Here is a 72,089-nt window from a genome sequence, read left to right on the forward strand (position 1 = left end):
TTCAAAAAAGTCGTCAGTTGATTTCTTTAGATGCAGACATGGTTTCCATGGCCAAATGTCCTATCATGCAATCCCTGTAAAGAGTGCCGAAAATTTCATCATTTGAGCTAAAATTTCAAAGGGAAAGTGAAAATCAGTGTTGCTTTAAGTCAGTGAAAAAGTGTCAAAACATAACATTAGAAAAATGGGTTTTTGGAGAAGCAAAAATTTAACCCATGACTTCCAAGTCTTTATATACAAGTTTCCACCAAAATCAAAGCCATTGTGCAAATCAAGTGCATAGGGAGAAATTGCAAAGTGTTTGAGAGGCAAAGTGCGTGTTTGGAGAGAGTTGGAGGCAGTTTCCAGGAGCGCGGCGCACACAAAGCCATCCCTCAGTGTATTTTTTCAACGGGCGCGGTGCACACCCAGGGCGCGGCGCACTGGGTTTTGCGCGCGGCGCACACCCACAAAGGGCCAAAACTGTGTCAAACTTCCTCAAATTTCTTGTGAAGCCCCTCAAATTGAAAGGTAGGCCCTATGACATGACTTGTTCATCAAAGTTTATAAATGCTATGGTGGTTATGGCTATGTTTGAATGCAACAAAACTCATAAAATCAACCACAAGAAAACACCAAAGGCCATTGTTGCTAGGGTTGCATAATTGTGGTATTGAGGCCAAGGTTCCATTTTCACCCACCATTTTTCCCTCACCTACCATTTTTCCCTATCCTCCCTTTCTCATTTTTCCTATTATCCCTACCCTAAAACACTACCAAACCCTATTCTCTTTCCCCTCCTCTTATTTGTCAACATAACACCCCAAAAACCTACCCTATCAAATACCCAAACCCCCTACATATCCCTAAACAAACTTCTCCCCATAACCCCTATTCCCATCACATTACTTCCCTCCTAATACTCCCTTTTGTTTCATTGCTCCTCTTGGTGGCAGATATCACAAAAGCACCCAGCTTCACACCAACATCAAAGGGTAGCCTAAATACAGTACACACAGCAGTCATGGCATCACAACATTCATCAGAGTATGAGATGGAGACACAAAGTGACTCATCCTCGGAAGAGTAGGCTCCCAGGAGACATCACAAGAGTGGCAAACATGTTAGGGATGAGCCAACCACCCTCACAGAATTGCAGGCATGCCCTCTTGCTATGTCATGTTTCCAGCATCTATCATGTTTTGAATTTTGTCAAAGAGTGGCTAATGTTCGAGTTCATCATAAGTTGGCCCATCTTTTTGTGCTTCACCTACATGGAGATCACTCTATCTTGGCCGGCATCACCTTCACACTGACACCCGAAACTATCTCATTAGCAACCAGTATACCGAATGTTGGAGAACCATGGCACAAGAAACAAAAAGTTGATCGACAGCATTATGAGCCTTACATTAAGGCCAGTTGCTTGAGGCACCTCACAAGAGTCTTTCCATTCAGATATTTGAAATATGAATATGCTCCACTCATGAAGTTGATCATGAAGTACTTCAGCTGTGAGGGGAGGTTCTCTCGTCTATATGCCTATCACATCAGGTTGCTCATGCACTTTACCAGGGTACGGATGATGAACATCCCATTTTTCATTTGCAGGAACATAGAGAGGATGAACACCTTCATGCAGCACAAGACCCCTCAGCAGCAACTTAATAGTGTTTATCACTTTGCTCTTATTAGGATTTTGGTGGATCATCAGCTGGGATTGCAGGGCATTAATGGTATCATCAGCAAGAAAATTTGAATTAAGTTGGCATTCTTGAAAATTCCAGAAAAAATCACATCGACAAGTCATGTGCTGAGTTGCCCCGGAATCCAAGATCCAGGCATCTTCATAGTCACTTCTAAGATGAGATGAAATTTGTGATGCTGGTGAGGAAGTAAAAACATATTCTGAGCTATCTTCATCTTGATCATTTGCAAATTGTGCTGAATGTTGCTGAAACTTGGGAATTTTATTAAGTGATGTTCGACAATCTTCAGCATAATGGCCAACTTTGTTACATCTTCGACATACAATTTGACTTAAGTCTCTTCCTCGTCCTGAAGATTGTCCTCTGCCTCTGCTTTGACCTCTATTTTGAGATTGTCCTCTACCTTGACTATTATATCCTTGTCCTTGAAAATTGCCTCTTCCTTGGTTGTTTCCTCTACCTTGAAAATTATTTCTTCCTCCTCTGTTAAAATTGTTGCCTCTGCTTTGGCTTCGACCTCGATTATGTGCTGCTTGATTCTGATTCCATCTGCCTCTTCCTCGAGAACTATCTGCTGATGACTTACTTGTGCTAGCTTCTGTGAGAAAAACATCTTCACCAACTTTCTTCTTCTTCCCAAAATTTTTATCATGTTGACTTAACATTTCACAGAGTTCATCAAACTTTAGTTTTTCTAATTTCCCAGTTACTTGTAAAGTTTCTAAAAAATGCGTATAGGAAGAAGGAAGCCCAGCAATTACAATTGTGACCATAAAGCTATCATCAATTGCGGGAAAACCAGCGTTAATAATTTCCTGCTTAATATTCTTAAGTCTGGAGAGATATTCAAGAATATCACCATCTTCAGTTAATTTTTGTTGCAACAATTTTAACTGTAGATCAACCTTCTTCGATTCAGGCTGAGTATCAAAGAGGTCTTTAAAAGTTTTCAAGGCAGTCCATGCATCTGTGGCATTTTCTATATGTACATACATTTCATCATTTACAGAAGATTTAATAAGAGCTAAGGCTTTAGCATTCTTGATTTCCCATTTTGCCAGTGCATCTGCATCTGTGGGTTTATTCGGCTTTACATCTCCATCACATATTCCTTGCCATAATTCATTGTAAATGAGTGTGCTTTCAATAAGACGATGCCACGTTTTATAAGATTTGGTGCCTTCAAGTTTGTCGGAATCAGAAAATAAGTTAATCAACTTAGACATTTTAGCGATGAAGAGACGCACCAAGAAGCAGAACAGAAAGGACAAGATAGTCAACACAACACACCACGCAAAAAACACGATCTATCGGGGCTTGGCCTTGACCCTCGAATAGTCGTCAAAACAGGAGAATATTGACTGAGCTTTGCACTTGGCTCTAGTCAATTTCTCAAATTTTTACAGGGAAACTTTCAAAATTTGACGTTTTACAATGGTGCTTTTGCACAATATGGTAAAAAAAAATTACCCCCCCTCAAAGCAAAAAATACTTTGAGTTACAATGTGATGATCCCAATTGAAAAATAAAATAGAACTTCTTAAAGAACAAATTACCCAACTCACCTTATCTCTCCAATTTACAAATTACAAAGAAAAACTCCTTATTACTCCAAAAAATTACAAATCACCTTATTCCTCCACAAATATTACAATTAAAATCCAAAAATTTACACATCCCCTTATTACTCCACAAACAATAAATTAAAACACCCCATATCTCTCCAAAATACAATATTAAAAAATCCTTATCTCTCATATAAATATTCTCACTAAATCTCTCATGGAAACACTCCACTCATTCTCTCACATTCCACTTGCTATCTCTCTTTTGTTTTTACATTCAATAGAAAATTAAACCCAAAAGAGAATGTCTCGTTGATAACTATTTGAATTACTTTAGGTTTATGAAAACCGTGATTAGTATCCCCACATAAAACTATATGTCACTTATTCCTCCATAAAATGTATGCCGCTTATTCCTTCGAAGATGACGCTGTGAATTTTGTTAATGGCAGTAAATATGCAGAGAAGCTTCGGTTCCGCCATCCCCATTCATTTCACGTTACAGAGGTTTGAACAAACTTCAAAGCCAACTAAGCTTCGCATGGTCCAGCTTTGTCACATCAAGAGATACTCGAGTTTCGAACCTGGTATCCATCGATATATTTAAAAATTTGCTTTTCAGGCCACGGCAGAAACACTAACCCGTTGTTTATCTGAAAATGAGTTGCCACTAAACAGTGATGATACAAGAATGCTAAAAATTTTGCGTACAGTAGTTATTGTCAAAGACCCAAACAGACTTATCGTCATAAAGATAAAATTCTGCCCTATCGCTCCACAAACACAGAACCATAAAATATCCTGTGCAGCTTCAGGGTGCTATTTACAGAACTGCAGTGCCGCAAAACCACATCGGCTTCTTCATAGACCGACCTGACTAACTGGTCGATCTTATCCTCCTGGTAAAAAAAAATCAACTGCGTCCGGAGATTTAATTGCCTACAAAGCAACTCGTCCACAATTTTTTTAATCCGTCTATGAGGAATTCAATTGGGCCGTTATGCTAATTATCATTCAAATTTTAATTCTTGAGTTTTCCTGTACTGAAAAAAAATCAACTGCGTCCCATACAACTAGATGTTGATTGTCAGTGTTAATGAATTTTGACCAACAACGCTTTCATTAATACATTTTCTTCAACGCTTTCAATATTATACTAAAAAAAAAATAATTCCATCCAACTTTGCATTAAATCCAGGCAGGGCGTATGTTCCACCATCAAAAAATCATAATCAATTTGCAGATTAAAATCTGAAATCACAAAACTGGGAAATTTCATACCAATTATTCACTTGATCAAATCAAAAAAGTTTTCTAAAAACTTGTAGAGCTGGAATCTTCTCCTCAAATCCACTGCAGCATTACTGGAGCTCTAATACCACAATAATGGCAGAAGTGTCCTCAGACACGTAATTTTATTAATCAGAAAAAAACAATTACATAATTGATTTTGCAAGAGTTTACACCCGAACAACCAAACACTCTTGCAATGAGCTATTTATAAGCTCCATGTCCTAACTACCTCTAATTATGGATCACTTATTAAATAACAAGTGTCCATTTACAATAAATGCTATTCAAACCAACTAGCTAACTAATCTCCTATAATAGAGCCTAAGATACGACACATTTGGAGAGTCATATCTAGTTACAACAATATGCTAATTCTAAAAGTCTCCATTAAATAATTAAACATTCTAGAATAATAATTATTAATTTAATATCTTAAATTAATAATTATTTTATTCTAATTTTATAACCGATGATAAAATTTGTATTTTTGGATCATCTAACAGGCATTTCTTGGGAGGACTTCATCTCCCGTGACTTCTTCAGCACTTCACAAGTATTATCAGAGGTTAAGCAAGAGGGTGAACCTTCTCGTCGGTATGAGCGCCATGAGACTGCTAGTGTTCCGGTTTTCATTACATATCAGAAAGGCACCCGACGTTTATTTGCAGTGGAAAAGCGAGTGTTATCTCCACCCGGGGTGGAAGGGGCCTCGCTTCCACCATCAGCATCATTGGAATAGGACAAAGGCAAGGAGCCAATGCAGGATGAGGGGCCTTCAGGTGAGCCATCAGGTGAACGAGAGACCAAATTTGTTCTCCTTCATGATGATGAGACAGATACAGAACCGAAAAGTGCACAGCTCAAAGAGATCATCCAAGAGCATCAATCAGAGACTGAAGCCTTATCCCTTAACTTGGAGAGGGCTAAGTGGAACATGAAATATCTGGAGCAGAGGAACAAACATCTTGAGGATTAGCAAGCGATCATGGAGCTACAAAACATTCGTGAGCATCGCCAAGCTGCACAAAGGAGAAGAGTTGAACTCATGTCATTGGAGCAAGGGATCAATGAGGATCAGGAGGCCAATCTCGAGAGAGTTAACATGCACTTGGAGAGGCTATTAGACAAGGCCGACAAGGACCATGCATTGCTGAGACACATAGCTTTCCACTACATGGCGCGAAACAAAGTATGCAAGGCCCGAATCAGGAATTTGAAGGCGAAATTGAGGAAGGCAATCAAGAAGCAAAAGAAGCAAAGGGAGCTCGATCGACTTCAGATATTGGCCGAAGCCTCTTTCGCCTAGCATAGCACTTCATAAAGAACCTCCGGACCAATTTTTTTGAAATTTGGGGAAATTTTGGTCACGTGACAAATTTTTGGGCACAAAACAGGGTTTTTCTCCCTGGCGCTTAGGATTGGGAGCTCCAAATCACAAATGGTTTGCATTTTTGGATTCAGTAGGCAAAATCACGACTACTGGTGATTGGACAAGAAATTTGGGCATGATTTGAGTCTCCAGGAGGTCAAAAACACTCAAAAAATGACCTCTCTGCCCCTATTTTGACACACAGGAAGCAGTCTTGGGAGAATGAAGATTTGGAGGGGCAAATGAGCACCAAATTCAGAAATTCCACTTGGGTTGGAAAGTAGACAGGACAGGCTTTCCAACAAGCACACTTGGGCACATTTTGGACTCCTGCAAGTGCCTCAAAACAGGCTCCAAAGTGGCGCGACGCATATAGAAAGTGGTGCGGCGCATATAGGGAAAAAGGCCAATTTCACCTCCATTTCGCGAAATTTCGATTCATGACTTCTCCAAGTGGGCCCGCTCATCTACATTTCACTTTTTCGGCACCTAAGGTGGCATTTAAAGTATTTTCACTCCAGATTGGCTTCTATCCAAGTGGCAAAGGAAGGCAAACAGTCACCCAAGCCATTTGTCATGTTTGTAACGCTGCACCTGTAGCTAATGGTTGGCTTTCCACCTCCATTTTGTAATGATTCGAGTAACTCCCCAACCCTTGGGCGTTCTATCTCTTCATGGCACATTCTATATATTGTATGCAAACTATTTGCAAAAGGTTGGTTGGAATTTCTGGGAGCAGTGTGGAGGAAAACCCAGCACTTGCATTGTACACATTTTGGCCAGGGAATTAATAAAATGATGCAGCTCTGATTCATGAGATTCATGTGGTATGATGTTTAGCAGATGTTTCTTCTTTCTATTTCATATGTGTATTTGTTATGTTTTATATAGTCCATTCATAACCATTTCCAGTTGAATGATTTAAAGTAAGAAAGGCGGAATCCAGTTCACTGCTCTGCCTCAGTAAGGTATTCATGTTGTGTGTTTTATTCTTCTGTTTGAAAAGGGTTCATTTGCTATGCCCTTTTTAACCTCTTAACAGTCCTTCCATTTCATATTACTTCAATCTTACTGCTAAATCTCCGCCTATCTTGCCTCAAGAAATATTCTGTGTCCTTGATTTAATTTCCGAGCTCAGATGTTCCTTTGGTCCCTACAGCCCAGAAAATTCAGTCATTCAAAATCGCCTTTTCCACATCTATTTACTAGCCTAAAATCAGTATTTCATTTTGAGTCATCTCAGACTTTATTATGTATTTTTACTGAGTGTGACCCGGAGAGATCCCTCTCCTGTTCTGGTAGGGCTAGCTACCAGACTGAGCGTGGTTTGTGGTTACCCTGAATTTTGCCTTCCTTCAGCCTAAGGCAGATTTAGGTGCTAACAGGCCGATTTAAAAATCAATACAATATCATCAACATATAAAAGAAGCTTTATCACAAACTCCCCCAACCGAACACCATCTCCACCCTGTAGATTTAGCCACTCTTCCACTTTATCAATATATAAACCAAAAAGAGTAGGGGATAGAGGACAACCTTGCTTGGCTCTAATGTCACTTTTAAAGTTTTCTGAAATACCTGCTGAGGTTCTAATTTTGACTTTCACTTCTTCATAAATTCTATGGACAACGGCTCTATAATGCACAAGAATTTCAAGTTCTTCCATTCTACGCCACAAGTTATCCTTAGGGACTGTGTCAAATGATTTTTTGAAGTCAACAAAGCAGCAAAATTCTTCTTCTTTGTCCTCCCAAACCTTTTCAACAATGTGTCTCAACGTGATAGCATGATACACTGTAGAATGTTTCGGCCTAAAACCCGCTTGTCCTCTTGCCCTATTTTCTTTTACTTCTGCCCACTTACTAATTTCGTCTTCTAACATGCTACCAAAAAGCTTTGCAAACAAAGGATTGATCATAAGTGTTCTATAGTTGGATGGATTATTAATGTCTCCACTTTTAAAAAGGGGTATTGTTAGGCTAGTTGTCTAGTCTCTTGGGAATCTTTGCTGAATGATGTTGTTGAATATTTCCATGATGTGTGGAGCAAGAGCATTCATTCCCCATTTTAGATGCTCTGCTTGAAGTTCAACCAAGTACTTTGCCTTTCTTGTTTTCACCTTCTTAATTCCATTCTCCACCTCCTGTAACGCGAAGAGCTTTGAATTTGTGTTGATCCTAGGGGGGCTCCGCCTCAGATTCTTTCTCATATAGTTGCCTTGCATATTCAAACGATTGATTGGCTGTAATATTATTTTCAGTTTGCTTCTTCCTTGATTGTAGTTCCTGCAAGAAAAGCTTTGGATTATTCTTGCTTAAATATATTAACTCTACTCTCCTTGTTTGCATGAACTCATTTTTTTCTCTTTTAGTATTTGCTTATATAACTTTAAATTCATCTTCTCCTTTCTTACCATTTTCAAGGTTCTCCCTACCATTTTGCATTCCTCAACAAACCAAGCATTTATAGGAAAACAATTTTATTCTAATTTCCTATTTTTTTGCTCTTTTGCACTTCTCAAGTGCACTTTGAATTATGTTTTTTAACTCATGACTGTTGAAGCTTTTGAAACTAGTTCTCTTCTTCCAAATTAATCTCTCTAACATTGTCTTGAAGATAGTACAATCTTCTTGTGTTAGAAGAATTTTGCCCCCTGCTAGTGATTGTCGAGAGCATTGAGTTTGGGTTTTCCTATTATACTGCATTTTTCTAACCATAGCCACCTTATATAAATTTAATTAAAATTATTTATTAGAAAATAATAGAAAATATATATATTAATAATAGATTTTTCTAAATAATAATTCAAAATTTGTTTAAAATATATATATTTAATGTTTACCTTTTACAATTATTAATAATAATATTTAAAATAAAATTATATCTTACTTAAATTCATGATCTGTTTTGATTTTGATAATATAAAATGTATTATAAAATATATGTCTCAATTTATAATTTATTTAATTAAGACTAATTATTAACGTACACCGAAAATAACGGAAGAGTGTTTCAAAAGAACGTCCATGGAGCATGACACACACGGTACACCCAAATTTAGAAAAGCTTGAAAACGTGTCACGCATCGATGGTATACAGATAGCCGAAGTGCCGAGAGGAGCCCTCCTTTTTCTATCATTTTAAATTGTATTTAATTCCACCATCATCATCCTTATTTCAATTTAAATTGCTTCTCTGGCCACAACACTAATCGCATATATAGAAAAGTGGGAGAAGAAAAGGGAAAACAGTAAATCATTAACCAATCCAAATAATTGTGTGTTCAAAATAGAAAAACGTACATGAGATTGGGTGTGGGGGTTCAACAACCCCCACTTACTTACGTTACACTCGCAGCTCAAATATACTGAAATATGTATGGAGGTGTGTATCTATGGAGGAGCGCCCCTGCAATATAAATTACCTTTTTCAATGCTGCAGGCTTCTTGTTGTGCTCGCTACTGGCCTGCCTGGACTTAATGGTCATACGTTATAGAACCACATTTCAACTTCCATGTCTCGGCTCTAGTGGAATACATGAGGCTATCGGCATTCATTATAAATAACAGGATTTGGGTAAGCATCAATTTACATCATTATCTGGCCTTTTCTGGAGTGGGCACTTTATCTGCTTCATGTTCTCATTGTATGGATTCATCTATTTTTTTTTGTTAAATGAAAGCAATTTATTTTTTTGAGCGGAAAAAGTAAGAATATTGCTTTTTGTTAAGATTTAAATTGATTTATTATTAAAATTCAAAGCGTTTCAAATAGCCATAAATTTAGGTGTACAACCGTGGCCTTAGCCACTGCACTGTTTGTATTTGTTTCCCATATATGTATCCATGCTGATCAATTATAGTGTGTAATTTGTATTCCGAGACTGTTAGTATTTGTTCCCCATATATGTATCCATGCTGATCAATTATAGTGTGTAATTTGTATTCGGAAACGTTTTAAAATATGTTGAATAATTTTAGTAAATCACAGTTAATATAGCGATATGGATTTATTAGGAATGACATATATGACTGAAGACAAATAAAATACATCTATTTTAAATATAGATAAAACTGAATTTAACATTAAAAAAAACTAGTTTAAAAGATAGTTTAGTTGGTCGAGTTTTTGTTCCTAAATATTACAAGGTCAAATATGTTCAATGCTCTATAATTAAACCTTAGACCTTACTAATTTAGCTAACAAGTAAATCCTTTAAAAACTAGATCTTTATTCACACTCACATCATATTTCTAAAAGAAACTAGTCATTCAATCTGTTGTTGTTTGGCCAACAGTTTAGATATAGAGGCCACCCTATTGAACCAAATACAAAACCAAGAAATTTGTCAATTCACCGACATTTATCATCCAAGCTACATGATCTTCTATGGGATGAAAGCACCTCAACTACAAAAAAATTGGCATGTGAAAGGAAAGTTCAGCCTCCAACCATTGAGTGAAAGTGTCTCAACTAGAGTCATTTGAAATTTGGGAGAAGACCGGCCCTGCCTCAGTTATCATCCTAAGATCAGCCACCACAAATTACTGACCGACTAAAAGCAAAGTCTCTCATTATATATATTTCCATCTTTTGAATGGAAGCTTTTACAATGAAACTTGCAGATTTATACTGCTAGTAATATGAGTGTAGAAGATTGAAGCTATGTGTTAGATATATGAAATAGAATCACTTGTAGAATTAATTACAACTCTGTGTTAGATATATGAAATAGAATCACTTGTAGAATTAATTACAACTCAGTAACAACACGTGGAATTCAGCATTTTCATAGCCAGAAACAAAACCACTCCCTCATAATTTGGGAGCGAATTTGAGGAGTGTCGTAATTTACCATGTCATGAAGTACTGTGAGTACGGATAAGTGGAACGCACGCAGTCTTCTTTGGAATGTCTTACCCCATTGCTTTTCTCAGGTTGTGCCATGAAAATTTCGTCCATTCCAAAATTATCTTCACATTTTCCCACCTTTCTTAGGAAATCTGTATTTCTGAAAGGAAAAAAAACTGCGTGCACGACACAACCTCCTTTTTAAAAACATTTCATTCGTGCACCACACCTAAGGTCATTTATGTGGGCTCTCTCATTTTTTCATTACGTCAAACACAAAGTAATGTTAGATTAACTGTAGATACTTATAAGAATATCAAAGTAATCAAATTAAAATCAAATTAAGCAAGCACACAGTCGTAAGTCGCAATACTTGTGGTCACCTATATCATAATGTGGTCTTTACATCGTTAGATATAAACCTTTTTTTAATATTTTTTTTGAAAAATTAAAATTATAAATTTACAAATTTTATATATATATTTTGAAAATATTATATAAAATTTATATTTAAATTAATTAGATTAAAAAGTTTTAATATCATTTTATTAAATTACATTCCGGATCTATTTCAAATTTAAAACTCAAATATTTTAAGCCATTATATGAATGTGTGTTTATAGTATTTTTTTAACTCTTACTTAAATTAATTATTTTATATTATTTTATAAATTAATTTATCTTTTTTTATAGGAAGAACCCAAATGATTTAGTTACTTACATATAAATATTTTATTAATTTTTATTTAATTTAATTATTTTGTAGGGTATATTTCATTATTTTTTATTTAAATTAATTATTTTATATAGTATATTTTATTAATAATTATTTATATCAATATTTTTCTTCAGACCAATTCAAAAAAATATTTTTCAAATTTATTGATGATGATGATGATGGTTAACTTCCGCTGAGACCAAACAATGGTCTATCAGACCTAAAGAAACAAATTATTTATTTTGATTTAAGATTTTATTCCTATGCTCAAAAAGCTTGGAGAGAAGCCTCCCGAGCTCACGATAATTTTGACATTGTAAAAGGCTACGAAGGTCAGTATTGTAACAAAGATTGTGAAACTGAGATCTAATGTGGTTATACGCAGGGCATTCTAAGACGAAGTGGTTTTCATCCTCGATGTTCCTATTCTCACATATATGGCAGATCCTTTCCATCCATGGCGTTTTAGGAACTGCCCAACGACCGGTTTCACTATGGAGCCCATGAGAATTCGTTCTAATCTTTGCTATATTAATTTTCTTCTTTGAGCTAGTTAAAATAGAGAGATACTTTTGATCTTCTAGGGTGGGGTTGATGACCTTCTTATAATAATTTAATTTTCTTTTAGCCGCTAAATCTTTCTCACACCACATTTTTTCTTTGAAATTAGAGGTAACAATATCTTTAATGTTATTTATGTTTTGCAATGCATCATTTTCGTTGATCTCCCAATAGTTTAACCAGGCCCTTGTGTCTTTATGCCACCCTCGATTGAGCCTTAGGTGGTTTTGGCTAGAATATAAAGCTAGCTTAGGAAGTCTATGATCGTCTATGTTACTAATTTTGTGCTTGTACAACAAAAACCTAAGCATAGCTAGGCTCTCAATAGGGGAAAGACCTGCTTCTATCAGGAGAATAGGATAGGGTGTATTACTTTTAATTTTCAGGTTATAAGTTATAAAACGATTCTTGATTTGCTCAATCTTTCTCCATGATTCTCTGGAGATGCTGCAACCCCAAACCTCACAGCCATATAAGATAACAGGAGTGACTAAAGTTTCAAAGAAGAACTTCTTTTTATCCCACATTACGAGGTTTGCTATTTTACAATTATTTTCAAGACCAAAATAAGCTTTCCACCCCCTATTAATCCTTTTCTCAATGCTATGGTTCCAGTTGAGCTTGTGATGAATATCAATTCCTAGGTACTTGTAAGAATACACTTCCTCCAAGTTATTATTGTCATACATAAAATTAGCGTAAGTATCCTTCTTGGATTTAATAATCATAACTTTTGTTTTGTCAGTGTTAACAGTCATACCCATGGTAGAGCAGAAATCCTTAAGAAGCTTTAGTTGCTTATTAAGATCAGATGGGCACCTTGCCAAAAGAACAATATTGTCAGCATAAAGAAGAAGGATGACGACTATCCCAGCTAAGATCGTGCCATCACATCCTGCTTCCTCTAAATAGCCTTCGAGCTTATCGATGTAAATGCCAAATAGGGTAGGGGAGAGGGGGAAACCTTGTTTAACTCCGATGTTACACTTAATATCTTTCGACCACCCCTCATTGCTCTTTAGCTTGGCAATTACATTCTCGTATAACCTTATAGCGGCAACTCTCAACTCAAGAGGAACCTTTAGCTCTTCTAATCTATTCCAAAGGTTGTATCTAGGAACCGTATCGAAAACCTTTCTAAAGTCCACAAAGCAACAAAATAAATTGGATTTATCATTACGACATTCCTTCTTGGATTTATAAAATGTTTTTTATTTTTAAAATAACTATAAAAATATTATGAAATCAAAATTATATCTATATATATATATATATATATATATATTATATATATATATAATTTAAAGTTTAAATTTATTTAATAACAATTAAATAATTTTAATAGATGTAATTATTTAATTTTTGAATCCCTCACATAAAGATTTATTGTGTCAACATTTTGAATTAGCAAGTGTGATTCATTATAAAGGTCAAATGATAAAGAATATTTATCAACCCCGAGATAAATAATGAAAGAACCCTAAAAATAAATCTTAAAAAAAAGAAAAAAAACCACCTAAAATCTCCAAGACTTGGTAAAAAAAATCTTAAAACTTAGTAAAAGAATCTTAAAGCATAGAATATTAATAAATAAAAAAAATTAATAATAAAATAGAATAAAATATTTTAATTTAAATTTCACATTCATAAAATAACCTTTTTATATAGAAAAGAATTGATAAAAAATTAAAATAAATTATTTACTTAAAATATGAAATATTTATAAAATAAAAATAAATATAGAATATTATTTTGGTTTATAAAAATATTTTAATAAATATATATTTATTTTGTAAATTATATTTTATTTTGTATTGGATATTTTTTTATTTTATAGGTAGAAAACAACAAATGAAAAAATTCAATTAGCTTAGAATATATAAGTAGAAAGAGTGGAGATATATACATTAAATGTGACGACTTCATCTCTGTAAAGTCTAAATAGATTTCGACCCCCTACGTCCTCTCTAGAATGCAACAATATTATCAAAATATGCATTAAACTCTGGAATTACAGACATAATATCTTTAGAGAGTCGTGGAGCCATCCCATTAGTTAATCATAATGGAACTCACTACAAAGTTTCTTCCATTATATGATTTATCACTTCTTGATTACTTTTTTTTTTCTCCGTAAATACTAATTCTATTAAAAAAGTGAAAAAATATATACAATGAGGTCAAGACCTCAGAGGAGGCCGAAGCCTTTCCTCAGCCAAAAAATCAGGGACATTACAGTTCAGCCCTTCAACCAGATTTACAGTACAGACTTCAAAAATTTTGCTTTGGTTCCTGACATACTGACCCAACTTACCAGACCTACCATCTTCATTACCTACATTGACCAAAAAAACAAAGTAGCAACTAGCATAGGCATTTTTAAGACAAAAAATTAAGCCTGTATTGGCTGTTGTTACTGCCTGTAGCATGAGAATAAACCATACATAGACCTCTAATTTCAGACTCAAAAACACAAGACCAAGATTGCATAGCATATAAGCGAGAAAGCGACCCGGCAGAAAGGAGCTGTGATCAATCTGCATGACTTGGTGAAGCTGGCGTATCCTCCTTTGCCTGGCTAGTAGAAGCTACCCAGGTCACGAGACCGTCTTCGTCCAGTACCGGCTCACCTCCATCAGGATTAGTAACCAAATGTAGAATACCAGCTTCTCGTTGAGATGTCCTGCAAGCTAAATCATCTTCCTGTATTGGATCAGGCTGCTGAGGCGCTTCCGAAACAGGGGCATCCTCTTGCATGTGGTCCGCATGAAACACTCTCCCCGTCAGGTCCCCTAGCAGAACACTATCATCCTGAGAAAGTGAGGGAACGGAAGGAGACGAACTGAACTGGTTGCTCTCCTCCTCCGAGACAAATATGGTAAAATTTACTGTCACCATGGGCCTGTTGAGCCGACTTTGGAAGGTAAACCTGGAGGTCTGATAAGAATTATTCGGGAGAAGCCTATCTTGGTCCGAAGGCGGAGAAGAAGGAGGAGCTAAGGCGATGGGTGCAACATTCTGAGGGGCATGTCGAAGAAGGCTTCCTCTGTTCCCTGAGTGACTGCCTCTGCGCGGGATTCCTCGTCTTCGAGGCATGGTTACAGAGACTGAAGGACTGGGAGAACGATTGAAACAGAGCAAACCAGAAGTAATGAAAGCGCTGAGAAATTCAGGGCATTTCCAGAACCTTTCTAACATCCAGACCCGAATGACTATACAGCGGATCTGAAGCGGCTTTGCTTCATAATAAACATAGTCATTAACTGCGTTACGCGGATCCATGTCAATGAGCCAAAGTGTATGCAGAGCAGCCATGCTTGCATTGAATTCAAACCAAATTCGAGGTTGCGCGGTATTTAATTCCCCTGCCCTGAACCTGATATACCAACCTACGACGTGTACCATACAATCCTTCCGCCTGCCATCCGTCAGGCCAGATGTCTGTCTAGCGGAGTCCATCATTGAATGCTGGTAGAGTCACCCGCATCCGGGTATCACTTCTTGATTACTTATACTAACAAAGAAAAAAAAAAAAACAGGAAAAAAAACAAAAAAAAACTGCAAGCGAATGGCGAGCAATATTTCATATGCTATTGGGTATTCAATGCGGTTTAAGAGTACTATGATGGGACCTTAAGTCGGCCAACAATCGCTTAGAAACTTCACCATACATGCATGGGCATGTAACGGGACAACTCTCGGGCCGAGAAAGGACTCCAGCATCACCGGAAAATATTGACGCGACCTGCAAGACCTCCAATGTCAAATGAATTGGATGGGCGGGATGAATTGGGCGTGCATCGAACAGTGCATCGATTTGAAATTTGAATTTATCTGCATTCATTGTGAAAATTTGCAATGTATCTGCTTTTCTCATTCTCAGACAGAGGGCACCAGAAAAAGAAAAATGATTCATCTGTAACTACTCTATGCCTTGGTCCTCATACTGTTCACATATATTTTTCTTGATATTTATGTGAACCACATGCACAGATTTTGCTTTCTTGGCATTGAGTTTGGCGTTTCTGCAGCTTGTAAACGCCCAGGCTTAACTGCGTAAGTGTTTAATAATGAATGGGAAGCCATGGCCAGAAACAACAGCAAGTTGTGAGGGACGATAGAAGGATTCTTGGACAAAGATGAAGATCAGGTTGAGAATCCATGGCGGCAGATGAAGTGGATAGGAGGCAGCTGCCTGCCCTCTAAAAGGTCATCTCACTGAGAAGTTCGACGATCGCAACAATTTCCGCAGAGGTTTCGCCCTCCGATTTTCCAACGATGTGCAGGACAAAACGCACTTCTTGTCGTGGCTTCTGCCTTCCAAGGCGATCGATCTCCATCGCAGACAGCGACGGGTTCTGTTGGATCTAGTTGCTAATGCATTCAACACCAGCCTAGCCTAGTTTCTTCGCGGGTACCCCTTCGATTTCATCGACATTCACGCCTTCGAAGTCGATTCCAAGCTCCTGCAAAAGCAGAGCCCACTTGGTTTTGACGAAGAGTAACGTGGCACAGACGAATCCCTCCTCCCTCACTGTAAAGGCCACTCCCCAACCTCCGCACCAGCCGCACTACAGCTTTGTGTCAGACTAAGATGATAAAGCCAGCAATGTCATAAATATAACGAGATTTATGAAAGGGGAGCTGCAATTGAAAGCGATTGATACAGTGGTTGTAAAGATGGACATCGAGGGAAGCGAGTGGCCAATTCTGAGGCGATGGCTCAGTGATCCAGAGATGCCTCTCATTGTGGATGAGCTCTTTGTGGAGGTTCACTACAATCACCCATCCATGTGGAACTACTTGGTAAGATCACCAAGAAAAATGTGAAAAAAGCTTCTTGCAGATCTCAGATGGCATGGCTTCTACGCCCACTTTTGGCCCTAACTCATTAACCTACCTCACGCCCTCCTTTCACGTTCACCGTTGTTTCTCTCTTTCCACTGACCATCTGCCATCTCTGATCATCAAAAGAAGGGAACACGACATAATCACATGGAATTACTGGCCTGTTTTATTCTTGGAGGGATCTTATTTAGCTTTCTCTTTCGCTTTTATTTATATTTTTTCAGTTAGACACAGGTTGACAATCATGCTAGAAAAGTGTTAGGCGTTTTGAATTGATAGAGCTAGTTTGCTTTTTATGATACTTTGTAAAGTAGAAAGTATGGGTAAAGTTTGATTTAAGAAAAGTTCTGAGTTGATAGTTGAACATCCTTCAAACGGCACTGTAAATTTGGAGTTCACCAAAAATTGCAGCATTTGGCTTATGGAATCTCTGACCAATTTAAAAGAAATTGTACTTTGATCAGAGATAACAGTTGAACATATTTAAAATAGATTATTATGGATAAGTAGTAGGAGAAATGGTTTAGCTTATGAAGGCTTAAGCAAATTAAAACAGATGGTAATCGATAATAAAAAAGAGAGAGAAATGATGATCATTGTGAGGAAAAGCGTTGCATGTCTTTATGCTTTTGAAGTCGTATATAGAGATGTTGTATTTGATAGGTATTTAATATTAAATTTTAATTATAAAATGGGTTTATAATTTTTATTTTTAATTTATATATTAAGATAAAAGTGGAAGAAGATAAATCAGCTAAAATAAAAATAAGATCAAAAAACAATTATGTGAGAGGGTGAAAACAATACAAATTAGATTAAAATATTATAATTATTTAAAAAATAAAATAAAAAATAAGATGTAATATTTAAAAAATATAAGTGAAATTTTTTTATTATTAAGTTGTTGATTTTGAATTAAAAGAATAATGAAGAAGACGTAACATCTTATTATTGGTCTTCTACAAAATATTTTTAGTTTAAAATTAAATATATATATTAGGAATTTAAACACTAAGCATTTACATGTATAAATTTGAAAATATATTGATTTTGACAAAATGTCATTTTCATTTACATATACAAATTTGAAAATATATTGATTTTGACAAAGTGTCGTTTTTCTAAGATTCATGGAACTTCCATTGTATAGAGCATCTCATTTAAGGATCATTCCTACCACATAGTTTCTCATTTCCTAAGATGACTCTATAGCATCTTAAGATGACCCTATAACATTTTGAATTTCTTGGTTGAAGAGAATCCAAATTATTCTTCCAAGATAACTATGATAGTACATTCTTCAAGCTATTTGTTAGGATATTTTTGATGATCTTATAAATTGAGTAATTAAGAAATTAGTTTATAGTCCTCGAAAGATTTCAAAAGATTTTTCTTTAGAATTAGGGCTTTAAATGTCACATTTAGGGTTTTTGGATTCTTTAATTAACTCTCAACAAATTAGTCTCCAATAACATTTTATAGAAACCCATATAAAATTCCATTATCTTTTCTTCACCCTCAAGAAATCCTCTTCCAACATGTGATAGACACCCCAATAAATTTCATTGTCGAAGTGTGTTTGAAGAAAAACCTTTGCCTCTTTCTTTAACTCCCAACAAATCCTCATCAAACATGTTATAGAAACCCAAATAAAATTCCATCACCTTTCCTTACCCCTCAACAAATCCTCTTCCAAGATGTTATAGAAACCCTAATAAAATTCCATCATCTTTTCTTACCCCTCAACATATCCTCTCCCAATATGTTATAGAAACTTAAAGAAAATTCCATTATCTTTTCCAAATAAAATTCCATCATTTTTCCTTACCCCCCAACGAATCCTCTTCCAACATGTTATAGAAACCCAAATAAACTTACATTAGAAACCCAAATAAACTAACATTATCTTTCCTTAACCGTTAACAAATCTTCCTCTAACAAGGGGCTATGTGTAAGTATGTCCGAGCTTAATTTGGAGCTGACACGTGTCCCTCTTAAAATAAAAATAAAATATTCTCTAAATAGAAAAGCAATGTCGGCTATAACCAACATAGACCAACACACATTAAAATGGTTTTTGTTTGTTATTAATATATTATTAATTCTAAGTGAATAGTAATTCATAAAATTCACAAAATATCTTCATTTTATAGCCAATGTGAAGCAAAGTGCTAAAAATTTCTCTTATGTGATTTCTACCGAAAGACTTTGCTTAATTTATTATGGATCACAGAAACCTGAATATAAATATTAATATATTTTTAAGTATACCTGAATATTAATTCATATTAAAATATTTTATTAGTAACTCACATTAGATATTTATTGTACACAACATTAAAATATCTTTTTTAACATTATATATATATATATATGAAATTTTAACCTTTGTTATTGGGTTCCCAAGTTTTGACAACCAATGGTATTTGACACTTCATATCTATCTGTATACGAAAAAAAAATGTTAAAAGAATATACTTTACTATTGCATATAATAAAATATCCAATGTGAAGTATGAAAATAATATTTTAATATGAATTAATATTGAACTATACTTAAAAATAAAAAGTTTGAAGTGGTATGGCGTTAGTATTTTACAGTTTAGTATATATATATATATATTTTCAAATCCAACAAAGATTTTTTGGACATACAAGTTTAAGTTATGTAATCTCTATAGCATTCAAAAATACAATTAGACAATGAAATGCTACACATTATTTTTGCATTCTAAAATAAGTTTGCACCTGAAGAAATTTAATCCCTCTCAACTCATGTTAGATTCGTACTTAAGATAGATCTATGCTACTAAAATACATGTTATAGATACCCAAATAAAATTCCATTATTTTTCCTTAACCCTCAACAAATCCTCCTCCAACATGTTGTAGATACTAAAGTAAAATTCCATTCTCCAGTTACATCCAAAACAAGACTTTTGATTGTCCAATTGTATCAGAAGCAAGACTTTTGGCTTTTTGAATAAGCACTTCACTAATTTTATTTTATTTTGGATATTTCAACTTATTGCCTCAATGGGTGCATCATAATGAAAAGGTAAGTGGCTAGGTTGAGAGTTACACATCACACTTCATGTTTAGATTTATACAGATCTTGATGCAATGTAAGCTATATAAATTTTTGGAGTGCTAGAAATTACAATGCCCTAATTTTATTGAACAAAGTTGATTGTGCAATAACAATATGACCCTATAATAATATATAAGGGCAAAGGATATTATGATACGATAAGGGCTTGGAACCAAGGATGGATCTAGAAGTTTTGAATTCTAGTTAATTCGATCATGCATTCTAGTTACTCAAATGAAAAAAAATAAATAGCTTTAAGCTAGTTCTTTGGTGAGGAATTTTTAATTGATTGAACCTTTTAAATGTCTATTCTCTCTTATTTTGAAATGAACAATCCAACAATGCTCATGTCATAAAACAAAGACAATATTGATTCATAATTTACTACAAACATATATGGAAGATGTTTAAACCCCACAAAAAAAAATAAAAAATAAAAAATAAAATAAAAAATAGATTATGTAAAATAACAAAGGTAGATACCAAAATACATGAGCAAGAAAAAAAGGAAAACTCAAACTAGGAAAGTGTTCAACCATAATTGAAAATCATCAACAACTCCTTATAAATGAAATTTACTTTTCCACCAACATTATGAGCTATGCCCATATCAATGATGCCTAAATTGATTCCCATATTGGCTTTGACATTGCCAATGACAATCTTAGTACACTCTAACTCTCAACTTTTTGTTTGCTAGTTTTTTTGACTTGCATGACTAATCTATGGCTTGAGTAGCCACAACCTAGGGGCATCTAAGTCATCAAAATTACTAAGGGATCACACGTGGCTTGGGCCACACCAACTCTTAGCATGTATGGACTTTTGCCCACAGAGTTTCAAACCAGTGACTTTACACCATGGAGTGCCTTAACATAACACTGTGTCATTGTTTACTCTATGCCTAGTGGGATACCCTAGCTCTCAAATTTGGTTGTTTACTTTACCCTCAATAAAAAATAGTTCACAAATCCGTGGAAGTTATCAAGGCCACAAAGAAACTTGTAAGAACATTAAAGGTTGCAACTACATTTTAAAGAATGAGCAAACAATTTGCAAGGAAAAATGAGAGCTTATATCCATTTTCAAATATGTCAATACATGGTTGATAGTGCTGGAAACAAAAATAACCCTAAAGCAATTTCAAGTTATATCAAAATGTCATTCTTGCATAAAGAAACATGTTCAATGATTTCTATCTTATATTTTTTTACTCTTACAAGTTATCTTGGTCATTTAAGGATTTCCATCCCATCAATATACTCTTCAAACAATGGCAAGAAAGAATTGATGAACCGTGGAGATCGGTGAATGCTACGTCCATGGAATATTTGTAACAAATAAAACTGCTACATCCATGGAATATTTGTAACAGGCAAATCCACCTAAAGGGATCACTTCTTGTCGACTCAACCACAGAGTCTGACCTCGAGAATGCTGAAAGAATTGAACAAGTGACATCTCAATAACTATGGTACTTTAATAACAGGACTCAACCAATTAACCCTCAAGACTATATATATATATATATAAACTTTTCAAAACTATATAAAAAATTAATGTAAAGAAAATGAACTAATAGCAAGCTTAAATAATTTTACTTCCAACAAATCAAAATTATGACAATGTCTAATAATTAAAAAAAAGACTTGAAAAAAGAGAGTTAATAATCATAATAATTGTGTTGTCTTATAATAGTAACTTGATACACCTAGTACCATGATATAGCCCATTCAAAATGATAATTTGTGTTACATGCCTTGAAGTCATGATTGTAACTTAATATACCTAGTACCATTAGTACCATGATAGGGCCCATTGCAAGTGTGATTCTTTATCCCTCCTAGAAATTCATTGGATAAAAACTTGAAGTCACTTGTTTCACCTACAGTTTTTGAAATATCATAGTTCTCTCTTTATATACAATTGAGTCTGGATGAAGGTACACAAATGCACACCTTTACTCTCATTATTCATAAATTTACACCCACACTTCATATACATAAATATTGATCCGCTAACTTTGCACTTCCACCCAACCTTAAGCTACTTTTCTTGGCTTTAATTCACATGTATACATGCTCTCCTACCTGAAACTCTTTATAAGTGTTTTTCTTTATCAACATATGTTTTTTGCCTATCTTGGGCAACCTTCAGATTCTATCAAACTTTCTTCACTGTTTGTTCCATTTCCACAAGCATATCAAGCCCTAGGATTAACTGATCTTCAAGATTGTTCCAATTTGTAGGTGTTCTGCACCTTTTTCCCTACAACACTTCGTAATGGCTCATTTTCAAAGATTCATGATAATTGTTGTTGTATGAAAATTCAACAAATTGAAGGTATTCCTCCCATTTGGTTGGTTATTACATCACATACATTCATAGCATATCTTCTAGGACTTGATTAACTCGTTCGGTCTGCCCCTCTATTTGTGGATGGTTTGTTGTACTGAATTGAATATGAGTGCCTAACCCAGTAAAAATGGCTTTCCAAAATGCAGAAGTAAACTTTACCTCCTGTTCGGAAATAACTACTTTCGGCATGCCATACAACCGAAATATCTCCCTCATAAATATATCTAAAATTTCAACAATTTTGTAAGTATATGTGATAGGGATAAAATGAGTTTTTTCTCTCAACTTATCCACCACTACCATGATAGAATAATTTTTCTTTCTGGATTTGGGCAAGCCTATTATAAAGTCCTATTATAGCAGCTACAATCACCTTCCAAAATTTTTCCTTCGCTTCATTTTAAAGCCTCCCTCCTCAAAATCATAGCAGCTATCCTACAATGATAAGGTACTTATGTTTATTTGTTTTTATCTGTCACTTAATAGCTTGTGTTCACTCACTTTTTCTGTCCCAAAATTTTGAATTTGATCCTCACAAAAGTCGTATTTGTTGTACTTAGCATAATGCTAATTTTCTCTTAAGGTTTTCAACATTATCTGAAGGTGCTCCTTATGCTCTTCTAAGTTCCTTGAGTATATAATAATGTCATCAATAAAAATCAAAACAAATTTATCTAGGTAAGGGTGAAAATACTATTCATTTAACTCATGAAAGTTGCGGGGGAATTAGTAAGCCCGAACGGTAAGACGACAATTCATAATGACCATAATGGGTTCAAAATGTTGTCTTGCAGATTACTGGCACTTTTATTTTGATTTGATGATACCTTGACAATAGATCAATTTTAGAAAACTGAGTCGCTCCCTTTGACTTAATCAAATAAATCATCGATTCTTGGAAACAGGTACTTGTTTTTAATAGTTAATTTATTTAGTTGCCTATAATCGAGACATAGATGCAAGGTCCCATCTTTCTTTCTCACAAACAACATTGGGGCTCCCCAAGGTGATACACTTGGGCGAATGTACCCTTTATCTAGCAACTCTTGTAACTGCATCTTAAGCTTTGTTAATTCAGGCATACTCATTCGGTAAGGGGATTTTGACACTAGGGTAGCTCCTAGAACTAGCTCTATATTGAAATCAATTTCTCTTTTTGTGGGAAGCCTGATAATTTTTTTCGGAAAGACATCTAGGAATTCTTGTTGTCACACATGTGAACCTTGTAGTATTCATCATCATGTAGAATCATAGAATATCAAGGTTACTTTCTATGATCACCTTATAGTACTTGGACCTATTTCTGAGTGCTATGTTGCAAATGGTCTACTTCAATATGCCATCGAGTATCATGAATATGAGTTGTCAAGACTGTATTCTTTATAGCAAATGATTCAATCCGAGGTAGTGATTGTCACTATTATGATGCCATCATGTTATTATTGAGATCACTGTATGACATAGACCGAAACTGTGGGAGACACCAAAATTGTTGATATGTACTCGAGTTCTGAATGCTTCATCTTTTGACTGAGATTACTTGATCCTAGAACTTTAGATAAGGATCCAAATCAGCCTTGTTGTAGGACTAAATTGTCTTGTTGTTGTAGACTTTCTCCTTAATTATATAGACAAAAGCCCTTACCATTGTATACTGCTATTGTAGACTGATCCTTCAATCCCGGAAGTAGGTTTTGAAACACAAAACCCTTCAACTTTCTTTGATGCCCTTCTTGAAAAATGATCCTTGAATATCTCTTTTTGCCTCCCTTCCTTTGACTTCAACACCTTAGCTTTGATACCATGTTGAAGAATCTAGGGCAAATTATGTTAATAAGATTCTTCTCACCAAGATAACTATTTGTGAGGTATTTTTAACTGTTTCTTATTAGCACTATCTTCGCTTTTTATTATTAGAGTGCATTCTTAGTTCATCAAATAGTTACCAAAACAAAAGAGACAAGGACACAAGATGTTGCCTTTCTGCCAGGGCCAAAACCTCTCACTCTTTAAGAGGAAAACCCAGTACACAACATTTTTCTTATAGAGATTCCAATTGACAAATACCAAGACCATTACCCTTGACCTATTAGGCCACTCCAAGACCAAGACACCAATCCTCTTCTTTGTTGCTACTGAGATCATCATCATCACTGTTGCTTCACAGAGGTCATCATTATTGCACCGCATATATCATTATAGTTGCACCATTGCAACACCTTTATTAAGATCATTGCTACTCTTCCACTAAGATCATTGCTACTCCTCCATTGAGACTTTCACCATAACACCGAGATCTTTATACTAAGATATGTATATATATACCAAGATCTTCATCATGCTTATGACTATGTATTAACTATGATTACTTCTATGATCAAATTATAGTTTCATCTTAAATGTATGCCGAGACAGAGAGTGATAGTTTAAGATCCTCCTCTTCACAAGAATGCCGAGACTGTATGTTGAGACAAAGGTATGCCAAGAGTATATTACTGAGAGATCTTCATTACACATATGTGGAAAATGGGACTACATCTTAGTATGTCAAGACATTACTTCATTAATACTATGAGGAGGTCGAGACATCACCGAAAAACACAAAGAGCCTTATTCATCCACAACACTAAACTACTGTACTCATCGGATATTTTTGAACCACTATACTTGTCCAAGATTTCAAAGGATTCGAGTTCCTATCCTTCTTATAATGTAGATCCTTTTCACACCTATATATAGTGGTTTGCCTTGTATATATGCTGACATGAGAGAGGGAACTATTGTGTCTCTTTATTTGAGCCGACATGATTGTTTTTTATTCATTTTGCAGGCCGACATGACGAAGAAGATGGTGCTTATCATTTGGAGGGCTTCTTGACATTTCTATAGACTTGTATACATTAAACATAAGCTCAAGAAGAGCTTCTTCATACATGACATTGACTCTTTGACTTAATAATAAATCCTAAGGCTCTCAATGTGAGCCACTAACAAATAAACCTATTGCTCATGAAACCCACGCAACAAGGCATACAAAAATAATTTTATTTCTTTTATTTTATCATTTACAAAGATCATTTCATTATGAAGACTGAACTTAGTTACACCTTTTTCAACACAATGTCACATTGTGACTAAGATTTTCTCAATATGAAAATTAACCATGGCCCAATGTCACATTGTCACAAAGATTGGCTTGATTTGAAAATCAGTCATGCTCAAGAATGGTCAACCATGGTTGAATGCCACATTGTGACAAATATTTTCTGAATATGAAAATGAACCATGGTCAACCACGGTCAACCATATTTATTTTAGGGTTTATAATATTTATATTTAAGTTTATATGCTTTGGGTTTATAATATTAATGCCTTGGGTTTAATATTATTGCCTTGGACTTGGGGTTATAGAAAAATGTATAGCATTTTATAAAGATAGATGTTTTATCTTTGTATTAACATTTTAATGTGGAGAATATGAATCATAAATAAAATATTTCAATGTCAACTACTTATAAATTATATAAAACAAGTGAAAATAAAAAATATTATAATTAAAACAATTTTTTTAGTGTGTTTCCCAAAACCAACCTCGATCCATTTAACTATGGATCTACCAATACTAGTCCAAAGGAATAAAATATCTAAAGATGCAATTTTTTTTTTTTAATTTTACATTAAAAAATGTTTGCATTTTGAGATATTTGATCCCTCTCAATCCTTGGTTTATATATATATATATATATGGGGAGAGAGATTAGATCATATCGACTAGATTTTTATATGTACTGACATTTTAATGTGGAGATTGAGAGTCATAAATAAAATATTTTAATGTGAACTACTTATATATTATATAAAACAAATGGAAAAAAAAAACTTATAGCTAAAATATTTGATTAGAGTGTTGGTCAAAACTAGCATAGATTCATCTTAACACTGGTATATATTATATAAGACAAGTGAACAAAAATAATTTTTTTAAGTTAAAAATTTACTATTGTGTTGCTCAATATTACATAGATTCATCATAATTCCAGATCTACCAAGAGCTTAGAGGAATCAAAGCTCCATATGTAAACCTTTACTCGAGTTTTACACTTAGAATGAGATTTGCAATTTGACAGATTTGATTCCTCTATGTGCTTGGTAAATCTAGATTCAAAATGGTTCTATCCTAATTTAAATATGAAATTTATAATTTCGTTCATCTATTTTTATATACCCTAAAATAATTGTAGTATCACTTTATTTCTTTAATATATACTAAGTTTATTTAAATATTTTATTTTGGTTATTTACATTTCTTCATTTATCCTATAAAAATGCTTCACCAAAACATTATCACATATTGATTATTTTACTTTTATTTATCTATGATAATTATAAGTAAAATATTTTTATGTTCATATTAAAAACATAATTTTATATATAGAGGAAAAAATTAATTTAAATTAAAATATTTCTTATATTTTTATTTTTTATTAGCCTATATATATAACTTTATGGATATATGTTTTTTATTTCCAAATATGTGGCATTTATTCACATTTTAAAGTAGAGAATATGAAACATAAATAATTTAATGTCAAAAATTTATAGTTAAAATAGTTTATCAATATAATTCTATAGATTTACAAATAGTCAAGAGAAATCAAATCTCTATAAGTGCAAACCTTTCCTCAAATTTTTCATTTAAAAATTATTTGCATCTCAAAATATTTGATTATTTAATCATTTATGGGTAAATGAATCTACTGGTTGCATCACAATGAAACTCAATTATTTTTAAATTGTTTAGATAATCTTTGGCAAAATCACATAACCAATTTATTGTCGACGCGTTTCGAACCAACCAGTGTGGTTCATCGTCAGGACAATCCAGATCGGTTCTTCACCTTGTCCTGACGATGAACCACACTGGTTGGTTCGAAACGCGTCGACAATAAATTGGTTATGTGATTTTGCCGAAGATTATCTAAACAATGTTATGGATCACAGAAGTCTAAACTCCTTAATATTTTTAAATTTTCAAAACTTCATATTACGGTATGCTATTAAACACAATATTACAATTTTTATTTTTAATTTATTTATTTTAGAAGTGTTTTGGGAAAAGGGATATTGAGTTTATACTAAGCATTTTATCTAAACAATGTTATGGATCACAGAAGTCTAAACTCCTTAATATTTTTAAATTTTCAAAACTTCATATTACGGTATGCTATTAAACACAATATTACAATTTTTATTTTTAATTTATTTATTTTAGAAGTGTTTTGGGAAAAGGGATATTGAGTTTATACTAAGCATTTTGTAAAAAAAAAAAAAAGTTAATTTAGTATAATTTTTTTTTTTTTTTGGGTTTTTGAAAGATAGTGAAAAAGGAGCAAGGTGGGTTGGTTGATTTTGTTTGCAGCATTATTAAGTTCGAAAGATAGTGAAAAAAGAGCAAGGTGGGTTGGTTGGTTTTGTTTGCAGTATTATTAAATTTGAAGTTTGGAGGTGATGGTTTAAAAAATACTAGGATTTTGAAGTTTATGAAATGAGAAAATTACAGGTTGATTTTAAACTTCTCATTGTGATAGTATTAGTCGTTAATATTATAGTTTAACGCAAGCTGTCTTTTAAATTCGAACAAAGATGCCATCCCTAACATTTTAATCTTAGACTGGCGCATATCAACCCAATTTCCAGTATGTTTTTAGGAATTTTTTTATTTTAAACGTAGATATCAAAGCATTGATCCATTTGAAATGATTTCTTTCATTGCATTTTAATGGGAAGATTTCGATTCATGTCCGGTTGATACTCGGACACCCCATTAAAACTGTTATGAATGGCACTTACCTATTTCGCCGGAGCAGGAATCGAACCCGATCAACAGATGCATTTTCATTTCAAGTCTCCAATTTAAATTTTAAACAACCAAATACAATGAATTGAACCTATTTGCCAAGCTGAGAATGGAGCTCGATAATAAGATTCCCTTGTCACATTCAAATCACAAGATTCCCTTTCCTATCAGATTCAAATCACGGCGGATAATTTTTTTCCATCCCAGCCTGTAGCTTTCACGTCGAACTCACATTCAAAATCATTCATGTGATATTTCGACTTGAAATGGAGATACAACAGGGAAATCGTAATGGAATCACGGGCACACTGGCAATCTTTGTAAAAGTGCGCGAAAAATTGTAACAATTGTTCAAAATGAAATCGATAGCTTCTTGTCTTCTTCTACCGTCCACAGTCCTGGGCCCTTTAATCCCGATCGCAATTCATAATCGGTGACCTCCGGTTGGCACATAATCAGTGATGAGGCCTTTAAAAGTTGTGTGCTCAAGCAAAAAAATAATGGCGAAAAATGCAAAAGCTGTTATGATTCCGTTGTTCTTGAGCGCCCAGGCGAGCACGACAGCCACCAGGGAAATTTGCAATGTGGAGACTGTTGCTTATTCTGGTTGTGATGTCCCTTATTCTATCCACGGGAGCCGACAGGAAGGGCGAATTGAAGAGATGATCTTCCGGGAACTGCCCCTCCTCCGCCATCAGGCTGCGGCCAGCATTGCTATTTGGAGCTAATGAATTTGGGATCAGACATGCAGATACATTGCAAATTTTCACAATGAATGCAGATAAATTCAAATTGATCCACTGTTCGGCGCCCACCCAATTCGTCCCGCCCATCCAATTCGTCTGACATTGGAGGCCCTGCAGGTCACGTCGGTATTTTCCGGTGGAGGCTGGAGTCCTTTCCCAGCTGGAGAGCTGTCCCGTTACATGCCATGCATGTATGGTGAATTTGCTAGGCGATTGCTGGCCGACTTGAGTTCCCATCATAGTACCGCATTGAATACCCAATAACATAGGAAATATTGCTGGCCAACTCTGAAGTACCAGACGGATAAGATGCCCCTGTTTTAACGGAAAGCTTTATAATTTGAGATTCACAGCTTTTATGAAAATATTATACACCACAATGACAAAAGCTTAGTCTACATATTTTGTTTTCTTCTCCGTTTTTGCTTTAATTTTTATATAGAAGCTTTTATTTTCTTCTACGGTTTTGCTTTTATTTTTATAGAAATTTAACGATACAAGTTGGTAATATTGTTTTGTAGTTTGATATTTACTTTTATTTTTATAGAAATTTAACGATACAATTGGGTGATATTGTTTTTTTAGTTTGATATTTATCTATAGTATAAAAATAGATTGAGAATTTTAAAAATCTTCCATGGATTACAATCTATTTATATAAGTTTCCACATTATTTCCAGGGAAGCACAACCCTCCTAGTAAAATTGTATATATGTGCGTTACATTTGCAATGATAATTATTGTTTCTCATATTTACCAGACCTTCATGGTGTATGGTTATGGATAGCGGCTATCTCAAATCACTGGTGGCGAGTTTGGTGCTTTTCGTGGTGCCACAACTGGGAGCTTCAGCCAGCGGTATGGACTATTCAGCGGTTTGGTGTTTGATATTTAATGTTTGAGTTGAGGATTTATGCTGGTGCCATACTGCTGAGATATTGTCTGTGTGTATTGCTTTCAGATGGCGGCGTTCAGTATGATCATTTCGCCACCACAGAGGTGAGAGGCCAAAGTGATTGTGAAATTAAGAGTGAAGAAGTTATTTCTGCAATAGGATTAGATTAATACAGTAGAATATTCTGTGTATTCTTATTTCTGAGAAAAATCTGTGGTTTGATATTTGTTGGATATATATATATGTTGCAGTGCCTGCAAAAGCCACCTTCACCTTCATACGGAGGAGGAATTATCGTGAATCCCGATATAAACAATGGGGTCCAGGGGTGGACTCCTTTTGGAAACACCACGCTGGAAGTACGATCGGCCCCGGACGGGAATAATTATCTGGTCGCTGAGGGAAGGAAAAACAGCTACGATGCTCCCTCGCAGAACCTCAATCTGACCCAAGGAATGATGTATACTCTCGCAGGTATTTTTATTAGCTGCCATGAATCATATCAATATTATTGTAAGTAGCATCAAAATAGAATTTATAGTTCTTAAAAACCACACCTACTAATTACGGAATCATGATAAACTCTAACTAAACTTAATTACAATACTCAAATACTGAAGTAATTACTATTTCCAGCATTAATCATTGAAGTAATTTACTATTTCCAACTTTAATCATTAAACTTTTCATTCCTGGGTCAAATTTATAAGATATACCCTAGTGAAGTTCAACCAAACTTTGGCATAAAATTCTCAGGCATTGTAACATTTAATTTCAGCTTGGGATTCAATTTGAATGGTTGAAATAGCCTTTAGCCAATGTAACGGGACTAGATTGGGTAATAACGAGGTGGGATATTTGGGTCAGCGTGGTTGCAGATCTCGGGAATAAATACGAAGAGTGCAGTTGTGAAGGCCACGGTTGCTACTAATTACAGCAACGGCGGAGCCGGAACTGACTACAACTGCGCCGGGACTGTTCTTGCACGCGCTGGTTGCTGGTCTCTTCTCAAAGGAGGCCTTACCTTAGATTCCTCTCCCTCTTCCGCCATGTTATACTTTGAGGTACCTTGACATTTAAGGCTAGTACCCAATTCCATTTATTTTTTGCAATGTTGTCTAATATCGCCTGTCTTCCAGAGCAACGATACGGAAATAGAGATCTGGTTGGATAGTGTATCGTTACAGCCGTTTAGTCCAGAGCAATGGCAAGCACACCAAGAAGCCAATATCCAACAGGTATTACATTACCCTGGGATTCCAATTATTAACATTAAAATTTATTCAAAATGCACTCTCTGGGAGTAACAGTGCAAGATAATTCCTTTACAAATGACCATTTAATAGTTGGTTTTGTTCGCAAGAATCCACAATCCGCATACATTGAGGTTTGACAAGTCATTCTAAAATGAAATCTTTTAATGCCATTATGAATCATTCTCAAATGGAACCTCCTTTGGAATTATTATTTTACTAAAATTAAATGGAATCTTTTTATGAAATTTCAAAAACTAAAAATTAATCTTTTCAATTTTCTCTTTTCGTTTTCAACTCGCTTATTGCTCAACAATGCTGGCTAAAATTTGTAATCAAAATGGTCGAAATTGAGTTTCAGTTTGTATTATATGAATATAATTTAAATCAAAATTGAGTTGGTATTATATTTTGTATTATATGAATATAATTCAACTCAAAATTGAGTTTGAATTATATACTGAAGGTGATATCTAAATTGCAGTTTTAATATTGATTGTTTGACAGTTTTTTTCTATCACATTTTTGAAATATTTGGAAATCTGCAATCAAGATACATAGAGATTAATTTTTTGTGTTCATCAAATTTTTTAGATATTCAGATATTTTTAATCAAGATACACACTAGGCAACATCTAAAATTAGACAATATTCAGAAATTTTTAATCAAGTTACATATTAGGCAATATCTAAAATTAGACATGTCTATTTTGCTCCAAAATATATAGAAATATAAATTAATTATCAATAATTATTAAGTAGATGTTAGAGATTTAACCTCCACTGAATAATCTAAAATATTCTTAATAATAATTACAAATTAAAAGTTAAAATTAGTTTAAGATAATATAAATAAATTTATAACTTAGTTTAAGATAATATAAATAAATTTATAAGTGTTTGGACATATAGTATTAATAACCCTTGGTATAAAACTTATTTATAAACCACTAATCTTCATAATAAAAAGTAAATTGTATATATTTAATTCACTTTTTAATTCTTTTTATAAATAATAATAATATAAAATAAAATTATAATTCAATTATTTTTTTCATATATTAAAATATTTTAATGTATATTCATATTTACCACCTATATAAATGTTAACTTTAACTTGTAAAATGTAAATAAAATGAAATAAATGTTTATCATTTACCATATTTTATATAACTTTAACTTCTGAGATAAAATGAAATAAATGGTTATCATTTACCATATTTTATATAACTTTAACTTCTGATATAAAATGAAATAAATGGTTATCATTTACCATATTTTATACAACTTTAACTTGTGAATTTAAATGAAATGAAATAAATGTTTATCATATTTGCTCATCGTTAAATTTTTTATGTTTTTAATTTTTTTTAATGTCTGTACCTGTACCTGTTTTTTTTATCATATTATTTATGACATCACATTTGATATAAATTTAACTTTCACATTATTTTGCACTGGGCTAAAAAAAGTGGAAATCTTGGCCCATCATCCTCCATCTCAACATTCTGTGAACATTACAATGATTTTTTCTGAACTTCATCTACAATATAAAGATTGCTGGGTTGTTAATTTTTGAGTTTGGTGTGTTGTTAATTGAGATGGGTACATATTACAGAGTCGCAAGGGACATTTCATCGTGCACGCTGTCAACAGTACAGGGCATCCATTGAAAGGAGCCAAACTATTCATCAAGCAAACCAAGAGGGACATTCCCATAGGATGCGCGATAGCGAACACAATACTGAACAATAGTGTTTATCAGGTGTGTTGAAATCTAATTTCAACGCAGACGTTCTCACCCAAAACCGCCAGAAACCGTTCACCAATCCCGCCTGAAAATTCTCGGGCCACTTTCAGGCAAAGGTATCTTCCGTACACAAGGGCCCGAGAAAATTTAGATTTGACGCGTGGCTGTCCCCATACGTCACCATTTCAGATTTCTCGGGTGCTATTGTTCAGTTATGTAATGCCTCCCGATATCCACTCGAGCTGTCCGATCTAATCCTTCACTCTTCGCCGTTCATCAACCAAAGCTGCATACGAGGTGCATTTAATACTTGCGTGGCTTAAAATTTTTTTGAGTCTGACCGCCACTCCTGTCTGCAAAGAAATTAAGTGAAACTCTTCCAAATCGTAGAAAGTAGGTAGAAGTTTTTAAAGTTTTTTTTACGGCACGTAAAGAATTTATTTATGTTTATTGTATGTTTTGATACATATGTTTGTTTTGTATTAAGTTTTTAATATAACGAGTCAAACACATATGCTCGTGAGTTGTTCATTGTAGGAAACACACAGCAGTGTGTAGAAAAACAGGAACAGGGGTGTGGGTAATTTTTTTTGAAGTAATGTAATGAAGTTTTTTTTTGCACAGCAGTGCATAAAGACAAAGGGAGGAGCGCATTTGTTTTGTAAGGATGTATGTAAATTTTTATTACAGCAGTAAAGTGTTTTTCACAGCAGTGAATGTAAAAAGGGTTTTATAGCAGTAAACCCAGCTCAGTGAATTCTCAGGTGAAAACAGAGTCTTGGTTGAATGTTGTTTTTGGTAAATCCCTCTCAGTAAAAGAGGATGAATATGTATCAGTGTTTTTGTTTTAATCAATAGAAATGTTTGTATGGTGGTGAAATACTCTGTTCTTCAGCCAAATTTTTTTTTAAGCTTCCCTGTGCAAGAAGATCCTGGAGTGAAGGAAACAGAGCACTGTCTCTGTGTGTGTGGAGTTTTAGTTTTTATGTGTTTTTGGGATTTTCTCATTAAAATCCCCAACAGTGGTATCAGAGCAGGATCAGGCTCTTTAAAGAAGTTAAAGAAGCTGAAGGGAGAAGGTTGTTGCTGCAACAAAACTTCTCAGGCAGTTAGAAGACTCAGACAGCGAAGGATTCAGGTATTCTTCAAAGCTTTCTTGTTTGTTACTGTTGAAACAGTCAGTGTTTAAACACACAGTTAAGGATTCAGAGGCATAGTTGAGGATACAAGGAATGGCCAGCACCAGCACTGGTATGGGTATGTTTAACACCCAGCTCCCACAGTTTAATGGGAAAAACTATGATTATTGGTCAATAACTATGAAAGCCTTGTTTGCTTCCCAAGATTTATGGGAAATAGTTGAAGATGGTTTTGAAGAACCAGCAGATGAAAATGAGTTTAATAGATTAACTCCAGGAGAGAAGGATCTGCTGAAGAGCAATAGGAAGAAGGATTCAAAAGCCCGTGTGTTGTTGTATCTAGCAGTAGACCAGAGTGTGTTTCCAAGGTTAGCAGCAGCTAAGACATCCAATGAAGCATGGGAAACCCTTAAGACAGCCTATCAAGGCATGGAGAGAGTGAAGACAACAAAACTACAATTGCTGAGAAAGGATTTTGAGAACTTGAACATGAAGGAGTCAGATAACATTGACTCATTCTTCACTCATGTGATTGGTGTAATCACACAAATGAGAACTCATGGAGAAACCATTGAAGATAGAAGGATTGTGGAGAAAATATTGAGGGTCTTACCCTCAAGGTTTGATGCCATAGTCACCACCATTGAAGAGACAAAGGATCTCTCAAACTATTCAGTTGATGAGCTACATGCATCACTGATAACACATGAGCAGAGGTTGAGTAGGAATGAAAACTCATCTCTTGAGCAAGCCTTCAAGACCCAGATGTCCTTTGGAAGAGGAAGAGGTCAAGGCAGAGGAAACAAGAGAGGAAGAGGCAGAAGCCAGAACAGAGGTGGAAGGAACAGCCCAGCAAATGCACAAGGAAGAGGCAGCAATCCAAATCAGAACCAAGGCCAAGGCAGCAGCCAACAAGGAGGACAACATCATGCTCAAGGACAAAGGTATGAAAAATCCAATGTCCAATGCTATTATTGTAAAAAATATGGGCATTATGCCAGTGAATGTAGGAAGAAGCAGCATGATATGAGTAATAGACAAAATGCAAATGTCACTAGAGAAAACAGCAGTCAAAACAATGTGTTGTTAGCCTGTAACATGGCTGAAACAAACAGTGAGGACATTTGGTTTTTAGACTCAGGTTGCAGCAACCATATGACAGGAAACATAGCCTTCTTTTCTGCCCTAGATGAAAATGTGAAATCAGAAGTCACATTAGGAACTGACAGCAAAGTCTCTGTTATGGGAAAAGGGGAGGTAAAAATATTTACAAAGCAAGGAGAAAGGAAAACCATAGCAGATGTCTACTATGTCCCTGGAATGAGATGTAACCTCTTGAGTATTGGACAGCTTGTCCATAAGGGGTACAATGTTTTCTTTAAAAATGATGTATGCACCATCATGGATATAGCACCCAGCAAACGATGCATTGCTGAAGTGAAGATGACAAGGAACAGGATGTTCCCTCTCAGGATAAGGGCAGATTTGAAAAACAAAGGAGAAATTGCAGCAGTCACCCAAGAGGCTTTCCAAAGCGTGCCGAAGGATGAAAATTGGTTGTGGCACTTGAGATTTGGGCATCTCAATTTTGGAGGTCTAAATTTGTTGAGTAGGAAAGGAATGGTAAGAGGATTACCATTGATAGAGAAACCGGACAGCCTATGTGAAGGCTGCATTTTGGGGAAACAACATAGAGAAAGTTTTCCATCAGGTAAAAGCATAAGGGCAAAGGCACCCTTAGAGATCATCCACTCAGATTTATGTGGACCAATGCAAGCTCCATCATTAGCAGGCAGCCAATATTTCCTAACATTCATAGATGACTTTACAAGAAAAACTTGGGTATATTTTCTTAAAAACAAAAGTGAAGTGTTTGAGAAATTCCAAAATTTCAAGGCATTTGTGGAAAACCAAAGCGGGCTGCACATAAAAGTTTTGAGAACTGATAGAGGAGGTGAGTATATCTCCAAGGAATTCCTAAGATTTTGTAGAGAAAATGGTATACATAAACAGTTTACAGCAAGGTACACCCCATAGAAAAATGGAGTTGCTGAAAGGAAGAACAGGACCATCATGGATATGGCGAGGAGCATGCTAAAGGCAAAGCATTTGCCAAATGACTATTGGGCTGAAGCTGTAAATTGTGCTGTGTATATTTTGAACAGGTGTCCTACAAAAGCAGTGATGAACAAAGTGCCAGAAGAGGCATGGAGTGGGAGAAAGCAAGGAGTCACCCACATGAGAGTTTTTGGATGTGTGGCCTATGCACACATTCCATATCAGCTGAGGAGGAAGTTGGACAGCAAAGGGGAGAAATGTCTTTTCATTGGATACAGTGAGGAATCCAAAACCTACAGGCTGTATATCCCATCCACCAAGAAGTTTTTCGTCAGCAGAGATGTTCAATTCATTGAAGAGGAAGCTTGGGATGGAAGCATAGAGAAAACAGTGAATGTCAAAAACTGTTTGTCTCATGATGAGGATGATGAGGAGGTGGCTGAAATGCATCCCCAAACAGCAGCGCCAGCACAAGGACAGCAAGGGACACCATTGAGGATAAATGAGAGTGCTTCTCCAAGCACACCACAAGGAGGAAATTCAAGTGCATCTTCAAGCACTTGCACACCAAGTGAACGAGGTAAGAAGTTTAGAAATCTAAGAGACATTTATGATGAAGGAATGAATTCCTTATTTGCCTTGTATTGTCATGTTGATGATCCTATTCATTTCGAGGATGCCATTAAAGATAAGAAATGGATAGAAGCTATGGATGAGGAGATGAATGCCATAGAGGGAAACAAAACATGGGATTTGGTTGAGCTACCAAAAGGCAAAGAAGTCATTGGAGTCAAATGGGTCTACAAGACCAAAAGCAATGCTGAAGGCAAGATAGAAAGGCACAAGGCAAGGCTGGTTGTCAAAGGGTACAAACAGCAGTATGGGAGAGATTATGAGGAGACTTTCGCACCGGTCGCAAGAATGGAAACCGTGAGAGCAGTGCTGTCCATAGCAGCACAAAACAAATGGAAAGTCTACCAAATGGACGTGAAGTCAGCATTCCTAAATGGAGTGTTAAAAGAAGAGGTGTACATTGAACAGCCTCTCGGCTATGAGAAGAAAGGTGAAGAGCACAAAGTGTGCAAATTGAAGAAAGCTCTTTATGGGCTGAAGCAAGCGCCAAGAGCATGGTACAGCAGGATAGATTCTTATCTATTGGATAATGAATTCGACAAGTGTGAAGGAGAACCCACTGTCTACATCAAAGAAAAAGATGGTAAAATTTTGATTGTTGTCTTATATGTTGATGATGTTATTTTCACAGGTAATGATGATCAGCTCATTGAGAATTTTAAATCAGTCATGAAGGAAGAATTTGAAATGACTGACATGGGTTTCTTGAGATACTTCTTAGGCATAGAAGTAGATCAAAATGAAAAAGGAATTTTTATCTCACAAGCTAGATATGTAAATCAAGTATTGAGCAGATTTAACATGCAAGAGTGCAAGGCAGCGATCACTCCCACAGTAATGGGATTAAAACTCAGCAGAGAGGACAGCAGCAAGGATTTTGATCCTAGTTTGTACAAGAGTATTGTTGGCAGCCTTATTTATTTAACAGCTACTAGGCCTGACATTATGTATGCTGTTAGTTTGATTTCCAGATTTATGGAGAGGCCAAAGGAGGCACATTGGCAGGAAGCAAAAAGAATTTTGAGGTATGTGAAAGGTACCAAAATGTTTGGCATATTATATAGTGTCTCAAAAAGTTCAGATTTGGTTGGATACACTGACAGTGATTGGGCTGGAAGTGTAGATGATCGGAAAAGCACTTCCGGTTATGTTTTTCATATGGGTTCAGGAGCCATTTCATGGGCTTCTAAGAAGCAGTCCATTGTAGCATTGTCTATAGCAAAGGCTGAATATGTGACAGCTACAGCAGCAGCATGTCAAGCAGTTTGGATGAGAAGGATGTTGAGGAGCTTAGGCCAAGAGCAGGCAAAAGCGACAGTGATCTTTTGTGACAATAGCTCAGCTATTGCATTGTCAAAGAATTCAGTGTTTCATAAGAGAACGAAACACATTGATACAAGGTTCCACTACATCAGAGAATTGGTGAACAATGGAGAAATTGTCTTAGAACATTGCAGGACTCAAGAACAGGTTGCAGACATCTTGACAAAGCCACTGGATCAGAAAAGCTTTGAATTTTTGAGAAAGTGTCTAGGTATGACCGAATGCCCAACTATTGAAATTAAAGGGGAGTGTTGAAATCTAATTTCAACGCAGACGTTCTCACCCAAAACCGCCAGAAACCGTTCACCAATCCCGCCTGAGAATTCTCGGGCCACTTTCAGGCAAAGGTATCTTCCGTACACAAGGGCCCGAGAAAATTTAGAGTTGACGCGTGGCTGTCCCCATACGTCACCATTTCAGATTTCTCGGGTGCTATTGTTCAGTTATGTAATTCCTCCCGATATCCACTCCAGCCGTCCGATCTAATCCTTCACTCTCCGCCGTTCATCAACCAAAGCTGCATACGAGTTGCATTTAATACTTGCGTGGATTAAAAAAATTTTGAGTCTGACCGCCACTCCCGTCTGCAAAGAAATTAAGTGAAACTCTTCCAAATCGTAGAAAGTAGGTAGAAGTTTTTAAAGTTTTTTTTACGGCACGTAAAGAATTTATTTATGTTTATTGTATGTTTTGATACATATGTTTGTTTTGTATTAAGTTTTTAATATAACGAGTCAAACACATATGCTTGTGAGTTGTTCATTGTATGAGCAAGGAAACACACAGAAGTGTGTAGAAAAACAGGAACAGGGGTGTGGGTAATTTTTTTTGAAGTAATGTAATGAAGTTTTTTTTTGCACAGCAGTGCATAAAGACAGAGGGAGGAGCGCATTTGTTTTGTAAGGATGTATGTAAATTTTTATTACAACAGTAAAGTGTTTTTCACAGCAGTGAATGTAAAAACGGTTTTACAGCAATAAACCCAGCTCAGTGAATTCTCAGGTGAAAACAGAGTCTTGGTTGAATGTTGTTTTTGGTAAATCCCTTTCAGTAAAAGAGGATGAATATGTATCAGTGTTTTTGTTTTAATCAATAGAAATGTTTTTATGGTGGTGAAATACTCTGTTCTTCAGTCAAATTTTTTTTTAAGCTTCCCTGTGCAAGAAGATCCTGGAGTGAAGGAAACAGAGCACTGTCTCTGTGTGTGTGGAGTTTTAGTTTTTATGTGTTTTTGGGATTTTCTCATTAAAATCCCCAACAAGGTGGACTTAATCACTGAATTTACCCAGTTTTTCGCTTTTTATTTCATCTCGATTGAAGCCATTTTGATTTCAGAAATTATCCTTTTAACCCTTCATGTTTGGCTGAATTCTTTTTCCTCTTGAAGCTATTATAATCTGATTTCAGAAATGGTCTCCTAAGCTACTATAATCTGATTTCAGAAATGGTTTCTTGAACGTTTCAACGTAGCAACATTTTTGAACGAGCTAAAATGGTATAGCACGGAGCCTGAGCAAGGGCAAGAGAATTACAGAAACGCAGATGCCATGGTTAGCTTCTGCAAAGCAAACAATATAAAGATGCGGGGGCACAATATAGTGTGGGAGGATCCAAAATATGTCATGCAGTGGGTAAAGAATCTGAATGCCCAACAACTCCAAGAGGCAGTGGACAATCGAGTCCATTCAGTAGTGGGAAGGTACAAGGGCCAATTCATCCAATGGGATGTCAGCAACGAGATGCTTCATTTTTCATTCTTTGAGGACAAGTTGGGGCCCAATGCCTCTGCAAATATCTTCCAACTGGCTCAGCAATTAGATCCCTCCACTCCAATGTTCATGAACGACTACAATACAATCGAAACCTGCAGTGACATGGCCTCCATACCAGATGCATATGTGCAGAAGCTGCATGACATTAGCCGGCCAGGGCTGATTGAAGGAATTGGATTGGAATCCCATTTTTCAAAGCCTAACTTACCATTAATGAGATCTGTATTGGACAAATTGGGGTCTTTGGGTCTGCCAACCTGGCTAACAGAGGTCGATATTGACAACGACGTGAATCAAACTACACAGGTAAGCAAGCTTTCTGGTCCATAATTTCCCTTTTCAAAAAATCAAAACCTCCATGAATTTCATGTTTAATGTTTGGAACAGGCCGAGTATTTGGAACAAGTACTGCGCGAAGGATTTTCTCACCCTACTGTGGGAGGCATAGTCATTTGGTCGGCATGGCCGCCTCCCAGTGGATGTGACAGGATGTGTCTCATTGACAATAATTTCAATAATTTGCCTCCAGGCAATACGGTGGACAAATTGTTAAAAGAATGGCAAAGCAGAGGCATTAGTGGTTTTAATGATCATGAGAGCGGGACCTTCAATTTTTCAGGATTTTACGGCGAGTACACCGTCACTGTAAAGCATCCCCACATTACTGGTACTAATTCTTTCAAGATTTCAAGGACATCTGAACAACCACAACACATTAGCATTGTTGTGTAATTATCAATGAAAAGATTGTAACCTGCAGATACTAACAATGATATAAATATAAAGAATTAAATATATCCAAGTAGTAGAAAAACGTAGTTGAGATGGGGATTCAACGACCCCGAGTTAAGATCTCATGATGGCTGTACGTTACACTCGGAGCTCAACAACCCCGAGTTAAAATGGAGATATGATATGTGTGTATGGAAGACTACCACTGAAATATGTCTATGGAGGTGTGTGTCTATGGAGGAGAACCCCTGCAATATAAATTACCTTTTCAATGCTGCCTTCTGGTTGTGCTCGCTACTGGCCTGCCTGGACTGAATGGCTGGAGCGCCCCTGCAATATAAATTACCTTTTTCAATGTTGCCTTCTTGTTGAGCTCGCTACTAGGCTGGACTGAATGGCCATACGTTATAGAACCACATTCTACTTCGATGTCTCAGGTTTGGAATACAGGTGATCGGCATTCATTATAAATACATGATTTGGGTACGCATCAATTTACAAACTAATAATATCTCTGGTTTAAAAATATCTTTACACAACGTAATAAAGATCATTATCTGCCCTTGTTCTGGAGTTGGCACTTTATCTGCTTCATGTTCTCATTCTATGGATTCATCTACCTTTTTTAAAATGAAAGCAGTTGATTTTTTCTGTGGAAATAATAAAATTGATTGATTTTTGTTAAGATTTAAACTTTTTTATTATTATTATTAATTATGATTAGTGTTTCAAAATGGCCATAAATTTACGTGTACAACCTTGGCCTTCATCACTGCACTGTTAGTATTTGTTCCCCATATCTGTATCGATGCTCATCAATTATAGTGTGTAATTTGTTTCTCGAGACATTTTCAAATATGTTGAATATGTTTAGTAAATCACAGTTATGATAGCTATATGGATTTATTAGGAATGACAGATACATGATTGAAGACAAATAAAATACAGGTATTGTAAATGTGTTAGAAAACTTGCACAGATGAATCTAGCTAGTAAAGGTTGAACACACAACTTTGCAGAGCAAAAACACTAAAAGAAAATCGAAAGAACAAAAGAATGGTTCATTAGAAAATAGGTTACAATGCTCATGATATGACATTACTGGGTGAAGATCCCAAGGTAATGCACCATAGTGGTGATCAATGAGAAGACTCAACACCTACAACAAGTTTCGGAGATAACTAGCCAGTTTCGGAGTGAAAGAAGGAGCAAATCAGGGAGTAAATCATGCAGAAGAAGTAACCAGTTGCGAAGTGAAAGAATGAGCAAATTAGGGAGTAAATCATGCAGAAGAACTAAGCAGTTGTGGAGTTAAAGAATGAGCAAATCAAGGAGTAAAGCATGCAAAAAGAATCTTGCATGTAGTCCCATGCTCTAACTAAGAGTCTGCATGTAAGTGTGTAGTAGTTCCAACACCCCCCCTGAACACCACTATGGTGAAAAATAGAACATGGGCCCTGGAAACTAAAGGCCAAAGGTCACCCAAAATACAGTGCAACTTGTACTAAAATTGAGGAAAGAGGGAAAACCTCATGGGAAAAACCCCCCATGAAAATACAATGTAATCAAAAGAAAAGTGGAAGAAAAGATAGTTGCTAAGCAACTGTGTCCTTCACTCCAAGACGATCGCGCAAAGAGTGAAACTTCTGCTCAGTGAATGTCTTGGTGAAAATGTCTACAGTCTGTTCTGCTGAGGGACAAAACTGCAAATCAATGACCCGATCATGTACTAAGTCTCTGATGTAGTGCATATGGATCTCTATATGCTTCGTCCGTTGCCGTTGTACTAGATCCCTACAAAATTTGAGAGTGCTCTGGTTGTCACACCAAATAACAATGGGTTGGTGGAACTGGATGCCCAACTCAGTGAGAAAGTGTTGTAGCCACAGAGCCTGAATGGTGATGTTGACTACTCCTCTGTACTCGGCCTCGGATGAAGAGAGAGCAATAGCAGCTTGTCACACCAGATAACAATGGGTTGGTGGAACTGGACGACCAACTCAATGAGGAAGTGTTGTAGCCACATAGCCTGAATGGTGATGTTGACTACTCCTCTGTACTCGGCCTCGGCTGAAGAGAGAGCAATAGCAGCTTGCTTCTTGCTCGACCAATAGATAGGGCCAGACCCTAGACTGAGTGAATATCCGGAGGTGGACTTGCGATCAATGTTGTCGCTCGCCCAATCAGAATTAGTGAAGCCAAGGAGATTCAATGCAGTGTCGGCTGCATAGTGAATCCCGAAGGTGATGGTGCCTTGCACATATCAGAGGATGCGCTTGGCAGCATTCCAATCAGGGAAAATTTTAAGAACCCCCCCCTAAATTTATAAATATAATAAATGGGCGAATCTCCATGGTATATAGGAAAAATGGAAGGCGATTTTATCAATAATATAATATGTATATATAATTTTTTGGCGAATCTCTCACCAGGCATGGCGAATATTTTACTCAATTATAAAATCTTGTAAGATCTTGGCGAGTCTTTCACTAAATAATAAAACTTTGTAAAGTCCTAGTGAATCTTAGCATAGGCTACATGCTGGTTTAATTCCCCCATTTAAATAGGCTACATTCCAGGTGAATACCATGGGTCAATACCATGTGCCATTTTGGTGAATACCATGGGTCAATACCATGTGCCATTTTTATTTTTATTAATTCTAATATTAGGGTTAATAATGGTTTTTTGCATAGTATTAATAACAATCTAGTCCATGGTATTTGTCCCATAGTATTTTGGCCATAGGTTTCACCTAAATATAACCCATTTTTTGAGTGTTCGTAAATATAAGGTGACTTATGGAGTAAATATAAAAAAATGTTTTATTTGTTTACCATACCTCTCGTTTATTTATATTTTTATTAATTTACCATACCTCTTTTACAAATATGGTATTTGGCCCATAGGATTCACTTAAATAAAATCTCTTTCTTGAGCCTTCATAAATAGAATGAGGGTTATGGACTAAATATAAAAAAAGAGGTTTTATTTATTTACGATACATCTAGTTTATTTATATTTTTATTTATTTACCATACCTTTTGAGTAAGTATAAAAAGACAATTTATTTATTTACCATACCTCCACTTTACTTATATTTTTATTTGTTTACACCCTTACATGTATATAAGGTGACTTATGGAGTAAATATAAAAAATGTTTTATTTATTTATCATACCTCTCATTTATTTATATTTTTATTAATTTACCATACCTCTTTTATAAATATGGTATTTGGCCGAGGTGATGGCGATGGCGAGGGTTTTGAACAGAGATCTGCTCGCTGCCGAATCGGTTCACAGGCTTGCCGCAAGGGCCGAGGGTGAAACACGGACCGGGGAAACGGAGATTGTCGGTGGAAAACACACAGATCTGTATGGTGCTGCGTATAGTTTTCAGAACGACGGGGTGAAGGTACCAACGGAGCTCTCCATTGTTGCGTGGAGGTACGAGGAGTTCCTGCGAAAGTTTGAGGCTCAAATCTGCAGCCCGGAACAAAGAAGCCCGTCTGGCTCACGGCGTATAGAGGCAAGACGCAGCCCACCACAGATCGTGCCGAGAACCGACAGGGGGAGACTGCATGAGGCAGATCCACGCCCTTCTACATCACACGGGCTCAATCAGAGCAGTTTTGGTTCAGATCCATACGATCTAGGCCATATCCGACCACAGAATGATCTGAGGCACCAGATCGAACTCGATCAAGCCTATATTCGAGCACAGCTGGAGTCCAGGCGGCAGAATGGAGACATAAACCCTAGATCGGACAGGGTTTATGCAGATCTAGACAAGAAAAAGGAAAAACGAAGCAAACCGGAGCCAGATCTGGAATATTGCCTACAGACAAAGCAGGTAACAAATTTTTGTTTTCAGATTCTGATTAAGCCCCCTCAGGGGAAATCTCGCTTAGTATGGGTTCATGCAGGAGACACCCCCATGCAGCTTAAACGTCAAATTTGGGCAGAAATGGGATACCCAGTTCAGGCCCAGCACCTGGTCAGTGGAAGGCGGTCCTTGCAGGACGGTAGATCTCTGGCAAGTTATGAGATTGGGCCAGGATCAATTATTTTTTTAAATCTCAGATTGAGAGGAGGGGCTATGCCTCAGGGACAGCCAAGCTCCTCTGGGGTAGACAAAGGGAAAAAAGCTGCAGCTCAGCATCAATCAAGAGGATCCTATAAAAACATTTTACAGGGCAGCAGAAATTCAGGCCCCCCCCCAGATCAAGGAGGACACATGCCCAGGCCATATATAGTAGATCAGTCAGAGAAAACCCCAGCTTTAAACTTAGATTCCTCAGGGCTTGATGATTTCGTCAAGTCCTATGAAACAAAAGCTTTAATATGTCGTTTCAATAGCTTTTGGCCTAAACCTATGGATCTTTTCCATTGGATCTTCACCAGCTGGACCATGGAGTGTGACATTCATTTATGTGCAAAGGGTTTTTTCATTGTTAGATTTACATCCAAGGAAGTCAGAGATACAGTCATGAGTGCCGGACCATGGTTTTGGGAAACAGCAGGGCTGTTTGCAACTCCATGGTTCCCAGATTTTGATCCAAATAAAATGACGGTAACTAGAATGCCGGTTTGGGTTAGACTACACAACCTTCCATTGCAGTTTTGGGATGAACGGGTGCTGGAAGGTATTGGGAACAGCATAGGAAAATACATCAAATCAGATGAGGACAGGATCAATGAAAGGATCTACACTTACGCACGCATCTGTGTGGAAGTGGATTTAAGTAAAGGGTTGCCGGAAAATATAAGGTTGATCTACAAACAACAGAACTGGTTGCAGGTTCTAGATTATGAAAACACCGCTTTAAGATGTAGGATTTGTCGACAGACAGGTCACTTACAAAGCACATGTCCAGAAGCAAAGAATAGAAAGAAGCAGAAAGGGAAGCAGAGGAAAGGTTGGAATTTTTCTCCCCCAGATTCAGAGGATGAAGATTCAGAAGCAGCAGAGGAAGAATCCCCAGCAGAGAAAACTGAGGTAACTCAAGAAATGGAGAAACAGGAAGGAAACGCATCAGACAACAATTCATCAGACATCAAGGCAGTGGAGACAAGCATGCAACCTAGCACGGGCGGCATAAAACGGCACCACCTCTCAGATAATTCAGATTCGGACAAAGAACTTGCTTCACAGAATACAGAAACACAGATAGTCATCGCTTCGATCGAACCCTCTCAAGGAGTGTGGCGTAAGGTCGAAAAGAAAAAGGGGCGAAAAACTTGATGCGTGAGTCCTACTCACTGCCGGATGTCAGTTTTTGCCTCCTTTTCTCTCTCCTCTTCTCTCTTTTCTTATTCTTTGTGCACGTTAGTTTCCTAACGTTGTGTGGGGTGCAATAGCACTCGGGCCCTTGCGGCAGTGTACGGATTGCTTCCATGCATCTGGGTACCAGCACTCTTTGCGGAATGTTTACTCATTCCTTTATGTAGCTTTTTTATTCTTGATTAATAGAAAAGCGCGGTTTTTTTCCTCGGAAAAAAAATATGGTATTTGGCCCATAGGATTCACTTAAATAAAACCTATTCTTAAAAATGGGCGAATGGATTCACTTAAATAAAACCTATTCTTGAAAATGGGCGAATGGAAGGTTGTAAGTCCTAATTTCAAGGGCTAAATTTACCTTTTTTACCCTCTCCCTTAAAATAAGGTGGGCTATTTGAGGTGATTTGTAAAAATGTACTATGATACAAAATATTCGCCCACTAAAATTTTAAAGCCCCTTAATTTCGCCAAAGGGCAAACATTCGCCCCTAAAATTATCCTTGATTCCAATGTAGCTCATGCGGCTCCTGCATGTATCTGGGAACTGCCCCTACTGCATATGAGAGATCTGGTCTAGAGTGGGTGAGGTACAATAAGCTCCCCACTAGCTATTGGTAGAGAGTGCTGTCAACTAATGGAGTGTCACATCCATCCTCAAGGCGAACCCCAAAAAGAAAAGGAGTCGATGCTGGCTTGCAGTCAGTCATGCGAAATCTCTAGAGGAGATCCCGTGCATACTTAGCCTGAGAGAGTTTGATGCCTGTGGCATCCTGGCTAATCTCAAGACTAAGAAAGAAGTGTAATGGACCCATGTCCATCATCAAGAACCTATCATGCAAGACCCTCTTGACTGTAGCAATGGTTGAAGCTGAGCTGCCGGTGATTAGGAGATCATCCACATACAAAACTAAGATAAGAAGAGAATCATGTGTCCTGAGCATGTAAACATTCGGATCAGACTTACATCTTTCAAAGTTTTGTGATAAGAGAAAAGAATCCATCTTCGCATACCAAGCTCTCGGGGCTTGCTTAAGGCCATAGAGAGATTTCTTCAGTCTGCAGACCAAAGATGAATCCTGAATGAAACAATGTGGCTGCTCCATGTAGATCTCCTCAAATAGGTCTCCGTGAAGAAAAGCATTCTTCACATCCATCTGATGTACTTCCCACCCCTGGGAAGCCGCAATGGCAAGTGTAAGGCGTATGGAATCCATCTTTGCTACTAGAGCAAAGGTCTCGTCATAATCAATGCCATGCACTTGTTGGAAGCCTTTGGCTACTAGCCTTGCTTTCCGTCTGGTGATTTGCCCATCTGCAGCACTCTTGGTCCTATAGACCCATTTGCATCGGACAAGTTTCCTTCCTGAAGGAAGGGGGACCAGATCCTAAGTCTGGTTCTCGAGGAGGGAGTTATACTCCTCCTCCATGGCGGACTCCCAAGATGGATGCCCAGCAGCCTCAGCATAAGACTGTGGATCAAAAGACTGAACCAAATGACAATGCCAAGATGGCGATGGTTCAGTGGTAGTGAGGACAAGAGGAGGCTCAATAAACTCTGAGCTAGTCCTCTGTAGATCAGAATTATCCCCCACAAGACCATTTCTAGCAGTTGGGTGGTCTTGTGCATATATCTCACGTAAGCTCCTTGTTCTCTGATTTATGACAAGGGAATATGATTCACTGCTGGAAGCCCGATCTGGACTTGGATGTGGATCATCATTTGAATGCACAACATTTGCATCTTAAGACTTTGTCTCTACATCTGCATGCTCTACCTCGGCATCTGCATGCTCTGTATCTACATCTGAGTGTACTGAGTCATCATCTCGGACATGAGGTAGATAAAAGGTGTTTGCATGCAGCGATTGAGGTGCATGTGAGAGACTTTCCTCAAATTTTACACTTCGCTCAATGATGAGCTTGTCCATAGAGGGAATCAGGAGTCGGTATCCCTTCACACCATCAGGGTATCCAACAAAGATGCACTCAATGCTCTGTGGATCAAGAGCTTTCCTCTTTTTAGAGGGGATCCTGGCCCATGCTCGGGAGCCAAAAACACGAAAGTGAGTGACCTCTGGTTTAGTGCCACTCCAAGCTTCAAAGGGGGTCTGAACCTTAATAGACCTATGAGGAGATCTGTGTTGGATGTAGTTAGCACAATTAAGTGCTTTGGCCCATAGCTTATGAGGTAGTGACTTAGCATGCAACATGCAAGAAGCCATCTCTTTGAGAGATCAGTTCTTTCTCTCAGCAACTTCGTTCTGTTGTGGAGTGTATGGAACTGTGTACTGCAACTGTATGCCGGACTGAAGGCAAAGGTTCCGAAGTGTTGTGTTAACATATTCCCCCCCATTGTCTGTACAGAAGGCTTTGATCTTTCTCTTTGACTGTGTCTCAACTAGTGCTTTGAAATCTTCAAAGTGTGCAAAAACTTCAGATTTGTTCCTAAGAAGATACACCCAAGTATACCATGAGAAATCATCAATAAATGTAATCACATACCTTGCTTTGTTGATGGAAGGATGAGGAAAAGGCCCCATGAGATCACTATGGATCAGATCTAGAGGAGAGGATGCTCTGTGAGTCTTGCCAGTGTCAAACTTTTCTCTGGGATGTTTGCCAAGGACACACCCTTCACAAACTCCTTTGGAGAAACTGATATTTGGCAAGCCTTCCACCATCTCATTCTTGCTTAGCTGCTGCATATACTTAAGTGACCAAACCTCTCGTGCCAAAGCCTACTACTATCATTAGCATGTGTAAGCAATAAGGAGGATTCAGATTCAATAAATTCAGAAAATGTATACAGTTTGGCTCCATTGTTTACCTCACCAGTTGCAATTTTGGAGCTGCTATGTAAGTCATATATGTTCACTGCATCTGGAGTGAATTCCACTCTCTTTCCGGTGCCGGAATGAGTGATCTGATAAATTGAAAGAAGCTTTATCGAAAGTTTTGGAACATGAAGCACATCTTCAAAGCTTCCATGTAAAAGTTCCACTCTACCTTTTCCGGTGACCTCAATAGGTGAGTCATCTCCCATGAGGATAGGAGGTCCTTTGCATGCATCCAAAGAGGAATAGACTTCCTTTGCAGCAGCCATATGATGTGATGCACCAGAATCTATAATCCATGCATCAGGGGAAGAATTAATTGCAACTAAAGCATGAAAATTGTTACCTTTCTCGTGTGGCGGATCCTTAGTTTTCTTCTTGGCGCCCTGAGGGATGTGGTCCCCAAGGTTGTGCTTCTGAAGAATTTCTACCATTTGGTCAATTTGTTTCTTCATGCAAGAGGATTCTGGATGGAATCCTCTTTGACAGTAGGTGCATCTGTTTCCTTTCTTCCCTTTCTCATTTCTCGAGCCGGTGGAGTCATTGAAGGGCTTAGTGTACCCTTCCTTTTTTGGATGGGAATGCGCTTTTCCCTTGTCTTTTTCTGCTGATTTTTCTGATTTGAATTAGATCTGTGATTTTTATTGTAGCTGCCATCATGCACAGCAAGTGCATGCGCTTTTGGAGGTTTGATTTTCCCCATGCCAATGAGTTTATCTTGCTCAAAAATAAGGGACTCCATAAATTCTTTGAGAGAAGGCATAGTGTAGGATTTACCTGTTACAAGCCTTACTGAATGAAATGTAGACACAAAGACGAAGTATTCTGGTCTGAGCTTTGACATAATAGAGAGAACTTGGTGACTCTCCTCCTTGGATTTTTCAATTCCACAACCATTGAGTTGCAGCAATAGATCATTATATTTGGTGAAGAAGTCTTGAATTTTGTCATAGTTCTGTGGATCCAATGACAGCAGCTCCACTTCAAGCAGATGTCCTTTCATCTCATCCTATTTCCCGTAGAGATCTTCAACCTTTTTCCAAATCTCATTGGGAGTATTGCAGGAAGATAGATGAAACTGCAACTCTAGAGAGATGCACATGCATATGGATCCGTGGGCCTCATCCATACGGTTGTGGTACTTGGATTTCTCTATGGCTGAAGTGGGTTCCACTTCTGTAGCCATGGTAATCCTGTACAACCCTTTATGACGAAGGCATCAAGCCATTTGTTCCTTCCATTCGTGATAGTTGTACAGTGTTAGGATCGATGCTTTGGGAAACTCCATTTTTTTTTCGACCTTCGATCTCCAAGCTGTAATACCTGCAAAATAAAGTACTGGTGCGTCTTTTATCTAGCAACCTGTGGGCTCTGATACCATGTAAATGTGTTAGAAAACCTGCACAGACGAATCTAGCTAGTAAAGGTTGAACACACAGCTTTGCAAAGCAAAAACACTAAAAGAAAATCGAAAGAACAAGGATATCTCGGCCTCAACAATCTTCCTCCATCACCAATACAAGGATATCTCAAGAAAGATGAAGGATATCTCCAACAAGGAAACAAGGGTTTCCTAAATCTTTGGGAAGTGCAGGAGGCACAAGGATTTCGTCAGACTCGATCAAGGATAATCTCACTATATCAATATCTCATATCTTCTCCCTTAAGGCCTTCCCATGGAGGTTTATTTATACTTCTCCAAATTAGTTTTTTTCAGTTGGGAAATAGTTGAGCCACGGGATATAGGAGGTGAGTAGCAGGTAAAACCCATGAACTCCATCTGAAATTAAGGAAAATTATTTTTTTTAAGTGTTTTAACACATGTACGTGGGTTGGGTATATGCTGACCTGCGTGTACATGCTTTAATAACAGGGAAAAGTAGCGTATAGGGTATAAAACACTTTTTTTTTAGATTTTGGACCAAGTTTGGAAGGAAGGGTTGCCCTAGGCCATAATTAGAGCGTCAGATCTACCAAGAGTAGTAATGGTGCTAAGTGTATTAAGTGTATAAAAGGAATCATGCCGAGACTGAGGAGGAGTTCAGCAGAATTCATCCTGCCAAGGCAACGAAAGAGATCAGAAAGAAAATGTTGTTTGATGCGGGCATACCCATGCTTAGAAATAGTAAAGCATGTCCACATGTCAAGTACAAAAGCGGATCCAATATGCATACAAGTATAAAGGAACTAAAAATACATAATGGATCATCTGATCATAATCAAGAAAGTATATGTTTGAATATCACATATAAAGAGCTGATCAATGATGCTGAAATATGAAGCTGATCACTAAAGTCAAGAAACTAATCCAAATAGTACCAAGTCAACATGGTGGAATAAATGGTACTACACCACAACTCGGGTGCCAACATATAGGATGTCGCTATAAGGAACTGCAACATATAAGGTGGATGGTGTCAACTAGCAGAAACAAGAGCAACTAACAAGTGAACCAAGACATGCTGATGCAAACCCAAGGTCTTCACCGACTGTCGTGGTACATTTCTACATAATGGGAATAAATGATCTGAAGTCGAATATGTGAGAAATCATTTGATTACCGGTCATTGATGTATACCGTTAATAAACACGAGGCTACTCACCGATAATGATGATGAGAGTCAAGTTACCCAGTACAATCTAACAAGTGCCAATAAATGAGTTGTATTCGAACACTTGGAAGAATCTATCAATCAGGAGACAATGATGTTTTCCCACTGTCTGTTGGGTCCCTATAATACTAGTTATTACCCCATTACTATTGTAGTTATACTCCTTATTAATATTGTTGTGCCCCTATTGTCCCCGTATTGTTATTAATGTGCCCCATAGAATCCCTCTATTGTTATTTTTGTGGCTTTATATTATTATTGTTAGGTCGGCTGGGTTATATTGTGACTCCTTAGACTCCTATATATAGAAAGGAGGTTTTGTCATTTGAATCATCTAAGAATTGTTCATTTGTGTAATGTAAAGGAGGTTTCCCCCTTGAAGAGGCTGAATTCTAAGGTGTTGATCTATCTTTTCTATCTTTTCTTGAGCTGGTTTCATAACATTTGGTATCAGAGCTTTGGATTCTAGGGTTTCGCTGCTCCAAACAAGTCATCATGGAATTTTCGCTATAACTTTTTTTCTGCGACGTTTCAGAAGTTGAAAAAAAACCCATTTGAGAAGACATCGCGCTAAATCTCGGGTCCAAATTTCAGAGCGTTTTACGCTATATTTACGGAGATATGATCTGAGGAAGTTGGTCTTTTTGGAGACTCCTGAATTACATTCCAAACAGGTGACTGGGGAAAATTGTCATAACTTTTTCTCTGAGCATTGGATTGAAATTTTGTAAGAAGGTGTAGAAATATGACGGACTGTAGTTTCTTCTATATATTTTTCAGAGCTAAAGGTCGAAACAGTGACTCGTGGTGCGTCGTACAAATTCGCTCTACTAAACTAGTCTATAATCTGGTCACTATGGGAGATTTCGCATAACTCTTCCTTCGAGAATCCAATTTGGATCAAACTGGTGGCATTGGAAAGAGGACACAGAGGGCTACCACAATTCACAATTTCAGAACTGGATGTTATGGAAGTACAGAGATACATCAAAGGCAATATCGAGCTCCTACAAAGTAAAAAAAATGTGTGTAGATTCTTTTAAATTTTTCCTTAAGGTTGATTTGAAAATTTATTTTGAAGGAATTCAAAGGGCTAGTAGAGCATTATTATCAGTAACTGATGCCCCAAGGAAAGAAAATGTAAACACCTAGTAAGGAACCTGAAAGCTCTAGCATGACTCATGAAGAAGATGAAGAAATGTTACATGATATATCAAAATTATAAGAAGTGCAACAAATTCCATGCTCACAAAAGTTAACAGAAGCTAAGATGCATGGCATGGAAGCTAAGATGCATGGCATGGAAGCTAAGATGGACAATTTGAAGATATATTTAAACACAAATTTGAAGACAGGCATGGCAGATTTGAAGACAGATTTGACAAATTTTCTACAAGAAATACTTACTAATGGTGAAAAGGTAGTAAAGGAAACTCATGATGCGAACAAAAGAAATGTTAATCATGATATCATAGACTCTAATGTGGGATCGAAGACCCACCATATTCCAAAAATCGATATGAGGAAGTTTGATGGCAAGGATCCCACAACATGGATATTACAGATGGAGCAATTTTTCGATCTCAATAATGTGCAAAACACACAAAAGGTACGTATTGCAACTTTATATTTGGAACCAAATCAGTTTGTATGGTATCAATGGCTTTGCTCTCGTAAACAATTTATCACTTGGGCAATTTTTACGGAAGAATTGATAGCACATTATGAGGATACAAAAAGCAACACTTTTTTTAGCCAATTGATAAGTCTCAAACAAAAGGGTTCAATAATGGAGCACATTGAGGAGTTCCAAAAATTGAACATAAGGGTAAAAGATATTCCAGAGGAGCATAGGATTGATGTGTTCATAGGGTCTTTAAAGGATAATATCCAACATGATGTTCGCCTTTGGGAACCTGATTCATTAGAGAAGGCATTCAGGTTAGCAAGAAAAATGGAAAGCAAAATTATGGCAACCAGGAAGCATACCACTCACAACTATAAAGACGGAAGTGTTGTTGCCCCTAGTCTTCCACAACCTATAAGGTTGACACCACAACAATTGGAAGAAAAAAGAGCAAAAGGGCTTTGTTACAGTTGTGATAGCAAATACACTAAAGGTCATAAGTGTGCTGAGAAGAAATTATTCTACATAGATTGTGAAGAGGAAGAAGAAAAGGAGCAAGAAAGGTCAAAAGAAGAGGATATACTCCAAGAACAAAGCCTAGATAAAGAAGAAATGAATCCGACCATATCTTGTAATGCATTGGCTGGAATTACCACTCCTCAAACCATCAAGATAGAAGGACAAATCAAGAAGAAAAAGGTAATAGTGTTGATTGATTCAGGAAGCACCCACAATTTTATTCATTGTAAGGTAGCAAAAGAATTGAATTGCTTCCTATATCCAGCACCAGAGTGTCAAGTGATGATTGCAAATGGAGGAACAATAAATTGCTCTGGAAAGTGCCATAATATCAAGCTATCCATGGGAGAATATGTATTGACTAGCCCAATGCTTTCCATTCCAATGGGAGGTGCTGATGTTGTACTAGGAGTCCAATGGCTACAATCCTTGGGTACAATAGCTTTTAATTTTCAAGAACTTTTCATCAAATTTTCTGCGGAAGGAAAGGAAGTTGAATTAAGGGGTATTGCAGGGAAACCAGGAAAGATAATCAGCTCTAATGGTATGACAAAGCTTCTAAAAAAGGAACAAAGAGGTGTAATTGCACAATTATGTTCGCTAGATGTTTCCACATCGGAATCATCTATTTCTCCAGATCTCCAAAAAGTCCTGGACAATCATTCCAAGGTATTTGAGACTCCCAAAGGTCTCCCACCTATCGTGATCATGATCATGCTATTCATCTGATTCCAGGAAGTGTTCCTCCAAACATCAGGCCGTACAGATATCCCTATGCCCAAAAGAGTGAAATTGAACGTATGGTTGCAGAAATGCTAGAGGCTGGTATAATTCAACCGAGTCAAAGTTCTTTCTCTACTCCAGTAGTATTGGTGCACAAGAAGGATGGATCATGGCGCATGTGTCCGGATTATAGGGAGCTCAACAAGCTCACTATTAAAGATAAGTTTCCCATTCCTGTCATTGATGAATTACTGGATGAATTGCATGGATCAATTTACTTCACCAAGTTGGATCTTCGTTCAGGATATCATCAAATCAGAATGAAGATTGAAGACATTCCGAAAACAACATTTAGAACTCATGAGGGTCATTATGAATTTTTGGTCATGCCTTTTGGCCTTACCAATGCACCTTCAACATTTCAAGGTTTGATGAATTCAATTTTCAAACCATTCCTTAGAAAATTTGTGTTAGTATTTTTTGATGATATACTAATCTACAGCAAGTCTTGGAAGGATCATGTTGAACATGTTGACAGGGTGCTACAACTATTGGAGGAGAAACAATTATATGCAAAAAGATCCAAATGTTTCTTTGGAGTCCAAGAGGTGGAATATCTGGGTCATATTGTATCTCATGAAGGAGTTAAGGTAGACCCTAGCAAAATTAAAGCCATTAAGGAATGGAAAATCCCCACATCCATAAAGCATCTGCGAGGATTTCTCGGGTTGACAGGGTATTATCGCAAGTTTGTTAAGAATTATGGGAGAATAGCAGCACCTCTAACAACATTATTGAAGAAAGATGCATTTTCATGGACTCCGGAAGCAACAAAGGCCTTCGAACATCTTAAAGAGGCAATGTGCCAAGCACCGGTCTTAGCTACACCGGACTTCACAAAAACCTTTATTGTGGAATGTGATGCTTCAGGAAATGGAATTGGTGTTGTTCTAATGCAAGATGAAAGACCCATTGCTTTTGAAAGTCGTCCAATCAAGGGAAAGTTTTTACACAAAGCTATTTATGAGAAGGAAATGTTGGCAATACTCCATGCACTTAAGAAATGGCGACCCTACCTAATGGGAAGACACTTCAAGGTAAAAACGGATCATGATAGCCTTAAATACTTTTTAGAACAAAGATTATAGAGCAACAAAAGTGGGTCACAAAGATGTTGGGTTATGACTTTGAAATCATCTACAAAAAAGGGAAGCAAAATGTGGTGGCAGATGCACTCTCAAGAAAGGATGAGGATGTGGAAGCATTGTTGTGCGCCATTTCTATTATCCAACCAGATTGGATAAACGAAGCAAGGGAGGAATGGAAGAATGACGAAGAAGTGTGGGCACTTATTCGAAAGTTACAACAAGATTCCAGTATGTCTGATACATTTAGCTGGCAAAATGATTCGTTATGGTACAAAGATCGCTTATACCTCTGTAAGAATTCCCAGCTAAAACAAAAGATTCTTATGGAATTGCACACTTCTCCCTTAGGAGGGCACTCAGGATTTTTAAAAACTTACCACAGGGTTAAGAAGGAATTTTTTTGGGATGGCCTTAAATCAGATATTCAAAAGTTTGTGGCGGAATGTTTGGTTTGCCAACAAAATAAAGTTGAAACAATTAAGACACCGGGTCTATTACAACCTTTATCCATTCCAAGCCAACGTTGGGAGGAGGTTTCAATGGATTTTATCACAGGTTTACCCAAGTCTGAGGGAAAGAGTGTCATCATGGTGGTAGTTGACAGACTTACCAAGTATGCACACTTTTGTGCATTATCACATCCATTTAAAGCCAGTACAGTTTCTACTGCATTTATGGAAACAATTCAAAAGCTACATGGAAACCCAAAGATTATTGTAAGTGACAGAGATCCCATTTTCACTGGAAATTTTTGGACAGAATTATTTTCTTGTCTTGGTACTCAGTTAGCTCATAGCTCATCTTATCATCCTCAATCTGATGGGCAAACTGAGATAGTAAACAAATGTTTGGAAGGATATCTTCGTTGCTTTGTATCTGATAAACAGACACAATGGGTCAAATGGTTGCCTCTGGCTGAATGGTGGTATAACACTTCCTTCCATACAGCAACAAAAATGACCCCATTTATGGCACTTTATGGGTATCAACCACCATCCATCACATCATATTTAAGAGAAAATTCTAAGGTTCAGGCAGTGGAACATCACATCGAACATCAACAACAAGTCCTCCAACTCTTAAAGGATAACCTCGTGTTGGCACAGAATAGAATGAAACAACAGGCAGATCAACATCGCAGTGAAAGAAGTTTTGATGTAGGTGATTGGGTATTCCTACGGCTACAACCATATAAGCAAATGTCCCTCAAGCAAGCTAAGAAGGATAATAAATTATCACCAAAGTATTATGGTCCGTACAAGGTGTTGCAAAAGATTGGTACTATGGCATACAAATTGGAGCTTCCTGCAGCTTCTCGATTGCACCCAGTTTTCCATGTTTCATGTTTAAAGAAGGTTATAGGCGACAAGCTCCCAATTCAAACAATATTGCCAGAACTTGACGAGGAAGGAAAAATTATATTGGAACCAGAAGCAGTCACAGAAACAAGAACTCGACAGCTACGAAATCGATCAATTTCGGAGTATCTTATCAAGTGGAAGAACTTATCCGCTGAAGATTCCACATGGGAGGATGAGAATTTTATACAGAAGTATCCAAAACTACTCAAGCGTTGAGGACAACACTTTTTTGAAGGAGAGGGGCATGTTGGGTCCCTATAATACTAGTGATTACCCCATTACTATTGTAGTTATACCCCTTATTAATATTGTTGTGCCCCTATTGTCCCCATATTGTTATTACTGTGCCCCATAGAATCCCTCTATTGTTATTTTTGTGGCTTTATATTATTATTGTTAGGTCGGCTGGGTTATATTGTGACTCCTTAGACTCCTATATATAGAAAGGAGGTTTTGTCATTTGAATCATCCAAGAATTGTTCATTTATGTAATGTAAAGGAGGTTGCCCCCTCGAAGAGGCTGAATTCTAAGGCGTTGATCTATCTTTTCTATCTTTTCTTGAGCTGGTTTCATAACACTGTCGATAGCGAAGGAATCTTCCATTGATGACTGCAAACCCTAAAGTACTACCAAATGGACTCTAGATCTCTTTTCCAGAGAAATGAGCTCAAGTCGATGGGAAAATATTTGCTAGAAGGAAGGCATTAAGGCATCCTTCATCAATCTAGCACGAGTGTAACCCATAGGCCAATAATGTGGAAGGAATCAGACGAACAAAGATGTAGTAACCCAACCAAAGCATGTTTCCGACGTACACAATATGTAAATAGTGCATGATATAAACCCTCTGAACCAACCAATAATCAAAATTGACACATAGGCGAGGAATCCACCAATAGGGTCAAATGGAAACCAAGGCACTGCACAAATCCCAATGTGTCATAATGAAAGCTGATGTCGAACACAAGGGAAACCACTCAGTCAAAGACCCATGATAGTGATCGATGCTGAGCACAAGGTAACCTATCAATAATGAAAATAGGGCCAGGGTGTGGCTCTAGATCTGCCCTCAAAGCAATTTGTCATAGTCAATAAGAGAAAGACCCGCCAGCAAGAAGTCAATGGAGACCTTATCAAACCAGCACGAGCAAAGGACCAATATAGATGATGTGATAATGAACATGATGCTGACAATTAGGGATGGTCGATTGAAAAATAGGTCAAGAGACATCGCAGAGAGGCTGACTCAGGTCTACTTCCCTTGAACAAAAGCACGACTCAACTGTGACTACATGGAAGCATATGATAACTTTGTATAAGTTTGTCATGCAGGAGGCATAAGCAAACCCTCTATATGATTGGAAGAGATAACCAATCAAAGGAGTATTAACTCAATAACAAGGTTAAGGCTCTCCTAAGTCAAACTAAAGCCCATCCCAATAGAGGAAAGACTTACTTTTTGAGTGCTTTGTTCAAGGGCGACACAACTGACTCTAGTTGCTATCAATCATGGAAATAATATCTCGTTCCCGCTCTTTTTTGGGGTATATAATTTTTTTTGTCTTTTTAATTTATGTGAAGCCTGTAAAAGAATAAAAGAATGCTATAGTATAGTGGAAAGAATGAGTGTCGAAAAATAAGATGCTCTAGTTCCTAGGAGGGGAACATTCCTATGCTCAATGCAAGGTGGCAAAACTGGTCAATGACACTCAAAGGGATGTTCTTTCCATGGGTAAAAGGGTGCATCAAGTTGCAAAGGCTAAGTGACTGTAAGGTTGATTTTTCAGAAGACATGGTCGAAAAGTGGCTTAAAGACGAGTCCAAGTGAAGGCGGCTCAAGGCCAAATGGTACAAATGGTCAACATGCATTGCAGCTGTACAACTCAACTCAAATGAGCCTCTAGGGTATAAAGCCAGAAGAATAGCGAAGAAGTAGAGGAATGAAGCTTCATCGCAAAGTCATGGCGGGACTAAAGAGGACTCCCGAGCCTAAGAACAAGAGTTCAGCACGGGTGCCAAGTCAACGAGTTACTATCTAGGGTGCCCATGATAAGGTAGGCTCTACCACACAAGTTATGACACTTGTAAGAAATGAGAAGGTTCTGCATCATATCTTGGAGGGGTCAATCATAAGGCCAAAATGGGAAAGGAAACTGATAAATGCACAATGCAGGTCAAAAACCTAACCTATATGCTAGTTTCGAGAACCAATACCTTTCAGAATGGATCAACCATAAAAATGTCCAAAGGAGAAATCTTCCAAGTTCTTATATGTACAATATGGTACAGGGAACCACGCAGCCTTGCGGCTTATGCATAATAGCTCTTTAGGATAAACTCCTTGCATGGCTCATGCCAAGGACTCTTTTCGCAGTCAAAACTCATGGCTTCAAAAAGTTCCTCCTGTGAAGGCAAAACAAACTCCAAGAAATCATGAGAACTAAAAGGATCCGAAGAGGGGATTAAGGGGTCCCATGTCCCCATAGGAGAAATCATTCGATCAACTACTAGGACCAATTCCCAAGAAGGAAAATAATATCTCAATAGATCCTTCTCAGAAGCAATCGAACATTGAGGATTCAATGCCACATAGTTCACCTATGGCAGGGCAGAGTCTACTTGAACACTTGGAACAAACCAAGGGGTATTCTGTAGTAAATTCGAATTAGGATGGTGATTATCTAATGCAAGCTAATCAATAGTGACAATATTCCTATTATGAGGAAAACACATTGCTCGAGAGAGTGAAGACACCACAACATTCATAGCATAGACATAATCACGCCCAAGTAGCATATTAAAGTCTAAAGGGAAATCGACCACCATAATATCGATAAAAACAGTCTTCCCACCTAAAGTAATAGGAAATTGAGGAGGAACACCCATAGATTCACCAAGTCTTCTATCAGTTGTCAACGACTTTGGAGAACCCAAAGCTTTCCAAGTCAAGGAGGAAATAATACTTGCAGAGGATTCTTCATCCACCATACATCGATAGACGTTTGTGGAATTAACTCTAACTTTATTTGGAAAGGTGCAGCTAAAGGAAGACGAAGCTCGACAAGATTATCCCAATCAAAGGAGACACTTTTAGAACTTGGAGGGGGAACATTCGAAGAAACCGGAATGCCTCCTATACCAAAAGACTCTGTACTAGAAATCAAATAGACTTTGTTGTTAGGCACTTCACCCCCCAAACGAGGAGTGTAATCAACCAAAGATTGCACTAGCTCAACCACATTATCAACCAATGGTTGATGAGACTATTGAGAAACCAAATCAAATTTAGGACAATTTAAATTTGTTTATGTATCAAGTTTGAACATTTTTTTTTTTGTTAGTGATTTTCATCTTGATTTTGAAAAGTACTAATGAGCATCAACCCTTTTTGTTTAAAGGGCTTAGTTTTTACACTTTAAATTTTCTAATGAATTAAGTGTGGAAATTTTTTTTTAAATGTTGGTGATTTTCATGTTAGTAAGAAAAAAAAAAAAAACAAAACAAAAAAAACATAACAAAAAAAAATCAAATACAAAAAAAACATATAAAAAAAGAAAAAGCAAAAAAACAAAAAACTATGAAAATGTAAAAAAAAGAACATAAAACATGACAAAAATAAAAATAATAAAAACATCTTAGTAATAAAACATAAAAAAATAAAAAAATTAAAAAAATAAAAAAACATAACAAAAATAAAAAAACATAAAAATAAAAATAAAAAAACATGACAAAAAAAATCAAACACAAAAATATATATATATATATATATATATATATATATATAAACAAAAAAACTATAAAAATGCAAAAGAAAAAAACCAAAATTAACGTAAAAGTAAAAAAATTGAATAAAAAATTAACAATATATATATATATATATATAGATATATATATAAAGAAAAACAAAATTCAACTACAAAAAAAATCTAAAAAACATTTTTTTGAGTTAAAAGAACAAATAGAAAAGAAAAACCTCATTAATTAAAAAAAAAAAAAAAGAAGAAAAAAAAAAGACAACAACTTAAAATATCTACCAAAAAAATTAAATTAAAAAAAAAAAAAAAATTAAGAAAAAAAATTAAAATTAAAATGAAAAAAAGAATTAATTAAAATTAAAAAATATTTAAATTAAATAATTGAGATAAACAAAATTAAAAATAAAAGATAAAATAATATAAAAAATTTAAGAATTATTATTTTTTTAAAAACTAATATTATAAAAATAAACAAATTACAGAAAAATAAAAAATTAAATAATAAAAAACAAAATTATAAAAATTATAAAACGAAATTAAATTAAACAAAAAAAAAACATTAAAAAACAAAAATTCAAAACAATTCAAAAAAAAAAAAAAACACAAAATTAAAAAGAAAAAAAAAATAATAAATAAATTTCAAAACATATTACAAAAAAAATTCAAAAAAACAATTGAAAAAAATAATAATAATAATAATAATAATTTTTTTAAAAAAAATAAAACAATTAAAAAAAGCAATCACCCGAACGCTCACCTCTCCCCTCCCCACTCAGCCCTCCCTCACCCCCCTCACCTCCCCTCTCCCTCCCCACTCTCCACCCTCGGCCATACCCCTCGACCCATCCTCCCTCAGCCCTCCCTCACCCCCCTCTCGACCCTCCCCCGCCCTCCCGCCACCCGACTCCTCCCCTCCCCTCTCCGCTCCCCCCACGTCCCTCACCCCCCTCTCCCCTCTCTCGACACCCGCTCACCACCCACCCCTCCCCGACCGGGCCCCCAACCAGCGACCTCTTAGCCGCTAGCTAGGGCTCAGGAGGGGAGGGGAGGGGTCAGGTGGCAGGAGGGACGGGTAGGGCCGAGGGGGAAGGGGAGGGGGGATGGTTTGGCGGGTAGGGCCGAGGGTGGGGAGGGAGGACGGGCCGCGGGGTAGGGCCAAGGGTGGGGAGGGGAGAGGGAGGGGGGTGAGGGAGCGCCGAGCGGGGAGGGGAGAGGAGAGGAGAGGGAGGGGGAGGGAACGGGGGAGAGGGACGATCGAGGGGCGAGGGGAGAGGTGAGTGGTTGGGGTAGGGGAGAGGTGAGGGGTTGGGTGATTGTTTCTTTTAATTTTTTAATTTTAATTTTTTTAAACTAATGCTTTTTTTTTTAATTTGTTTTGATTTTTTTTTTATTTTTATAACTTTTTTTTTTTTTTTTGAATTTTTTTTTTGAATTTTTTATTTTATGTTATTTCTTTATTTTTATAATTTTAATTTTAAAAAAATAATAATAATTCTTAAATTTTTATTTTATTTTATCTTTTATTTTTATTTTTGTTTATTTAAATTACTTAATTGAAATATTTTTTAATTTTTAATTTTGATTAATTCTTCTTCTAATTTTAAATTATTATTTTTTAAATTTTAATTCTTTTTAATTATTATAAGTTTTTTTTCTAATGAGGTTTTTTTTTTTTAATGTTTTTAGATTTTTTTTTTTTGTTCAATTTGTTTTTCTTTAAATTATATGTTTTTTTATAAAATATTTCATTTTTTATTTTTACGAGTTAATTTTGTTTTTTTTTTCTACATTTTTATAGGTTTTTTGTTTTTTGTTTTTTTTTTTGTTTTTGTTTTTGTTTTTGTTTTTGTTTTGTTTTTTTTTTATGCTTTATTACTAACATTTTTTTTTTTTAACTAACATGTTTTTATTATTTTTATTTTTTTCATGTTTTATGTTTTGTGTTTTTTTATACATTTTTATAAGTTTTTTGTGTTTTTTTTTGTTTTTCTTTAAGTTTTTAATTTTTTTTAATGTTGTATTTTATTTTTTTATTTTTTTTACAGGGTATGGTTAATTTTTTTTACATTTTATAGTTTTTTTGTCATTACTATATAATTTTTTATATTTGATTTTTTTTGTCATGTTTTTATTATGTTTTCCTACTTGTTATTATTTTTATTTTTTATTCTTTTTCAATATTTAAATTTTTGTTTTCTTTTGTATTTTTGTGTTTTTTGTATTTTTTTTTATTTGAATTTTTGCATTTCTATATATTTCTTATATTTGATTTTTTTGTCATGAGTTTTATGTTTTATTACTTGTTAATATTTTTTATTTTTTTCAATATTTGAGTTTTTGTTTTCTTATGTATCTTTCATATATATATATATATATCTATATATATATAGTGTCCATGTTGATGCTTGTCTAGCAACTCGATCCCATTATGTGGAATTTGATAGTTGGTTTTAAATTTTTCGTTATAATGAATCGAATCTGCCCCATAATGTGTTAATTTCGTGGTTGGTCTTTAAGTTTTCACTACAATGGGTTGAACTCACCTACACTACGTGTCAATTTGATAGTTGATTTTTAATTTTTTTTTTTACAATGACTCAAGTTGTCTTAGGCTAAGATTTTAAAATCGCTATACATTTAACATAAAAAAAAAAAAAAAAAAATACTCTTCGTATAATAACTCTTTCATTCAGGTGTTCAATTTTAAAGGATTTTTAGTCACAAAAATTTTCCAGATGTCATGCTTGAAATATTTTGAAAACTTGAGATTTTTTGTAGTCATAATCTTTGGTTTTAATTGCATGGTTGAAAAATTGTCAAGATTTTAATGTTTTTCTAAGTCATGATATTTTATCTTTAATGCTATGGTTGAAAACAATTACAATTTCAAGATGTTTTAGGGTCAAGATATTCTATCTTTAACAACATGGATGGAAATATTTGGAATTATCAGACATGATATTTTATCTTTAACATCATGTCTGTGAATCGTTGGAATTTTACATTTTTTCAAAGTCAGGATATTTTCTCTCTAACTCCATTGCTAAAAAATGTCAAAATTGTAACCTGATTTTCTTTCTTGTTATTCCAGAATAAATAATTTTTTTAAGGGTGTTTTTTTCATCCATTTTTCAAAAAAAAATGGTTTTTACTTCCATTTAAAAAACATGTTGAAAATTTACCCTAAAAAAAAAAAAAAAAAATCATTCTGAGATAAACAATTTTCATTTTTGGGTTGTTTTTTCATGTTTTTCTGGGGTTTTTGGGCTCGATTACCCGTTTTGAGGTAATAGTTCCTGTTTCATCTGTAACTATGTTAAACAAGTTTTCTTCATTTGAGCGATAGTGGCCACTATGTTGCTAGATGACCTATATAAACAAATAAATGTCACCATAGAAAATAACACCTTAGTAACTTAGTGTTCAACCTTCAGGGAAAGCTTAGGCACAATCATGCCAACCAAGTTACATGGTAAAAGGCTCAAGTTGTAAATAACTTGTGAAAACAAATAATCTGAGGTGTGATGTCTAATCCTTGTCATTTTATTCCCAACAACAATTTGTTCTCTAATCCATGAACTTGGTCAAATATATAAACAACATGTGCTCAAACATCAACATCAAAGTAAACTTTTCTAATAGTCAGGAAAATCTTTCAACACAAAACAATTAAAAAGATTTCAATCAATATCGTGTAATACTAATTTCATCTTCAAGCTTTAGTTGTTGTTTAAACAGACATAATACCAAGTATTTTTAATTTCATAGTTAAAATACAAAGCAAAATCAAAATAAACGTTCAAAGTATAATCAAATAATAAAGAGAGGATATCATGGAATGGACATTGCAATTATAAGAAAAATGTTTACCTGTTCATCGATATCTTATCAGGAATTCCTAAAACATTTTCTTGCCCAAAATAACCATGAGGTGAAAGAATCACAACATTAAAACCATAGGAATACTTACTAGAAACATTTCCAAAGTCGATAGCTGAAGTGCTTGAAGGATCTCTGACAACAAATGAATCATATCCAATACGTGATCTCTATATTGTCTCCCCATCCTTTTTCCAATCATATTTCATGTAACCTGCTCCCACCAGAATCAACTAACAATCAAATGAAGACATTGACATTTGTGTTTATCTTTTATATGTATAAACTTTGAATACAATTTGTTTTGGGAACATATTAATTTGTATTTAAAGCATTCCTGTCATGAGAATATATCAATCAAGTAGGACATTACAAAAATTGACCTCAATGAGGTCCTCTAAAAATTTCTACAATATTAATATCTATCTTGTTGTGATATCTTGGATAGAAAAAAGAACATATCTGCAAAAAAAAAAAAAAAAAAAAAAGCCATATATTACTTATGTTCAAACTATGTATATGGTGTATTCTTAGGTAACTTTTTAAGATGTCCCTCTACCTTTACCAAAGAGGATTGTAGCTTGGTTAAACTTTATATCCTTTCATTCCACATCAATTTCTACAAGATAAATGTCACACATTATTGTTTCCCATTTCTCAACATGCTAGATATGATAAATTGAAAGTCACATAAAAGCAAGAGCAAACCATTTTCTAACCAAAACAGACAAACAAATGGTACCTCTAATAAAACTTCACATCTCATAAATTACTTTCCAAGTGCTCAGACTAAAGGTGATATTCATTGAATCATCTTTAGGTCATATTTAATGGGACATATTCATATGTTTAACATGATGGAAATTTGGTGCTAAAAGAAATATATAAATCCAAGTTATTATCAATGAAATTCAAGTATAATTCAAAAAAATAATGTCATTACAAGGTATGGAGAGAGAAACATCTTCATAACAAGGATTCTCTATTTCAGTTTGGTTTGATTTGAGTTGGTATTTGAATATATAGTTTTCTCTAAAGATGTGAAATAGAAAGATGAGAATTGAAATCACCCTGTGAATTTTTAATTAATTCATATTATATATCTCTAAAACAGCTAGGTCATCCTTCTCTGCTATTTGATAGATATTTATTGGCAGAGAATAATAATGAATTAACTATCAAACACAATGATTCAATATATTAACCAAGGAAAGAAAAATGGCATGGATTTGGTATTTGTGTGTTTGAAAGAAATCCAAGAATGGGTGCGTGCTTTCTTTATCATGAAATAGTATTGAAGACAAATGTTGGTTCAGAAATTGAACTCCATTACCAATAGTAGATGGTCGTGTTGGGTAAGGAAAGGATGAATTGAGGGATCAAGGTCTAGTTCCAATACATAGCTATCCTTGTCACTACAAAATACAAAGTTGTCATCATTTTCTTATCCATGTAAAAAGAAAAGTGAGTTTGTATTTGTGCACTTGCGATAGTATATGAAAAAGAGAGCACTAGTGGAAATCAAAGTGCGTCATCCCATCATCCAACCAAACAAAAAACATATATATTCAGTTGTTGACTACAATGGAAATCAAATGTAAAACCCACTCAACTTGATCTCTACATGACATATCTGTAATGAACTAGTACAATATAAGCATGCTAACTCATAAACAGGAGATGATAAAAAGGAATAATGGAACATTGTCTCCAGCCACATAACGAGTAAAATATATAGGCTTATGGTTCAATACATTGAATTATAATGGAGACATTCCAAATAAAATGCACGAGTTCAAGAAATGGAGCATGTGCACACCAAGAGCTTCTAAGAAGATTTGTTACCATCCTTTCTCAATCAACAAATTCATGGGTTCTTTGTTTGGATGTATGGCGTAAGAAGCCACCTAATGAGCAGACATAATACACAACCAATAGCCTTTTTGGATAAACATTATCTCTGAATGATCATAAACACCAACATTGACATCAATAACCTTTCTCTCCCAACACCAATCATCATCCAAGTCTAACAAATCAGAAGAAGGTCCATGTTTTACCTCAAGACACCATGCACCAGGTAAGACTTTCTCATGAAGGCACTGCTCTCATTTTTTAAACTTAAAGAGTTCAACTTCTCTAAACCCAGAGTTCAACAACTAGAGAAGTAAGTGATATAGAAACTGAGGAGTCACATCCTTCCTTGCATATCACCGATCCACGGATATCAACAAGGGCCTTTATAAATTCAATGCCAAGCACTGGTCCAGGTATTGTCACATCAATATGTGATGGTGAAATTTTAAGACCAAAATCACGTTCTGTTGTTGTGGTCAGTGGGGATATTTGATATTCACCTAGTTGAACCTCGAAGCACAAGTTTCCCATATCATCAATCCTCTTTACTTGAGGCTTAACATTCTTTGGCCTGTGTGTCAAGCCAACCTGATGCTTGCCAGAATAGCCATCTATCACTAATTTTAGGAAACCAAAAATATTATAATGTGTTTCTTCTATCCCTGGGATTGAAGCCATGTTTGGAAAAACCATGAAATTCTCCAAACTGCTAAAATTGAAGTGATCCTTCTCAGCCTTGATTATGTAGTGTGTTGATGTTACTTGATCAAGTTTATAATATCCCTAGACATTTGTTGTAGCTCTTTATCATCCATCAACCAATATCTTAACACCTTCAACACCGACACCTTTAGAAATCACGACACATCCTCCAACTGAGAAACCTGTGACCCAAAATGGTTGAGATATATTAACATGACTCTACTTGAAGAGAACCTCTATAGATGGAGGTGAAACATCAAATATTGCATTCTCACCCTTGTATAATGGAAACAGCTTGTATTTTCCACATGGAATAAAATTAAAATCAAATTTCCCATTTGCATCGGATATTGCATGATAAAGCGCTTGATTTGGCCAAGGAGATACTCCAAAACCCTGAGGGCACTTCACCTCATGGACATCATCTGAATAAAGGTATACATGAACACCTAAAACAAGGTTACCCTAAGAAGAAACCAAGCCATCCATATCATAACCAGGGACAGAAAAGATGTCATCTACTACCAGATTTCCAAAGCCCAACTCCATCTCTAGAGAGCCTCTTTGCACAATTGTTAAGAGAACATGAGAATCATGTATTTGAAAGAGAATATTATAGAAAATATACTCTATAAACCTCAATCGTTGTACCTCATGCGTAATGCCATCCTAGCTAGGATCGACATTAGGTATGACGTTGTATCTTCTTCCTCTGTTTAATAATTGGCTCACAAAGCCCGCTCTTTCAACTTCTTCACGTTTGCTAGAGGGATACTATTTGTTGGAGGGATATTGTGTCATCTGGACACTCATCTTTAAGGAATAACTCTGAAATATTTGTGTGGGTAGAGTCAATGTTGGGAATATTTAGCGGCAAGGACTTTAGTTTCGACGGTTTCTCCAATCCCCTTTCATGACGCACAAACAAACAGAAGCGCATGTCAACACTTTCTACATTTTATTTCCTAATGTCTTCACACTGTAATATTTTAGGTTGAAAACATTAGGCTGCTATACGTGATTGAAATTATCACGTGCGTGCTTGACAAATATTTGGTCACTGAACTTTAGGCAAAGGATGCTTTCTCCAAACTTGTTCTATGTATCAAATGAAGGCAAAGAGTGAGAAAAATATCACGACCTTTCCTTTTTGACAAATATTGTAGTGGGATTTGATATGACGTAATATTTGTATACTGCTAGAGGATTAACGGAATTTACGTATTCATGATGGGAAGCAACCAGCCTATACGTGTAACTGCCTCCCTAGGATGTAAACACAACATTAATGAGGTCATTTCTAGTGGAAATGAGTTCAACCTTCACATTGGCAGGATCTCCATTTATCTCTGGACAATTTTCTGCTTCAACAACCCCCAACACTCTCCCAGAAATAATGAATCCAGTGAAGTGAAAATTGATGTCTTAATTTCCATTGCAACCATTGTGATCCACTGATACATATTCACCCTTTTAAGACATATTCACTAAGTCTCGGAATATGAATATTTCGGATGTAATTTTTCCACTCGATATTCTTAACATCAAATTTGAAACTATCCCATTCATCTCCAGAGAGCTCTTGAAACAGTTTTTCAGAATTGGAGATATTGAATCTGCACAAATATATTAAAAAATTTATTAATGTATGTTGCGTTATTACCAATCAAAATGTTTAAAACAACACAACGCCAACAAATTTGTATTTCATCTCCATTGCACATAATTCACCTTCCTTCATAGAATGCATATAGTTAGGATACCTTCGCCAGGTGCTTCAATTGTTGTAACATATATTTTATAAATGATCTTGATAACCCTGCTATATGCAATATCACTATCAATTTGCAATGATTCATTTTATGTATTTTTTTTTTATAATTATAGTGAATCGATAATTATTTAGATTAAGTAAAAAATCTACTCCTTCAACAAAGATTATATGCAAAGTAAAATTTACATGAGTAAATTTTTAACTTTTCAAATTCGACTTATATTCATCAAATTTCTAGTAAGAAACACATATTATCATTACAACTTATGTTGTTTGGTGAACTAACAGCTGTGTCCAAAGCCTGCCCATAATTCTCCATAGTATTAACGCAGGTCAATTGCTTCAGCAATTTTACTCGATTTCCTTTGTGATCAATGTATGAATTACATTTAAAATGTTCAAATATTATTTTTAAAAATTCTCATATTGTAATGGGATTTACCACCGAAGAAGCAATGTGATAAAACTTTAGGCCACCCTTTCCTGCATGTTTGGCCATGGCTGCTAAAGTTGCATTAGCATCCATATCTGCTGATATCTACAATTTGAATTCAACCAAAAAATAGCACATTTAAGAGAAAAAGGATAATTAGTTTTTTTATCAAAAAATATAAAGTACCACATTTAAGAGAAAAAGGATAAGTAGATAATGGTTTTTTTGGGTTGAATTTTTGAATTAGTCATAGTCATCCTCAAGCCATAGATGGAAGATCGGATCTCCCAAGAAAAATAAATAATGGAGAGAAGTTCAAGAAAAATCTTTAAATAATTAAAAAATGTAAAATCTAAATTTGGAACCATCCACTGCCATCCTCAAAACATAGATGAAAACCTAATCTAATAAAAAAATAAATAATATGGAAATACTCAGGAAAAATCTAAAATTAATTACGAAATGGCTTTTCACACTTTGTTAAGAGTTACTCACCAGATAGAACACAATATCTAGATCGGCCAAGAAGTAAGATAGTTGACAAGAATTACTCATTGGATCGAACACAATATGTGGATTGGCCAAGAAGCAAGATAGTTTACCTTTGCCATAGTGTGTAAGGGTTGGATCAATCATTCTTCAAGTTGAATATTTGATTTAGCTCAACAACAATGTGAGAGTAGTCGAGCTTCAGATCAAAATGCTTTGTCAAAGATGGACTTGCCTCCATGAAACCTTCACATCCATTGATCTCATCAGCAGCAGTTCGAACTGCCAGGCATGTAACCAATTGTGGCCGAAGCACCCACCACCCACTTGGTCTCCATTACAAGGACCTTCTAATCTAAAAGCCTACTCGCTTTCCTCCGGGTTTCAGTAGCTCACTGCATCTCTCTTCCCCTACTTTCCAACTAGTTGTCGCTAATAGAATTTGAAATCACTAGGATGGTTGAGATGTAGGGCTTTCTATACACCAACTAGGCAGACCCACTGAAAATCCAGCTCAACCACAAAGATCTTGATCAGTTTTACCCTCCCAGAGATCTACATAGGTGCTACCTTGGCTGAAATAATGCCTAGTTGTAAAACAATGCCTTTACATTGCCCATTATCAAGGAAGAATGATCTATAACCCTAGGGTTTACTACGAAATCCCCCAAAACCTGAAATTTATTGTCTCTACACTTTAAAATTATTAAGTTATTTGTAATTCAAAGTTTAAATAAAATAAGTACAAATCTCTTTACTCTCTTTGAAAATAGAAACCAACTTTTCATTCAAATAATATTATTTTAACTTTCAATTAATTGAAATTTATTTTATTTTAATTAATATAAAACTGTTTTTTTGTTATTTATATGTATTTTTCAAAGTTATTTGTAATTTCAGATTAAAAATAAAATATTTACTTTATTTTAAAATTGAATAAATTACAAATATTTTTGAAAGTAACTTTTCATTCAAATAATAATTTTTTACTTTCAATTATATAAATTGATATAAAAATAGCTTAGATTTATCTTAATTTTGGATTTACCACGGGCAAAGAGGATCAAATCTCTTTTCACTTTAAAAAAGGTTTGTATATAAAGAAATTTTAACCCTCTGGCACTTGGTAAATTAAGAGTACAATAATTTAATTATTAATTATTAATTTTATATTTCACTTTACTTATTTTATTTTTATAATTTACCCCAACTTTATTTTGCTTAACATTTTTCACATTAAATTTTATTTTACTGAGTTTCTTCAAATTAGATAATAAAATTGATTTTCAAATAAAATAAAGTGGCTATATTGTTTGATATTAAAAGTTAGTTTTAATTTTCCCCGTGGTGTAGATTAGTTGATGATAGAATGGGTTGTTAAGGCATTTCTTATGATGTTATTGGTTTAAACTTTGATTACCTCAGTGTGCCAGGTGTGAGGCAATGTGGGTACACTTGGAGGTGATTATGGTAGTGGATAGAATCGATCCTTAAGTACAAACTAGCTATATTTGTCTATTCTCTCATATACAAAAAAAAATAACAATAATAATAATCATCTTATTTTTTAATTTTATTGAATTAATTATTATTAAAATTAGATGTTATTAAAAGCACATGATTTTATTTGAAGTAGTTTAGGTGATGGAAATAAAGGAAACTAATTTTCTTGTAAGCATTTTCTAAATTGTATCTCCACTCAAACACTCTCATAAAAAAAACAGTCTTAACCCCACCTAGAATGCCTAAAAGGAAACTCTCAAGCAAGCCACCCAATGTCACCTTGGTGGCCTTCTCTCACTCTTTAGACTACAAGAAGGATATCCTTATCTAGGGGGAATCCTTAAAGATCGAGCTAAGATAGGTCATTGATTATGCTATGGGGGTAGATCTCACGTAAACATGTAAATGTAAATGTGTAATGTTTAACATTTAACATTTTTAATCTAATGTCGGTTATATCAATCTATCAATGTAATTATTATTATATATAAACAAAATATTAATGTAAAATATAAAGAGGCTTACGAACAATCTAAAAAGAGTTATGGTAAATAAATAAAACATTTTTCATGTTTACTCCAGATGTATAGCAAATAAATAAAAACATAAATAAACTAGAGGCATGGTAAATAAATAAAACATGTTTTTATATTTAATCCATAAACCTCTTTTTATTTAACAAAAAAGAGGTTTTATTTAAGTCAAGCCTATGGGCCAAATACCATATTTATAAAAGAGGTATGGTAAATAAATAAATATAAAAGAGGTATAAAGATGTATGGTAAATAAATAAGAATATATCAAATAGGATTAAAAATCAACATCTAATTATATACCAAGCTTATGGGCCAAATACCATGGTAAATAAAAGATATATGATAAATAAATAAAAATATAAATAAACCAGAGGTATGGTAAATAAATAAAACCTCTTTTTATATTTACTCCATAAATCTATTTATACTTACTAACATTCAAAAAAGAGGTTTTATTTAGGTGAAGCCTATGGGCCAAATTATTATTAATACCATGCAAAAATAACATTATTAATCCTAATATTAATATTAAAATATTATTATTATTACT

At 35.7% G+C, this 72,089-nt stretch overlaps 1 protein-coding gene across 1 annotated transcript; it reads left to right on the top strand.

Annotated features, from left to right (window-relative positions):
• The first annotated feature begins 29,652 nt into the window (after positions 1–29,652).
• Positions 29,653–40,500, top strand: LOC149138175 (endo-1,4-beta-xylanase 5-like). Its single transcript, XM_089449330.1, has 8 exons — positions 29,653–29,803; positions 29,907–29,944; positions 30,092–30,314; positions 30,708–30,904; positions 30,980–31,078; positions 32,712–32,858; positions 39,439–40,074; positions 40,156–40,500. Exons 1-8 carry the CDS (start codon positions 29,719–29,721, stop codon positions 40,498–40,500), a joined length of 1,770 nt encoding a protein of 589 aa, XP_089305456.1. The 5' UTR covers positions 29,653–29,718.
• The last annotated feature ends 31,589 nt before the right edge of the window (positions 40,501–72,089 follow it).

This window comes from Pinus tabuliformis, chromosome X (assembly GCF_031772625.1).
Source record: "Pinus tabuliformis cultivar Carrire ecotype Pingquan chromosome X, CPIR1, whole genome shotgun sequence".
Taxonomy (NCBI): domain Eukaryota; kingdom Viridiplantae; phylum Streptophyta; class Pinopsida; order Pinales; family Pinaceae; genus Pinus; species Pinus tabuliformis.

Excerpts from the sequence above, each read along its gene's own strand:
- LOC149138175 (XM_089449330.1), top strand. The coding sequence starts at position 29,719 with ATGGTTATGGATAGCGGCTATCTCAAATCACTGGTGGCGAGTTTGGTG. Across the intron at positions 32,859-39,438 it reads TGAACAATAGTGTTTATCAG|AAATGGTTTCTTGAACGTTT; the intron begins GTGTGTTGAAAT and ends ATCTGATTTCAG. Across the intron at positions 40,075-40,155 it reads ACGTGAATCAAACTACACAG|GCCGAGTATTTGGAACAAGT; the intron begins GTAAGCAAGCTT and ends TGTTTGGAACAG.